Consider the following 72089-nt stretch of genomic DNA (forward strand, 5'->3'; position numbering starts at 1 on the left):
CTACAAGCTGTGCCATCCCACAAAAAGATAACAAGTTTCATGCCAAAAACATAATAACAATGACTACTCAAACTGTGAATCAAAAATAATAACAATAATAATAATATAAATATAAAAGTAATATAAACATCTTTATTGGTTCAAAATAAAATGTTAACTTTTTTGCTTCCCTTGATGATCCTAAATCATTATATTTGGTACTATTGATCAAGTTTGCCTTTTATTAGTATATAATAACTACTTTGTGTGGGGCGCCTCGGTGGCTCAGTTGGTTAAGCGTCTGACTCTTGATTTCAGCTCAGGTCATGATCTCAGGGTTGTGAGGTCGAGCCCCGCATCGGGCTCTGTGCTGAGTGTGGAGTCTGCTTGAGATTCTCTCTCTCCCTCTGCCACTGCCTCCCACCCCCACCCCCGCTCACGTGCTCTCTTTCTCTCTCTCTCTAAAAAAATACCATATGCAAAGGTGAAGGAGGGAGAAGCGACATGGTCCTTCTTGATTGCTTCCTACTGGCTTCCCATCTTCTTGCTGTTCCCAACACCACCTCTTCATCCCAGCAGCAGCACCCCCTTCCCATAGCAGGAATTGAATCCAGCTGTCGCTTTTCCAGTATTTTCAGAACCAGCCTCAAGCATCCCTCAAAGGCTCCAGGACCAACCAAGCAGTAGCCCCTCCACAGAGGTCTGAGTTTCAGTTCTGCAGAGCTCCTGCAAGTTTCTAAGTTTTAGTAATTCTAATCTTTAATAATTCCAATGCCTTTGTTCTATATTGTACTAAATGCCACTGAATTGTTCACTTTAAAATGACTACTTTGGGGGCACCTGGGTGGCTCAGTCGGTTAAGCATCCAACTCTTGGTCTCAGCTGAGGTCTTGATCTCAGGGTTGTGAGTTCAAGCCCAGCATTGGGCTCCATGCTGGGCATGGAGCCTACCTAAAATAGATAGATAGATAAACAGATAGATAGATAGATAGATAGATAGATAGATAGATAGATAGATGATAGATAGAAAATAAATAAATAAAAATTTTAAATTTTTTAAATGGCTACTTTTATGTTATGACAATTTCACTTTAATAAAAACAAACAAATAGCTGGTGTGGCTTCTGTCTCCACACTGGGCCCTCACTGAAAAGTGGGCCTTCATTCCACAAACAGCAGCCTTGGAGTTTGCTTTCGTGGCCCTAGCCACATAGTCTCTCATCAGCCCTTGTTCTTGTCTAGTTCCCTAGTTCCCGCTATTCAGGAGATGGTTGACTGTCAGAGAAAAGCATTGTCTCGACCTGTGCTGTCCAGTACTGTAGCCAGCAGCCACGCATGGCTATTTAAATTTAAATTTAATTAAATAATTGAGTTCCACTGACACTTTTCAAGTGCTCATTACCCACAATGGCTAGTGGCTACAGTAGTGCACAGAACGTTTCCATCATCGCGGAAAGTTCTACTGAGCAGTGTTGGTCCGCACCTCTTCAAGGCTCTTTCCAAAGTATTTTGTGGCTATTCATCAGCTGGTAGTAACAGCCTCCCTTGGAGTGGAAACGAGAAAAATCAGGGAAGAGGAGGTTGGGTCAGCGCCGTTTATCTTTGCAGCTTTCACCACTTCACTCTGCCCTTCCCTCCATCCGTCAGTTCGGCTCTCATCCACCGCTCTTCCTAAACACACATCAGCAGTTCCTGCATGTGTAAGTCTACATCTAATTTGATTACATATTAATTTGACCTGCAAAAGTATAAACTCCTCCAGGCTAGGGTTTTGGGGTTTTTTTTCACACACCCTCCCCATATTCAGTGGTATATTCTTTGAGCGTTCTCACTGAACATGTGAAGAGGCTCGCTCTGGTTTCAGGGGATTCATTCCAAAAAGACAAAGTGAAGACTCTGCCCACACAGTGGTATCACCCTGCCTAAATAAACGAAGTGATTTGCAATGCTCTACTCCGATGATTTCTTCTGGTTTCGATTTTTTTTAATGAGCCTACCAATGTCAAAAACATTCCCAGTGTGGCTCAGCCCAAATAACTCCAGGAGGAGATGGTGGTTCTCCTCTGTGAAAATCAGACCAGCTCTAAATCCTTTTTGTTCTCGGATCACAGATCAGATCCAAGATCAACCCAGAGTGATACAGGGCAGAGATACGAGTCAAACACAAAGCCATTCCCTCAAGACTTTTTCCTGAGTGTGCTTCCTACTTTTAAAGGATAAACTGAGGCATATTAAAAATTTTAAGAGTTGAACAAAAATCAATTGGAAGAGGGCAGTACCAAAGCTGAAGTGGTCAGGAGCCCTCCGCGGACAGGAGTTCAGGGAAATAATTTTATGGAGAAATGGCAGAAGCAAAGTAAAGAAATGATTCACTGGCTATAGCTTAAAGCCTAGTTCGCTGTTTGTGATTGGTTTTCCTTATGTTTCAATTTCATAACCTTGGGTATTTACAGTCTTAGGTTTTGGTTTGCTTACATGGGCCAACCTGGCATTAGAACCACCTCCGTCCAATGGTTTCATTGTTTAATTAATTTACAATGTTTTTGTTGTGTGGCTTTCAGGGAAGACCCCTGAATATCTGAATGGAAGGTTCCAATCATAAGGTAAATGATCAGTAGTAGTCTTCAATGACTTTTTGTTAACTCTCATCAGATTTTGAAATAATAGTCTGTGGGTTACAACAACTTTCTCAATATTTATGAAAACTGAATATGAGTTTGAGGAAAAGTTGTGCTTTGTGTAGTTTGCAAGCTACGTTTGCAGGCATAAATCTGTATCGAGCTGATAAGTAGTATTTTCTTCCTACTTTACTACACATAATGATAATATCATTCCACTTTGAAAGTGGGAATGATCAAGATTCATGAGACTTTGGCAAAGAGCTCAGCCTTGCTAACTGCAGGAATAATAAAAGAAAATATTAAGAAAGAAAGTGGATAGGGGCGCCTGGGCGGCTCAGTCGGTTCAGCACCCAACTCTTGATTTCGGCTCAGGTCATGATCTCAGGGTCATGAGATCGAGCCCCTTGTAGGTTCTGTGCTCAGCACAGAGTCTGCTTCAGATTCTCTCTCTCCATCTTTCCCTCTCCCTGCTCACACACACTCTAAATAAATAAATAGATAGATAGATAGATAAATAAATAAATAAATAGCTTTAAAAGAAAAGAAAGAAAGTGGATAAACCCAGAGAGCCCAATTGATATAAGGCCTTGACTATCCAATAAAGATATCCGTGTGGGCATGTGAGCTAATTATCATTGGCTCTGTCACACTCCTATCTCTTCCTTCCACTTCCTCTGCTACTTTCTCTCTCCAAGCTTGCGGAAATTATTTCCCTCTCTCTCCAAGTTGTAGCTGGCCAATTTTCAGGGTGGTTGACACATAGAGGAACCCACTTTAAAATCCTGAGCAGACATATAATATAAAGTGGTGGAAGCCATCAGTGCCTCTCCCGTTTCCCCTGGCGCAGGGCTTTTTCAGTTTTGTGCCCCGCGTCAGACTTCCAGCTCATGGCATCTGCATCTCTTTTCCTGAGGGCTTTCTCATAAAGCAGAAAGGAAGTGTCAGGGAATTAACACCCCCTGGAAGAAGCCTTTCTCCAATGATGGATGACAGTTGGTATATAAATACCCAGTTCTCTTGTCCCTTGGGTGAGATCACTGTGAAATGAATGTTCCACATTGGCTCCCAGCGTTTTCCAGTGGGATGACGCCCTCGTTTTCCGGGGTGGTAATTTGCCTTTATTGGCTGCCTTCTCTTCTATTTCACAACCTCATATCCTTACTGATGTTTACTGGGATCATCTCCCAAATAAACCACTTGCACTCAGATCTTTGTTTCAAGAGCTGCCACTTTAAAGACATAGGATCATAATAATAGTTATTTGTCTAGCATATGCCATGTGAGAGGCACCGTTCTAAGAGCTTTATATGTATTCATTGGATAAGGTAGATACTATCATCATTATGCCCAGTGTCCAGTGGGGGAACTGGAGCACAGAGAGGTTAAATACTTCTCATTTGAACCTAGTCAGCATTGCTCCAGAGCCTGTGCACTTATACTATGCTGCTCACTGCCTCAAATAGGCCTGAAAGAAATAAACAAAAATGAGAAAGGAATAAAATCAAAGGAATTAATTCATAAATTCTAAGTGCCTGACAGGGGAAGAACTAGCAGACTTGGATACTTATTAAATAAGAAGTCAAGAGAAAGAAGCAAAAATGAATGCAATGATGAGAGGAGGTATGCCCCCTAAATAAAAATTACATTGACTCTGGAAGATTAAAGATGGCAGTATATGTTTTACTAGTCCTCCTATTGAGATGTGGAGGTTAATTTCCCTCTCTCTTGAATCTGGACTGGCATTAATGATTTCCTTGACCCATGGAATGCACCAGAAGTAATATTCTGACCTCCAAGGTTAGAGGTAAGAAGACTTGCAGCTCTGCCTGGGTCTTTTAGGGACTCTTTTCTGGGAACCCTGCACTACCATGTGAGAAGTCTGACCAGCCTGAGGTGCCACACTGGAGAGGCCACAAGTAGGTGCTCCAGTGGATCCTGTCAAATGATCACTACTTTTCAGCTATCCCTGAGAAGGCTCCAAACATCTGGGACACTCCAAACCTATGGTGTACCAATCTGTCTGAGGTGTAGGCAATAAAAGGGTTCATATATGTACAGAATTTTATTTTTTTTTTAAGATTTTATTTATTTATTTGACAGAGAGACACAGCCAGAGAGGGAACACAAGCAGGGGGAGTGGGAGAGGGAGAAGCAGGCTTCCCACGGAGCAGGGAGCCCGATGCGGGGCTCGATCCCAGGACCCTGGGATCATGACCTGAGCCGAAGGCAGACGCTTAATGACTGAGCCACCCAGGCGCCCTATATGTACAGAATTTTAAAAGAATAATAAGAAACAAAAAGCTGGTCTGCTTTTGATTATCTTGAACTAGCAATTATCATGAACTAGCAATTCTTAACAATGTCAGTGATAAAATATTACTACCTGGAGACATCTTTTGTTGCCCTAATTTCTAAACACTTACTATGGTTACTGTTTAGTTTTAATAATATGCATATAAACTTTAAATTAGCATATTTCTGTTATTTATCCTTTAACAAACACTATATTCTATGTGGAACTTAACACTTCATTTCTGACACTTCTGGTCACCAAATGTGTGGAGGCTTTTCCCCACAACAAGCAATTCTCTGTGACACCAGCTGAGTGTCCTACAATTTAACTCATGTCTGACTCTATCTACCGGGAAAGCATCAGATCCCACAGGTTAAGGGCTCAATCCTACAAGATTGCTCCCCACATACACATACTTCAGACACTAATCATAAGCCCAAGTTATCACTTGTGCTTCTAACCAATCAGTTAAAGATTGGAGGTTCCAATTACTCTTTCCTTGAGTTCAATTTATTTGCTAGAGCAGCTTATAGAACTCAGGGAAACACTTACTTATGTTTACCAGTTTATTAAAGGATATGATAAAGAAAATAGATAAACAGCCACATGAAGAGATACATAGGGCAAGATCTGAGAGGGTCCCAAGTGCAGGAGCTCCTGTCCCCATGGACTTGGGGTACATCACCCTCCTGGTAGAGATGTGTTCACCAGCCTGGAAGCTCTCCAAACCACCTACTACTGGGATTTTATGAAGGTTTCCTCACGTAGGCACAATCAATGATTAAGTTCATTTGTAGCTCCTCTCCCCTCTCTGGAGGATGGGGAACAAGGTTGAAAACTCCAAGCTTCTATTCATGGCTTGATCTTTCTAGTCACCAGCCCCCATCCAGGAGCCATCCAGGAGCCCACCCAGAGTCAGCTCAATAGAACAAATCATGCTCTTTGTGGTCTTACCACTTAGAAATTTACAAGAGTTTTAGGAGCCCTGTGCCAGGAAGTGGGGGCAGAGTTTTATATACATATCTTATAATTTCACACTCTCTTTGTGGACATTATGGAGTTGTGTGTTCTCCAATCCCTGGAGGGCTACATATTCTTGCATTTAGATGACAGACTCATAAACTATGATAGCACAGTAGTTGCAAAGACAAAGCAACAGAACTTCAATTTTTCTACCTGACCACTTGGAGTTTTATTTGTATTTTAAAAATCTAAAGAAATGAAACAAGGTGCAAATTGCAAAGGTAATATTAATGTTTGGAAAGAGAACATTCATACATGAAAACTTTGGCTGAATTTAAATAATATCTCTATAATTAAAACTTGTTCTTCTATTTTAATTGTTAATTGTTTTAAACCTAAAGAACAGGTAAAGAAAATAAAATGTTATATCAATGGTACAATTTAGTAATTGCCCAAATTGTATCATTTGCAGACTTTTCAGCTATTATAAAATTCATTTATTAGTTATTGAACAATTATTTACTTAAAAAATTACTACATCACGCTGTAACCAAAAGTTCAAACTATGTAGATTAGACAGAAACTTCCGAATGAATAGTTGTGCATTTTTCCTTTTTTTAATTGGACTGTAGTATCTTTTTTCCTTTTTTTAAAAACTGGTATGATTATTTATACAAAGTTCAACAAAAAAATTTGGGGGGGTGCCTGGGTGGCTCAGTCGGTTAGCATCTGACTTGATTTTGACTCAGGTCATGATCTCAGGGTTGTGACACTGAGCCCCGCATCGAGATCAGCGCTCAGTGTGGAGTTGAGATTCTCTCTCCCTCTCCCTGTGCCCCTCCCCCCAGCCACACGCTCTAAATAAATAAATAAATAAATAAATAAATAAATAAATAAATAAAAATTTTTTCACTGTCTCTATCTCTTTTGTGGGCATTGTTATTATTAGTTTCATTTCATGTTGTTATTGAAAATAAAAATGTGCTAAAAATGATCTGTTCTGTACACTTATATATGCAAATACACCAGGCCAGTTCTTCAGGCAGCTGAATACCACCAAAGGACCAACATGAACACCACGTGGAACAGAAGAATCACCTAGCCAAGCAATCCCTGCCTGAATCTCAGAGTCATGAAATATAATCAAATAGTCATTGTTTCAAGCCACTAAGCTTTGGGATGGCTTGAGATAATGGAAAAAGACACCTGGAACATTTCCAAAGCTGAAAAACTAGAATGTTTGTGAGTATTCACTTTCTAAAATGGTGTAACATGAATTTGAGTTTTTTCATGCAAAGTTTGATTTATTTTTTAAAATGTTATTTATAGGGGCACCTGGGTGGCTCAGTCGTTAAGCATCTGCCTTCGGCTCAGGTCATGATCCCAAGGTCCTGGAATCAAGCCCCGCATCAGGCTCCCTGCTCCACGGGAGGCCTACTTCTCCCTCTCCCACTCCCCTCTGCTTGTGTTTCCTCTCTCGCTGTGTCTCTCTCTGTCAAATAAATAAATAAAATCTTTAAAAAATAAACAAATGAATAAGTTAAATAAATAAATAAATAAAATGTTATTTATAATTCTAATATCAGTAGTTCTCAACTGACAAAGTTCCCTGGTTCTGATAAACTCACTTCCCAAACCACCACATTTCAACATCCTTGAGAACTGCCACAGTGAAGAAAAGCATTCATTAAGGGTAACTGGAAATACATCATAATCTGAAGGTTTTGAGGAGTCTGGACTTAATTACTTTAACAACATTTTTTGACCTATTATGTCCAGGCACTCTTCTAGGCACTGGGATATAACAGTGAGCAAGACAAGGTGCCTGCCCTCACAGCACTTGTATCCTGATAAATTATGATAAAGAGTTTACTTTCAGATATGTTTTACTATAGAGATCATTGGAATATTCTATTGGCAGTATACAGCGGACATCCAGAAACAAAAGTAAATGCTAGCAGACAGAACTAAAGATTCAGATTTTAAAATGATTAGAATTTGGCATGTGTTTTACTCAGTGATAAAGACTGCATGAAAATTTTAATTTTATGGCTCCTCATTAACTGGAAGTCCAACATTAGCATCAGGCTCACCTAGATCCAGACACTCAAGTGGCAGCGTCTGATAAGACTGGCTGCCTTACAAGTGGTCCATAAGCAAAGTCGAAAATTAAGTCAGAATAGGTCATTGTCTGCAGATGGACAATAGCCGATTCACAGAAGAAACCAACACAGAAGAAAAGAATCACGTTGGGTGTATTGTTCACCATAATGAAAAGCCAGCACTAGCGTGAACAGCCCAGGCAAAGAAACCGGGCACCCCCACCCCTGCTGCCCGAGCAGCCCACGTGGACTCAGAGAATGAAGGAGAGCCCCACTGTCTCTGAACAAAATACTGCAATTGCCTCTCTAGAATAATGCCAATAAAACTACTTTGCAGGTAAAGAAACCTAAGGGCAGACGTGGGAAGTGAACTGCCAACATCTCAGAGTTAGGAAATGACAAAGCCAGGGTTCAAAACCAAGTTTTCTAATTCCGAGGCCAGTATCCCCTCCAAGGCTAGCTCCATGGCTGCTACAGTTTAAACAGACTTTGGCTAATAACTGTGCAGAACATTTCAACTGGCAGAAGAAGAGCTGCATGATTAAATTGAACATTCTCACCTTTCAGCATGTGGATTTTGAATATTACTTGGAGAGATAAACCTTTGAGTTCGTATGTAGAAAAACTGTATTGCATATGAATATTTCATTTCATTAGTAACATATTAAATGCTTTCAAGTACACTTGATCCTCACACAATCCTATAAAATAGGTAGGACTGGATTTCTTACAACCATTTATTAAAATGAGAAAAATGAGACTCAGTGAGACTAAGGGACTTGCCAAAGATGACATAGTTTTATATTAGAGGTGGAACTGGAACAAGAACATATTCTCTCTCCACAAGAATTTTTACACTTCTTTTTCTATTTTATTAATTCTCTTTTACGTACAAGAGGATATACGTTACGATCCACTACCCAGCTTAAGAACCTGATCTTAGCTGAGATGATGAAGTGCCGGGACTCTCCTCCCCAAGGGCCACTGTTCACAACTCCAGTGATCGTCATTCGCATGAAATATAGTGGGAAGGGTGCCCCCTGGAGTTGTGCCCCGATAGCCTGACCCCAATTCATCTCTCCCCTCAATTCTGAACTGTGTTTATCATTATCTTACTTTTCTTGATATTTCACCACATATCTTTATTACTCTAAAAAATATTGTTTAATTTTGCCTGTTTTTTATACTTTGTAGGCAGAGTCATACTGTTCATAGTCTTCTACAACTTGTTCCTTCACTCCATGTTCTGAGTGGGAGCCGTCTTCGTGTTGATGTGAGTAGCTGTACTTCATTCATTTTCCACTGCAGTATAGTGTTCCACAATATGAGTTTGCCACAGTTTGTTTGTCTAGTCTTCTGACATTAAACCTTTGGGTTGCTTCCAGATTGGGGCTATCATAAACAGTGCAGCTATAAATATTCTTGTACAAGTCTCCAGATCCAAAGGTATAAGAGTTCCTCCCAGGTATAAAAATAAGAGTGTAATTACTGTCTTGTAAGATTTACACATCTTCAACATTACTGGATAATTTCAAATTATTTCCCAAGATTTTGTATAAATTTATATTTTTTAATCATTGGCATATAAGAATTTCTTATTCTTAAGAACCATTGGAATTATACACTTTATTTTTTTTGCCACTGTAATGGAATATAAAACAGTACTATATTGTATCTCTTTGTGGTTCTAATTTGCATCTCCCTGGTTACTAATGGATTTGAGCATCTTTTTATAATTTTTTGGTTATTTTTGTTTCTTCTTCTTAGCAATGGCTGGTCATATCTTGGCCTATTTTTCTGTCGAGTTGCTTACTTTTTTCTTATTGATCTTTTAAGAGGAATTTGTATATTTTAGGTAACATTTCTTTGTCACTTATATATATTGTAAATTCTTCTCTTAAGTTAATCTCATGTTTCACTTTAAGGAATCTTTTGATAAACAGATCTTAATTTTAATAAAAACATGTTGATCAATCTTTTCCTTTATGGATTAATATTTTAATCTGTAATGTGGTGAAAGATATTTAAATATAACACTGAATCTATGTATTGGACTTTTTCATACACTGCTGAGTTCATAAGAATCTATTTAGAATTTTTACATCTATTTTTATGAATAAGATTGCTCTACAATTTTTTTTCCTCCTACTCTTTGTTTGGTTTGTAAATCAAGATTGTACCATCCTTATAAAATGAATTAGACAATATTTGAAATACTTTTTTTATAATTTTTATTTAAATCCAATTAACATATAATGTATTGGTTTCAGAGGTAGAGGTCAGTGATTCATCAATCTTCTATAATACCCAGTGCTCATTACATCATGTGCCCTCCTTAATGTTCATCACCCATTAATCTAATCCCCACCACCCCTTTCCCCTGCAACAACCCTCAGTTTGTTTCCTATGCTTAAGAGTCTCTTTATGGTTTGTCTCCCTCTCTGATTTCATCTTGTTTTATTTTTTTTCCTCTCTTCCCCTATGATTCTCTGTTTTGTTTCTTAAATTGCACATATCAGCAAGATCATATAATAAATGTCTTTCTCTGATTGGATTCTTTCACTTAGTATAACTCCACCCTCTAGTTCCATCCAAGATTGAAATTATGTCTTCCTTGAATTTTCGCTAGATCTCAAGAGAAAAACTCTGGCCTCAGGCTTTATAAATGGAAAGATATATAACTACTGATTCAACTTCTTCAATGGTTATAAGATGATTCAGGTTTTTTAAACCTTCTTAACTCAATTAAGGGTAAACATTTTCCTAAGACTTTATCCACTTGGTTTTTAAATTTGTTGGCATAAAGTTGTCCTTAATTTTCTCATATCTTTTTAATCTCCGCTCTGTCTGTTCTTAGTCCTCTTTTTCATTCTTTATTTTAGTTGTGACCTTTCTCTTTTTGATACAAATCTTGCTGTGTACTTGATAATTTTACTAGTATTTCAAAGAGTCAACTTTAGACTTCTTGATTATCTTTATTGTATCTCATTTTTAATTTTATTAATTTCTCTCTTATCTTTATTATTTCCTTCCTTTAACTTTATTTATGCTTATTCTCCTGTGCTTTTTCTAATTTCTAAAGTAACTTGATTAGGTTAATAATTTTTAAATTTCTTCTTTTATAATACAAGTATTTAAGACTCTAAGTTTCCTGCAAGTTCTTTCTTATTCCAGAACAAATTTTTCTCATTCCTAACAAGATTTTTCCTTTGACCAATGAACTATAGAAAGTTTTTTTTAATTTCCTAATTTTTTTATCTTACTGTTTTTTTCATCTTATTGATTTCTAACAATTGCCTTGAGGTCAAAAAACATGATCTATATGATACTGATTCCTTGAATTCTTACTCTATGCCCCAAAATATAATCAGTTTTTATAAATGACCCATGAGCTTGAGAAGAATGTATATACACCAATTGTATGGTTTCATTTTCTATATATGTCCATTGGATTTAACTTGTTAATTATGTTATTTAAATCTTTTATATCTTTACTGAATTTTTTTGTTTGCTTAATCTATAAATTACTGAGAGAATTATTAAAATTTCCCGTGGTGATAGGTGACATTTACCAATTTGAAAAATCGTGGATACACAGTAAATATATCAGTTTCTGGTTATAATTCTACTAACTTTTGCTTTATATAATTAAGGTTATGTTATTAAGTACAATTAAGCATGGAATGATAAATTAAACCTTTTAATTATGTGCTGGTCTTCTTTTCCACTGTTTAATCTTCAAGTCTATTCTGTCCAATATTAATATGGCTACACCAGCTTTCATTTCATACATATTTGCATACTTACTTATCTTCTCATACCCTTTTATTTTCAATCTTTTGGTATCTTTACACCTTCAGTCTGTATGTGTGAGAGTGTGTGTGTATGTGCATGTGTGTGTTATCCAGGCTGACGTTTGCTTTTAACTGGAGAATTCAGCTAATTTATTCTTATTAAAAACACATATATTGGGGCACCTGGGTGGCTCAGTCGTTAAGCGTCTGCCTTTGGCTCAGGTCATGATCCCAGGGTCCTGGGATCGAGTCCTGCATCGGGCTCCCTGCTCGGCAGGAAGCCTGCTTCTCCCTCTCCCACTCCCCCTGCTTGTGTTCCCTCTCTCGCTGTGTCTCTCTCTGTCAAATAAATAAATAAAATCTTTAAAAAAAAAACACATATATTTATGGAAAACATATATATTTGGATTTATTTTTTATTTTGTACTTTCATTTTATCCTGCTTTCTCTGTGTTTCTTCTTTTTTTTCCTTGTATTTTCCGGATTGATTTTTCCCCTCTTCTTTCCTTTATTTCTCTCTAATAGCTGGGAGTATGTATACTCTATTTCTATTTTTCTTCTGTCTTCCCAGAAACTTAAATACATATTTAATCTCACAGGACCTGAAAATATTATTTATTGTCAACTAAACAATATATAGAGTTTGGAATGCTTTAAATAATTATGACCACCACTGCACCCACCACTTAAATGATAACATATCGTTTAATAGAAAAAACTAGACCAGAGCAAGGGGGCTTAAGAATGCTGGGAATAAAGGGGCAGGATGCAATTTTAAATATAGTGGTCAATCTGGGCGACACTGAGAAGTTCTTTGAGCAGAGATGTGGAGGAGATGATGTTAACCACGCAGAATCTAGGGCAACAACATTCCAGGCAAAGGAATCAGCAAGTGCAAACGCCCTAAGGAAGGAACCAGGCTGGAGAGTTCTAGAAACAGCAAGGAGGACAGTGTGACTGGAGCAGAGTGAGCGGGGGGGATAGGACTAGAAAATGGAGCCGGACAAACAATGGAGGATGGGCTCAGGTTGGACTTTGTGAGCCATATTAAAGACATGTGGCTTTTACTTGGAGTAACACGTGAAGCCTTCAGTTTTGAGCAGAGAAATGACTTGAATTGACTTTTACACTTCAAAGCCTCTCCCTTAATTTAAATACTAAGATACTAGAGAACTTTTCTCAAAACCAATATTTTATTTCTACAAATACATGCACATACAGATGTGTTTTACTAGTATAAGAGATAAGAAGATCTCATGGGAGATGGTTTTAAATATTTGCCTTTATGCTGACTATGCCTTTCTTTTTTTTTTTCTTTTTAAGATTTTATTTATTTATTTGACAGAGAGAGAGAGATAGCAAGGGCAGGAACACAAGCAGGGGGAGTGGGAGAGGGAGAAGCAGGCTTCCGGCCAAGCAGGGAGCCCGATGCGGGGCTCGATCCCAGGACCCTGGGATCATGACCTGAGCCGAAGGCAGACGCTTAATGACTGAGCCACATAGGCGCCCCTGACTATGCCTTTCCTAATCTAAGTTTTTGGTAGAAAAAAACAGGGAGAGAGGGAACACAAGCAGGGGGAGTGGGATAGGGAGAAGCAGGCTTCCCGCTGATACATACTCCCAGCTATTAGAGAGAAATAAAGGAAAGAAGAGGGGAAAAATCAATCCGGAAAAGACAAGGAAAAAAAGAGAAGAAACATAGAGAAAGCAGGATAAAATGAAAGTACAAAATAAAAAGCATAATCAGAATGAAAAATTATGCCCTTATTACATACTCCATATGTAAATATATAATATATATCAAATCTGCTGCCTAACAGATGCTTGGAAAGATGCTCAACATCACTCATCATCAGGGTAATACAAATCAAAACTACAATGAGATGCCACCTCACACCTGTCTGAATGGCTAAAATAAACAACTCAGGAAACAACAGGTGTTGGTAAGGATGCGGAGAAAGGGGAACCCTCTTGGGAAGGCAAGCTGGTACAGCCAGTCTGGAAACAGTATAGAGGTTCCTCAAAAAGTTAAAAATAGAAGTACCCTATGATCCAGCAATTGTACGACTCGGTATTTACCCCGAGAATACAAAAATACTAATTCAAAAGGATACATACACCCCAATGTTTATAGCAGCATTATCCACAATAGTCAAAGTATGGAAATGTCCATCAACTGATGAATGGATAGAATACTACTCAGCCATAAAAAAAGAATGAAATCTTGCCATTTGTGATGACATGGTTAGAGCTAGAATTTATGCTAAGCAAAATAAGTCAGTCAGAGAAAGACAAATACAATATGATTTCATTCATATGTGGAATTTAAGAAACAAAACAGATGAATATACGGTTAAAAAAATAAAACAGTGGCAAACCAGAAAACAGACTCTTAACTATCAAACACAAACTGAGAGTTACTGGAAGGGAGGTGGGCGGTGGAATGGGTTAAATGAGTGATGAGTATTAAGGAGGGCACTTGTGATGAGCACTGGGTGTTGTATGTAAGTGATGAATCACTAAATTCCACTCCTGAAACCAATATTGCACTATATGTTAACTAACTGAATTAAATAAAAACTTGGGGGGAAAAAGAAACAAAAGCAAAAACAAAACAAAACAAAATCTGCTTTGTTATTTAATAATAAACCATGAAATTTTCCATCCAAACATATACCCAAATTAGTTTTTCATGGCTTGGTAATATTCCACTAAATACATGAACCATAATTTATTTTTTCTAGCTTTATTGAGATATAACTGACATATTGTGTAAGTTTAAGGTATATAATGTCTTGATTTGATACACTTATATATTGGAAAATAATTACCTTTGTAGTGTTAGCTAATGCTTCTGTCACCTCTCACATAATTACCATATCCTTTTTGTGGTGAGAACATTTAAGATCTACTCTCTTAGCAACTTTCAAGTATATAATACAATATTATTAACTGTAATCACCATATTTTGCATTAGATCCCAAAAACTTATTCATCTTATAACTTAAAGTTTGTACCGTTTGACAATCATCTCCCCATTTCCCCCACTCCCCAGACCCTGGTAAGAACTGTTCTACTCTCTGTTTCTATGAGTTCAGTTGTTTTAGATTCTGCCTATAATTGACAACATACAGTATTTGACTTCTGCCTGACTTACTTCACTTAGCATAATGCCATCAAGGTCCATCCATGTTGTTGCAAATGGCAGAAGTTCTTTCTTTCTCATGGCTGAATAATATTCAATTATATGTAATGTATATATAATCCTGATTATATAATATTCAATTATATATAATATAATCCTGATTATAGATGTGATATGTTTATATCATATATATATATATAATCCTGATATACATTATATGTACATGTATATAATCACATCTTCCTTATTCATTCATCTGTTGACAGACATTTAAATTGTTTCCATATCTTGGCTATTTGTGAATAATGCTGCAGTGAACTTGGAGGTGCAGGTATCTCTTCAAGATCCTGATTTTAATTCCTTTGGATACATACATAGAAGCAAAAATACTGGCTCATATGGTGTTCTTTCTAAATTTTTCTTGAGAATCCTCCATACTATTTTCCAGTGACTGTTCCAATTTAGATTCCCACCAATAGTGCACAAGGGTTACGTTTTTTCCACATTACCACATCTGTAATCTCCTCTTTTTGATGATAATCATTCTGTCAGGTGTGAGGGATATCTCAGCACGGTTTTTATTTGCATTTCCCTGATGACTAGTAACAATGAGCACCTTTTCATGTACCTGTTGGCCATCTGCATATATTCTTTGGAAAAATGTCTGTGAAGTTCCTCTGCTCATTTTTTAAATCAGATTGTTTGTTTTTTTGCTATTGAGTTGTATGAGTTCCTTCTATCTTTTATAAGTTAACTCTTCATCAGATATATGACTGACAAATATTTTCTCCCATTTGGTAGGTTGCCTTTTCATTTTGTTGAGTTTCCTTTGCTGTGCAGAAGCTTTTTTTTTTCTAATGTAGTACCACTTACTAATTTTTGCTTTTGGTACTTGTGCTTTTGGTGTCATATCCAAAGAAGCATTGCCAAGACCAACATCAAGGAGCTTTTCCCCTATGTTTTTTTCTAGGAGTTTTATGGTTTCAGGTTTAAGTCTTAACCTAATTTGAGTTAATTTTTGTGAGTTTTGTTTTTTAAGATTTTATTTATTTATTTGACAGAGAGAGACACAGGGAGAGAGGGAACACAAGCAGGGGGAGTGGGAGAGGGAGAAGCAGGCTTCCCGCTGAGCAGAGAGCCCGATGCAGGGTTCGATCCGCCCTGAGATCATGACCTGAGCCGAAGGCAGACGCTTAACGACTGAGCCACCCAGGTGCCCCTTGTGAGTGGTTTAAGATAAGGATCCTTTTTCATGCTTCTGCATGTGGTTTTCCAGTTTTCCCAATACCATTTATTGAAGGGACTACCCTTTATCCATTAAGTATCTTGGCTTCCTTGTCAAATATAGTTAACCATATATGTTAGCGTTTATTTCTGGGCTTTCAATTATGTTCCATTGGTCTATGTTTCTGTTTTATGCTAGTACCATATTGATTTGATTTCTATAGCTTTGAAGTATAGTTTGAAATCACAAAATGCAATGCCTCCAGCTTTATTCTTTCTTGAGATTTCTTTGGCTATACAGGGTCTTTTGTGGCTCCATACAAATTTTAGGATTGTTTTATCTATTTCTGTGAAAAATGCCACTGGAATTTTAATAGGGATTGTATTGACTATATAAGTGGCTCTGGGCCATATGGACGTTTTGACAATATAAATTCTCCTAATTCATGAACACGGAATATATAAACACAACAAATTATTGTTTGTGTCTTCTTCAATTTAATTCATCAACATCTTATAGTTTTTCGGTGTACATATCTTTCACTTCCTTAGTTAAATTTATTCCTAAGTATTTTATTGGTTTTGATGTTATTGTGAATGGGACTGTTTTCTTTGTTTTTCCGATAGTTCATTGTTAGTGTCTAGAAATGCAACTGATTTCTGCGATTTGTATCCTGCAACTTTACTGAAATAGTTGATTAGTTCTAACAGTTTTTTGGTGGCATCTTTAGGATTTTCTATACACAAGATCATATCAGGGCGCCTGGGTGGTTTTGCCTTCGGCTCGGGTCATGATCCCAGGGTCTTAGGATCAAGCCCCGCATCAGGCCCCTGTTCAGCCGGAAGCCTGCTTCTCCCTCTCTCACTCCCCCTGCTTGTGTCCCTCTCTCGCTGTGTCTCTCTCTGTCAAATAAATAAATAAAATCTTAAAAAAAAAAAATCATATCATCTGCAAACAAATACAATTTTAGTTCTTCCTTTCTAATTCATATGCCTTCTTTTTTTCTTGGCTAATTACTCTGGCTAGGACTTCCAGTGCTCTATTAAGAGGGGTAGTGAGAGTGAGCACCCTTGTCTTGTTCCTGATTGAAAGGCTTTCAATCTTTCACCATAAACTATGGTGTTAGTTATGGGCTTGTCACATATGGTTTTTATTATGTTGAGGGTTGTTTCTTTATACCTAACTTATTAAGAGTTTTTGTCATGAAAAGATGTTATATTCTGTCAAATGCTTTTTCTGTATCTATTGAGATGATCATATGAGTTTTTTTAATTTGAAGATCCTTTGATCATATGATTTTTATCTTTCATTCTATTAATGTGGTGTGTCACATTTATTGATTTGCATATGTTGAACCATCCTATTCTACCATGATGCTAACATCACTCCCATAATTTATTTTAAAAACATTTTTAACTTCCCTAAATGTTTCCATATATATTTAAGCTGTTTCCTATTTTTGCTATTAGAGACAGCTCTTCAATGAACAGCTTGGCATTTACAACTTTGTTTACTTGTTCCATTACTTCCTGAGTATAAATGTCTAGATGTGGTATTGCTAAGTCAATTTCTAATTTTCAAGATTCCTAACTCTTTGAAATCTTTGTGTTCATTTGACTTTCTGGAAAATGATTGAATGTATTCTTTCAATATAGTCACCCCCACCCTGTTGGTCAATAAATCCAAGAATTACCCAAGCTGTATAGTGCCAAAGAGTATTTAGCCAGGTGTGGACAGAGAAAGAACAAGCCAACTATCCTGAATCCTTTGGGATGTATGCATGATGGTCTTCTCCCACAAGGAAAACAAAACAAAGACACGGCAAAAACTCAAAGAAAACTTTGGAAAGCTAAAACCTGCTATTCTTTGGTTTCAGCATTTCTGATGATTATTATGTCATTTGCAAATGATGGTCCAGGTTATTCTGCTCAGATAACACATATTTCTCTTCTCCAAAGATGTTAGCCTTTTATGTCTTCCTTCTAAATGTTCTTTAAAATGTTGTCTCTGGAGAAAAGAAAAGAATTAAAAACAAGGAAGAATTTCTGGCAGAACAGTATGATCTGCTCCATTAAATGTGCTCTGTCTTTCCTCCAGTTTCTCCCCTAGTTAATAACTCTTCAGAAAAAAAATATTTTTTACTGATAGAATTATTTTCCCTATCTCTGTGTAGTTTAATTTGGAAACATTCCTAGACCAACATCCAAAATAATTTAGGGCAAGTGAAAAAGGTGAAGCTGACCTTGACCAAAATTCAAGTAATCACTCATGGTTGGTCCTGTCAGAGGAACTGGTGTTTGGAAGGCAGGACTGTGGCAGCAACTAAGAGAGAAAGGCTTCAACATCCCTTCACCTTCCTGAGTGGTCCAGAGCTTACTGGTTGGAAGAGTTGGGTCAAAGAGTGGAGTGGCATCCTGTAAAGAACACCAAACTGGGAATATAACAGCTTTGGTTTGTGGTTTGAGACCCATCTGTTCCAACTATCAACTTGGAACACATTATCACTTAGAAGCAGTAGAGTATAATGGTCAAAAACTCAGGCTTTGGAATCAAGCAAAGGGAAATTAGAAGGCCTTGTCCCAAAACTCAAGGAGCCTGGATACTGAATTTTTTTAGTATCTAAACAAAAAAACATTAATTGTCAGAAAACTTCTGTTTATAGCAATGTCACTGTCAGTGGAGAGGAAGACTGACTGCCTTTGAATCATGTGTCTGCTATTTATTGGGACTCTGGTCTTGTCTAAGTTACTTTACTTCTCTCAGCCTGGATGTTTTTATCTTTAAAATGAGGGTAATAATGCCTACCCAACAGGTTGCCATGGGGATTCAATGTATAAAGCCCTCAGCAGAGTGCTTGACACAGAATGTTATAAATATGATTGTATTATTATGATTATCCTTTCTAAATCATAATTGACTCATCTGTGAAATAGGATGTTACCTGATGATTACTACAATTTCTTCTAATTCAATTTTAATTCAAATGTCTTACATTTAAAATGCTGTGCAAGCACAAAATCTGCCCCTACACTTATAATTTAATCATAGTGTGTTTGGTTTTAAAAATATATATATTGTTCACTTGTAAACTATTCTCAGATAAATAAGATCATCATGGCCAAATGCCTGTCACCATAACTAACAACTGAGTTCTCAACTTCCATTTAACCCAATGAGGTACAGAACATACACATTCAAACACAATGATCTCTTCCCCTATCCTCACCTCTCCAAGCTCATTTCCTGCAACACTCTCTCTCCCCAGCCCTCCCCAGCCTCAGTAGTCTCCTTGTTATCCCACGGAATACACAATGCATAATCCCAACTCAGGGTGTTTATATTTGCTATGTCCTCTTCCTGGAATATCCTACCCTTGGATGTTCACAGGTCCTGCTCCCTCATCTCATGCAACTCTCCCGTCAGAAAGGCTTTCCCTGACCACAACCCTCCATGTTATTGGTCTCTATCCCTATATCCTCAGTATTTATTGCCCCATATATTACATATATGTTTGTTCTTATTCATGCCCTTCACTATAAGGTATGTTCCATAATGTAAAAGATTTTGTTCCTGTTCCTACCTGGATCCCCAGAGTCTAGAAGTATGACTGGCATATAGTAGGAACTCAGTAAATATTTCACAGTTGAATGAATGAATGGAAAAAAGGGAAGGAAGGAGGAAGAAAACAAAGAAATAAAGACCCATGAAGAGTGGATCGAAGATTAAAAGGGTAATCTGTTATTCCCTTTCTAAAAAAATATGTATACAATCTAATAGGAGCCTTGATTACTTCAACTAACAGGCACATTTTTTCCCTTTTTTTTTTTTTCTAGTTTTAGTGAGATGGTGAAGTTTTAATTCAAGCATACATTTGACTGGTTGTAGAAAGAGTGGCAGGAGATTTTAGGCTGGGCCAGAATTTACTCAGCCTAAATTTTTTAGGAATTTTTAAAGATTATTTTTAAAGAATGCTTGTATGATTATAACAGTAATGCACTGCAGTGTTTGGAAAATATAGAAAGAATATATAACAATAATTTTACCACCCACACATAATCACTGTTAACAATTTATTGTATTACACACACACACACATACACACAAAAGTCTTTGTGAAGACTCTCAACTCTGGGGGTCCTGCTATGAAGTAAAGAGGAGAAAACTGTGAGCTGAGTCTTGAGGAGATGTGGAAGCCCATCTCCATGTTACCTGCTTGGAGTTCTGTTGTCTTTTCCCCTTAAAGGGGCGGCCTGCTCCTCTTTGAACAGAAAGCTGGAGGGGAAATGGGTTTTGATATTCTTAGTCTTCTTCACCTTGAACTAAATGAAGATTAAGGACTAACCCATAATATAGAAATACAATCACTTTTGTTTTTATTCACAATAAAATTTTCTGATTTTTTTTCTTAAGTTTTAAGGTAACAATCAGGAATTGAGTTTATTTTGCTCTAATAGTCTAGCAAGTGTCGTAAATTTAATTCCAGGTCCAAGGAAAATTTGTAAAGAGAATTCTTTTCAGATGTGCTCCCAAATAGAGAATTGACTTTATTATGTTCCTGCTGGCATAAAGAGGGGTCAAAATCTGGCAGAAAGACACCTTTTCAAAGAATTCCTAGTATTACGGTTTAGTCCTATGGTTCTTTACTCTTTCTGCACTGTTCCTGCTAATTACTCCAACAAATAAGAGTTCTCGGTGTTGAAAACAAACAAAAAAAGCAGTCAGAGAAAGAATGCTTATGTTTATAGACATTCTCTTATATTTACCATTTTATCAATGATAGATACAATGGCTTATTTCAGCAACCCTTTGCTGGATACCTCTATGTCCTAAGTTTGGGGCTAGGTACCAGAAACAACGGATGTATCTGAAACAGCTCCGGCCCACAAGAAGTTTTCAGCCTAGGTGGGGAAACAGAGAAGTGTGGTGATCGGAGGTGGTAAAGGGTAGTGCAGAGTAGCCAATAGGCTTGGAAGGAGGCGGCACGTCACACACACAGGGGCATGTGGACATCATTCATTCACTGAATATTTATTGAATGCTTATCTACAAGGCATTGTTATAAACCAAATATTCTTAGTTCTTGTTACGAAAAACCTGAGTTCCACCTATATTATTTTCTGCATCCCATTTACAAAGTGCAAAAGCTCTTTTTTTTTTACATAATACATTATAGATTATTTTTACATACCAGATGCATACCAAAAAAGTTATATGCACATTTTGAAAAGTTACGTGAATTTTTATTTAAAAAACTTTTTGTTAAGATTTTATTTATTTATTTGACAAATAGAGAGACAGTGAGAGGGGGAACACAAGCAGGGGGAGTGGGAGAAGGAGAAGCAGGCTTCCCCACTAAGCAAGGAATCCAATGCGGGGCTTGATCCCAGGGCCCTGGGATCATGACCTGAGCCAAAGGCAGATGCTTAACTGACTGAGCCACCCAGGCACCCCAAGTTATGTGAATTTTTAAAGATTATTTTTAAAGAGTGCTTGTATGATTATAACAGTAATGCACTGCAGTGTTTGGAAAACATAGAAAGAATATATAACAATAATTTTACCACCCACACATAATCACTGTTAACAATTTATTGTATTACACACACACACACATACACACAAATACACACATGCACAGGCATGCACACTTAGATTAACATACACTTTATACATAGTTGGGATCATACAGAATATACAGTTTTGTGTTGTACATTTTTCACTTAAAATGAAATACGAAATATCCTAAAGTGGGTACATACAACCTTTCTACGTGAACATACCTGCAATAACAATCCACTTCAAGGAATTTTTTGTCAATTCTAATAAAGTAGAATTTGCACTAAGGAGTTCATCTGTTATAACTCTGAACTTTTCTCCTGCAGGTTTTTTTTTAAGATTTATTTATTTATTTTAGAGAGAGAGAGAGCACACAAACAGGGGGAGGGGGAGAGGGAGAGGGAGAGAATCTCAAGCAGACTCCCCGCTGAGCACAAAGCCCGACACAGGGCTTTATCTCATGACCCCGAAATCACAACCTGAGAGGAAATCAACCGACTGAGCCACCCAGGTGCCCCTCTCCTGCAGGTTTTATTTCATTTTTTTTAAAAAGATTTTATTTGTCAGAGAGAAAGAGACAATACAAACAGGGAGAGTTAGGCAGGCAGAGGGAGAAGCGGGCTCTCTGCTGAGCAAGGAGCCCAATGCGGGACTCAGTCCCAAGATCTTGGGATCACAATCCCAACCGAAGGCAGATGCTTAACCTACTGAGCCACCCAGGCATCCCTCCTGAGGTTTTATTAAAGCAGAATAAATATTTACAAATAAGTTAGCCTGAGAATTTCCTGTTTTCACCTGTAATAAAGAAACACTAAAATCTGAGACCTTTATTTTTTTTCCTGCCTTTCATAAAAGGGTACCAAGAAAGTTATATATTCCTGCCCTATTATGGTAGTGACTGTGGCATAAAAGTTTAAATGTCCTTAATAATAAATTTACAAATTTACTGGCAAAAAATTAGACAATCAGTTGACTTGATAAAAATAAAGTGTCCAGCATGATATTTTAAAAACTCAGAACAATCATTTTTAGAATGTTATTTTTTCCTATTATAAAAGTAATACATGCTTCTTAGAGATAATTTGAAAAATGCAATTTGTAGAAAGAAAAAAAATCAGTAGTAGCAATACCACCCCAAGATATCTTTTCTAACATTTTGCTGAATATTCATTTTTCCCATTCAAATGATTAAAAAGTTATAATCACATATTTTATCTCCTGATTTTTTAGTTAACATTATAAAAATTGTTAAACCCCTCCATATAATTTTAAAACATTGTTTTAAAAACATAATATCCATCATATAAATGGATCATAACTTAAGCACTTACATATTACTCAATATTATGCATGTTTCCAGGTTTTTTAGTGAAAGTGAGAAGATTTGCACATGAAGATTTTTCTGTATTTAAGCTATTTTCTCTAGGTCAGTGTAATTTTTTTCTCTTTACGATTTTATTTATGAGGAGGGTGGGGGGGAGGGGAGGAGCAGAGGGAGAGAGACAAGCATACTCCACATTGAGCATGGAGCCTGACAAGGGGCTTGATCCTAGGACCTTGAGATCATGACCTGAGCCAAAACCAAGAGTTAGGTGCTTAACTGACTGAGCCACCAATGTGATGGTTTTTTGATACATCAACCTGGCTAGCCGGCCGTCCCGTTATTCAATTAAACACTAATCTAGGTGTTGCTCTGAAGGCATTTTGTAGATGTGATTAAAGTCATAATCAATTGATTTTAAGTAAGGAAAATTATCCTAGATACACTGGGTAACCTCATTCAATCAGTTGAAAGGCCTGAAAAGCAGAACGGAGGCTTTCCTGGGAGAAGAAGAAATTCCTCCTATGGACTACAGCTTCTGCACATACTATGTCCGAAAGTTCCAGCCTGTCCTTCCTGATGGCTTGCCCCACAGATTTCGGACTTGCCTAGCCAAACCCCAGAACCCACAAGCCAATAAATCTCTTAATATCTATATCCTACTGGTTCTGCTTCTCTGGTCCAACACTGACAGATACATTAATGTTCTCAGTATACATACTAGGACAAAACGTTCACCCAACAAAAAGTCCAAATTACTATTCCTGTCGCTTTCTTCTTATAACTTTCTCCATGATTTTAAAAATAATTAGGTGATGTCTTTCTTGCCGACTAATCTCACATAGCCTAAAATTGAGCAAGTAGCTGGAATCATGCTTGACTGAAGACCTGTTTTACAGCTAAGGTAAGAAAAATTACACTCAGGGGCACCTGGGTGGCTCAGTCAGTTGAGTGTCTGCCTTTGGCTCAGGTCATCATCTCGGGGTCCTGGGATCGAGCCCCGCATCGGGCTCCCTGCTCAGTGGGGAGCCTGCTTCTCCCTCTCCCTCTGCTGCTCCCCCTGCTTGTGTGCTCAATCTCTCTCTGTCAAATAAATAAATAAAATCTTTAAAAAAAAGAAAAGAAAATAAAAATTACACTCAGAACCAGCCATATTGGTGGCATTGTTCGGCTTGTGTGCTGAACAAAGTGTAACTAAGATGGCCCGATCTTTCCCCAGCAATGCTGGCAGTAGCTCAAAGAGTCTCAGCTAACACTTCATTATCCAGGCAATCCAAGGACTCCTTTGATACCACTCTTTCCATTGGGCTGATTATTTAAATGGACTCTTTCTATTTATAATGTAATATCAAACCTAGACAAAAAGATTTCACACACACCTATGTGCGTATATACACATATCTACCCAAACACATATTAACTTTTTTTTTTTTTACCTTTTTTTTTTCAGTATAGTTAACTTACAACGTTATGTTAGTTTCCGGTGTACAATATAGTGATTCCACAAGTTTATACATTTTGCTGTGCACACCACAAGTGTAGCTACCATCCATCACCATACAACACTATTACAATATCATTGACTGGATTCCCTTTCCCATGACTTATTCATTCCATATTACCTTTTTAATACTCCTCATTCATCTTGTCTTATATGGACCCTTATAGTTTTTCAATTATTCTTTATAATCTCTTTTCAGACTTTACCAACTTTTATATATAAAAAATGTTTTTAATGACTTTAGATTGATGAGGAAATGCTATAACAAATAATAGTTGCACGCTGAGGAAGAGTATGTAAACTGATTCCTTATAAAGTCATGTGTGCTACTCTTATTCCAGAAAGTTTAACAGGATATTAATATCACAGAAAGACTTAGTCAGTTTTTTGTTTTTCTTTTTTTTTTTTAAGATTTTTATTTATTTATTTGACAGAGAGAGACACAGCGAGAGCAGGAACACAAGCAGGGGAAGTGGCAGAGGGAGAAGCAGACTCCCCACAGAGCAGGGAGCCTGATGTGCGGCTTGATCCCAGGACCCTGGGATCATGACCTGAGCCGAAGGCAGACGCTTAACCAACTGAGCCACCCAGGCACCCCAGTTTTTTGTTTTTCCATAGAGTGTATATAATTGTTTATAAATTTAGATCAGGTATGCTACTGTATGTCCATTACAGTGCCTAAGAACAACTACAGATTTGAAGAGAAGGTTTTCAGAAGTCTATTAAAAATTGGCCTCAGAAAAAAAAAATTGGCCTCAGATAACAGAACTGGACTATTCATAGGGTTCCTTCTGTCTTCTGAAGTGGATGGTTCCAGGCATTTGAAATGATTATGAAATGAGAATTCTCCATCTACATAAAATAATGAGCAAGATAAGAAATAACCCACCATGAGATGATTTATAAATGTGATTCCTTTAGAATTAGAGCTTAAATGGCCCCAGGGTGGACACAGTTGAGGAAGTCAAGTGTCTTACCAAGTTGGAGATGCCTGTAGGGCACACAGATAACACTATGTAACTGGCAATTAGAAATTTAAGCCTGGACTGCAAAAGTGAGGTTACTAAAAATAGAATTGCTTATAAGGTATCCACATGAAGTCAAGTGGATATGTGTTAGTGTTTGAAGTATCCAATGTCATGATCTGCAAACATTAGTAAATGTGCTGAATGAATGAGTCCATCTTTTTTCCCTTTGATAAGCAGTTTGAGCTGCAAATAGCAGTTGGTATAGAAAGCCCTTTCCACCAATGGTACTTTCCACAAAATTCTCCCTATTCTGACATACTTTAGGGTTTACATGGATTCTGAAAAAAAAAAAAAAAAAAAATAGAAATAGAAGAAAAGACTTTGGAAAGAGGTGTTCTATAAAATGATTAAAATCTTGATTAAAGTGGCGGCTGGGTGGCTCAGTCCTTAAACATCTGCCTTCGGCACAGGTCATGATCCCACAGTCCCGGATCGAGCCCCACATCGGGCTCCCCACTCAGCAGGAAGCCTGCTTCTCCCTCTCCTCCTCCCCCTGCTGTGTTCCCTCTCTTGCTGTCTCTCTCTCTGTCAAATAAATAAATAAAATCTTAAAAAAAAAATCTTGATTAAAATCCAGAAGCTTCACAACCTCCCCACAGGTGAACTGAGGAATTCAATATACATTGAGGGCAAGACCCTGGACCTCTGGAAAAATGGTACTTCATCTTATTCATGTGTAGATCTCCATGGTAGGTGCTCAATAACTAATTACAGAAGGAAAGAAGGGAGGGAGGAAAAAAGGAAAGAATGGAGGGCGACAGGGGAGCAGGGAAGACTGTGATGACTTTTGAATTCTGGGAGTTTTTTAATATCTTTCAATATCATCTATCTTAACTACAGCAAAATGCCACATTTACCAGTTGATAAATACATTGTCAGTATGTGTTCTGGTAAGCGCTGTGAATTGTGCAAGACTGTTGAATCTCAGATCTGTACCTCTGAAACAAATAATGCAATATATGTTAAGAAAGAAAAAAAGAAGAAGAAGAATGTAGCAGGAGGGGAAGAATGAAGGGGGGGAAGTCAGAGGGGGAGAAGAACCATGAGAGACGATGGACTCTGAAAAACAAACTGAGGGTTCTAGAGGGGAGGGGGGTGGGAGGATGGGTTAGCCTGGTGATGGGTATTGAGGAGGGCACGTTCTGCATGGAGCACTGGGTGTTATGCACAAACAATGAATCATGGAACACTATATCTAAAACTAATGATGTAATGTATGGGGATTAACATAACAATAAAAATTTAAATAAAAAAAAAAGAAATGCAAATTCTTGGTCCCCACCCCAGACCTACTGAATTCAGAAACTCTAAGGGGCCCAACAGTGTAAAACCTGTACAATCGCCTTTTAACAGAATCTTCACGTGATTCTAATGCATGCTCAAGTTGGACAACCACTGGGTGAGGTTATGTTGCCGTAATAAAATTTCAATGGCTTTCAACATTTAAAAAAAAAATAAAATAAAAAATAAAATAAAATAAAATAAAAGAGGCCACAGTTCATTAGAAAAAAAAAAAAAAACGATATGAAAAAAAAAAAAAAAAAAAAAATATGCAAAAAGAACAAAAACAAAAAAAAAAAAAAAAAAAAAGACCGGAACTAAGTGGGATGGTGGGAGAAAAAGAGGGAGAAATTGTTTCAGGACCAAGAAATATAGTTACTATCTGGGATTTGAGGTTCAGAATTCTTTATTCAGATGCACTTAAAAAGTAAGAATCAATGGTGAAACTAGTTATACTGCACTTAGGTTATTATATATTTTATAAATATCCATTTTATTATGTTGACCAGATGGTCAAAATTAAGTTTTAGGCAGTAACCAAGTAAATTTGTGTGATATAAACCTATAACTCACTTTCAGAATAGTTGTACATTTGGAATGGAACCATTGGGCACACATGACTAAACCCCATTCTCTGGTTAAGCAACTTTATACCACGCAAATAAGTGGACAATCTGTAAGTGAGACCTAGGATTTATGCAATTTTCCAAGTTCTAAAAATAAGTAACATATTTTAATGGTCTTAATATTTTTTAAATCTCAGGTGTTATTTCTATGACAAAAATGGATTCCAGATCACATCACAAGCATATATTATGTATATATTAGAAGGATTAACTTAATTGAAGTAATTCCCCTGATGGCTCTGATCTACAATACAGATTTTTAGCTGAAAGTTTCATACAGCATGAAATACCCATCAGCCTTAAAGAATAATTCATTAAGTGTATGGATTTTGCATAATTAATCATAATAAGAGAATAAATGGGAAAAAATCAAGTAATGTATGGTTAAGCACTCTGGCGTCAGCTTACTTATTTCCCAAATAAATGAAATCTCATTTCTTGGGGCACCTGGGTGGCTCAGTCGTTAAGCGTCTGCCTTTGGCTCAGGTCATGATCCCAGGGTCCTGGGATCGAGCCTCACATCGGGCTCCCTGCTCAGCAGGAAGCCTGCTTCTCCCTCTCCCACTCCCCCTGCTTGTGTTCCCTCTCTCGCTGTGTCTTTCTCTGTCAAATAAATAAATAAAATCTTAAAAAAAAAACTCTCTTTAAAAAAAAAAGACATCTCATTTCTTTGTCAGTGTCTATTTCTGATTGGGGAACTACTCTATCTCTCAAAAAATATTTTTTGGATATTTTATTCACTTTTTGTTGTCCAAATATGCCACTTATTTTATAATACATTATGCTAAATAGGACATTTTTCTATACATAGTCTCCAAATCCACTGGTTAAAAATAAAAATAACTACAAAGGAAATAAAAGAATACAAATATTTTTTAATTCAATTAATTAACTTGGTAAGACACTTAAACATTGCTGGTGGGAATACAAACTGGGGCAGCCACTCTGGAAAACAGTATGGAAGTTCCTCAAAAAGTTGAAAATAGAGCTACCCTACGACCCAGCAATTGCACTACTGGGTATTTACCCCAAAGATACAAATGTAGTGATCCAAAGGGGCACCTGCACCCCAATGTTTATAGCAGCAATGTCCACAATAGTGAAACTATGGAAAGAGCCAAGATGTCCATCAACAGATGAATGGATAAAGAAGATATATATATACACAATGGAATATTAGGCAGCCATCAAAAAAACGAAATCTTGCCATTTGCAACAACGTGGTTGGAACTAGCGAGTATTATGGTAAGCGAAATAAGTCAATCAGAGAAAGACAAGTATCGTATGACCTCACTGATATGAGGAATTCTTAATCTCAGGAAACAAATTGAAGGTTGCTGGAGTGGTGGGGGTGGGCATTTGGAGAGGGTAGGTGCTATTGTGAATGCTGTGAATTGTGTAAGACTGATGAATCACAGACCTGTACCTCTGAAACAAATAATACATTATATGTTAAAAAAAAAAAAAAAAAAGGTAGTAGGAAGGGAAAAATGAAGGGGGGAAATCGGAGGGGGAGACGAACCATGAGACACTATGGACTCTGAGAAACAAACTGAGGGTTCTAGAGGGGAGGGGGGTGGGGGGATGTATTAACCCGGTGATGGGTATTAAGGAAGGCACGTATTGCTTGGAGCACTGGGTGTTATACACAAACAATGAATCATGGAACACTACATCAAAAACTAATGATGTAATGTATGATGACTAACATAACATAATAAAATAAAATTTTAAAAAAATGTAAACTACAGGACTATCTAATGAGTTATATTTACACTTCATGGCACATCATGTCAAACCCTGGTATAATGAATAGGTCAAGTGCTTTTAAGCTCATTTTGTATATTTTGTTAAAAAGATATTACGAAATCCTGAAGAAACTATTTAACTGAGAGTTGGGTGTTATACACAAACAATGAATCATGGAACACTACATCAAAAACTAATGATGTAATGTATGGTGATTAACATAACATAATAAAAAATATATATAAATAAATAAATAAATTGAGTTTTCCTCACTGCTTTGCCACTGACCTGCTGTTAAGACCTTGAGCAAGTCACTTACCCTCTCTGAATCTCAGTTCTTCACCTAATAAACTGAGGAAGTTCAGAATAGATGATTCCATATAACCAAGAGTATACTTAAAGTCTGAAATATGACTATTAAGAGTTATTGAATTTATAGACTTACTTTTTAAAAATATATTGGTAGTAATAGTATACTGAAGTCCTTGAGAATGATAATGTTCCAATACAAAATATGATCTCCTCTGTAACAATTTCTTTTACAATATGGTTTCCAGAGCTGTTGAAAAACAGTCATTGAAATCACCCCATATTAGTAAGAAAATGATGCAAAAAATATTTTATTTCTGGTTGTGCTATGAATGAGAGTAAAACATTTCCTTAAAAGCAGATTTTTAGAATAATTGAAGTACACATCTTTAAAAGTATGCCTGCTTTTCGGGTAGTCTGTAATTTCAGGCAATTTCATTATTCTAAAACTGTACTAAATACTGGAGAGATAAGTCCGTAGGAAATTCATGGATAGATTGGGAAGTTAACCCTAATTCAACTAATATTTGTTGAGCACCTTCTATAAGTCAAGCTCTGTTTTGGACACTGTATGAAAAGATAAAATTTTATGGGAAAGATATTCCTCTGTCCTCAAGTACAGAATATAAAATATAAAATAACTATAACATAAGGCAGGTCATAAAACCTGGAGAAAACATAAGCTAAATGTATAATTAGAAAAAGGGAGTGTCACAGCCAAACAGTGAGGGGTCTTAATAAAGAATTTGGTGTGTGGATGCATCTTGAAGATTAATAGAATTCTGGCAGATGGAAATGGACAGGGTATTCCTAGTAAATGGAACAGAAGGAGAAAATATGCAAAGGTGAGAAAATGTAGTATAATCTTAGAAAAAAAGCACATTGGATAGGTTTAACTAAAGTATAGAGAGTGGAATAAGAACTCATGAGAGGTTACATGGGGCAGGTAAGTTATGGAGGGCTCTAAATACCAGGCTGAAGAACATGTACTCAATATGAAATATATTGGTGGGTCACTAAAGATTTTGGTCAGGGGATAACAAGCAGGCTGAGGGTGAGGTAAATTCATGATAATGTTAGTAGCTTAAGGAGAAGACAAAGTATTGGGGCCATCAAATATCAATAGAAGCAATTAGTCATGGACCATGGGATTGCTGGTATGCTTAGATTTAAGTTTCTTGCACTTTTTCAAGGTCCCAAATGCTCTCAAAGGATTCTGTAGGAGAAGCTGCCCTGTTGATCCCATGCTGTTGCCCTAAATGCCTCATTTTCTGTGGTAGTTATCAAATGCAGGCATTGCCCATCATATTATCAAGATTAAAGGAAAAAAAATAGTTCCAAATATGCCTCATTTCCAAAGTAGAAACAGCACTTCTCCCCACCCCCCGTGAATAAATAAAAACTTAAAAGATTAAGTTGTATTCTGTATGCCCAGGAATCCTCCAGTGCTTTCATCTGCAAAACAAAACATCATATTGTGCTAAGAGAAGCTGTCTACAATTTGTTTCTCAACCTTCTTTTAAATCTATTGCCCCTTTCTGATAAACCTAAAAAGATCTAACCCTTTTTAAATGTTACTTGAGATTTCAATGTAAAATAATGATTAAGAAGGCATCAAAGTAGTTCTTCACCATCTTTCCTTCTTCCTGGCTGCCAGAGCCACGAAGGTTGAGCTATGCAGTTTGAGCAGGTACAAGATCTACCCCAGATATGGGAGGCCCAACACCAGGACTGACAGGAAGATTTCCCAATTTCTTAATGCAAAATGCCAGTTGGCATTCCTTTCTAAGAGGACTCCTCAGCAGATAAACTGGACTATCCTCTACAGAAGAAAATACGAAAAGGACAGTCAGAGGAAAGCCAAAAGACAAAAAGCCGCTGTGCAGTCAAATTCCAGAAGGCCATCATTGGTGCCATTTCTTGCTGATAGAATGGCCAAGAGGAATCAGAAACCTGAAGTTAGGAAAGCTCAACAAGAACAAGCCATCAGGGATGCCAAGGAAGTAAAAGAGGCTAAGCAAGCATTTTTAGACAGCAATGGCTGGCTGTTTCAAAGGTTCCCATGAAAGCAGCAGCTAAGCGAGAGACTATGAAGCCCATGAAGGTTTCTGCATCCTGAATTGGTGGAAAACACTAAGTTGGCAGATCAGATTTTTATATAAACATCTATTTAAAAAATGAATACATCAAAGTAGAATTGATAAACAAATTCAGTAAATTCACTGGATACAAAATCAATGTACAGAAATCTGTTGCATTTTTCTATACCAATAATGAATCAGCAGAAAAAGAAATTAAAAAAAAAAATCCCATTTAAAATTGCACCAAAAATAAGATACCTAGGAATAAACCTAACCAAAGAGGCGAAAGACCTATACTCTGAAAACTATAAAACACAGATGAAAGAAACAGAAGATGACACAAAGAAATGGGAAGACATTCCATAAAACAAATATTATTAAAATGGCTATACAACCCAAAGCAATCTACTCTTTTAATATAATCCTTATCAATATACCAACAGCATTTTTCATAGAGCTAGAACAAACAATCCTAAAATTTCTATGGAACCACAAAAGACTCTGAATAGCCAAAGCAATCTTGAAAAGGAAAAGCAAAGTGGGAGACATCACAATTCCAGACTTCAAGTTATATTACAAAACTGTAGTAATCAAAATAGTATGGTATTGGCACAAAAATAGACACCTATATCAATTGAACAGAGTAGATAATCTAGAAATAAACCCACAAGGGTATGGTCAACTAATCTTCGACAAAACAGCAAAGAATATCCAACGGGAAAAAGACTGTCTCTTCAACAAATGGTGTTGGGAAAACTGGACAGCAACATGCAAAGGAATGAAACTAGACCACTTTCTCATACCATACATGAAAATAAATTCAAAATGGATGAAAGATCTACATGTGAGATCTGAAACCATAAAAATCCTAGAAGAGAACCACAGGCAGTAACTTCTCTGACATCGGCCATAGCAACTTTTTTCTAGATAGGTCCCCTGAGGCAAGGGAAACAAAAGCAAAAATGAACTACTGGGACTACATCACAGTAAAAACCTTCTGTACAGCCAAGGAAAACCATCAACAAAACTAAAAGGCGAGGGAGGTTAAGCGTCTGCCCTCAGCTCAGGTCATGATCCCAGGGCTCTGGGATCGAGTCCTGCATCGAGCTCCCTGCTCGGCGGGGCCTGCTTCTCCCTGTGCCCCTCCCCCCTGCCCTACAGCTGCTTGTGCTCTCTCTCTCTCAAATAAATAAATAAAATTTAAAAAAATAAACAACTAAAAGGCAACCTTTGGAATGGGAGAAGATATTTGCAAATGACATATCTGATAAAGGGTTAGTATCCAAAATATATAAAGAACTTATACAATTCAACACCCAAAAATCAAATAATCCAACTAAAAAATGGGCAAAAGACATGAATATACATTTCATGTCTGGAAAACATACAGATGGCCAACAGACACATGAAAAGATGCTCAACATCACTGATCATCAGGAAAATGCAGATCAAATGAGATACCACCTCATACCTGTCGGAATGGGTAAAATCAACAACACAAGAAACAATAGGTGTTGGAGAAGATGTGGAGAAAAAGGAACTCTCTTGCACTGTTGGTGGGAATGCAAACTGGAGCAGTCACCCTGGAGAACTGTATGGAAGTTCCTCAAAAAGTTAAAAATAGAACTACCCTATGATCCAGCATCGCACTACTGGATATTTACCCAAAGAATACAAAAATACTAATTCAGAGGGCAACATGCACCCCTATGCTTATAGCAGCATTACCTACAATAGTCAAATTATGGAAACAGCCCAAGTGTCCATCAATTGATGACTGGATAAAGAAGATATGGTAAGGGAAGAAAGAAGTCATAAAATGAGCTGTCATCCCCATTTTTTACAGATAAAAACATTGAGCTGATAAATATCAAGGAATTCAAACCCCAAAGTGACAACTTTTTGCAGTTAAACAGCACATTCTACTTTTTTTATTTAAGATTTATTTATTTATTGTAGAGAGAGAGCCCACACGCACAAGCGGGAGGGGTAGAGGGAGAGGGAGAGAATCTGAAGCAGACTCTGCCCAGAGCGTGGATTCCGACGACACGGAACTCAATCTCACGGCCCTGAGATCAGGACCTGAGCCGAAACCAAGAGTCAGATGCTTAACTGACTGAGCCACCCAGCCACCCCAGCACTTTATACTTTTAAAAGAACTTTCTACATATTATTTCAATTTATTTAACTTTGATTAGACCCTTCCTTGATCTGAAAAATGGATTTCTAAAGGCAAGGGTGGGACATGTTAAGATTCATGTTTATGGTTTGTCTCCCTCTCTGATTTCGTCTGAGCTGGAGGAGAGGTGGGGGGGGGGGGGTAATTAGGTGATGGGTGTTAAGGTGGGCACTTGATGTAATGAGCACTGGGTGTTATATGCAACTGATGAATCACTAAACTCTACCTCTGAAACTAAAAAAAAAAGATTCATGTTTATGACACACTTGGATTCAAAAAAATTTTTCACATATAAATATAAAAATCACGGGTAAAAATGCTGAGAAATGTTTCCTGGGATTTTTGTTAAGCCACAAAGTTTTATAAGGTTACCAGTATATAAAATTGTTAGTATGACTTTACATTTTGTGGTCTAAAATCAAGAAAATAAATATTTAACCACACGACCAGTCCAAAAAAAATTGAGGCGGAAAGAAATCACTGCTTTTTTCAGTCGTCTCATAGCAAAAGTTTGTGAGAATTTGTACGTAGTCTCAAATTATTTGATCACAGTTTGCTGTGGCATACACACACTATTTTGAGAATTATGATACCCAACACAATACCTTGTGAATATAGAATGTGCCCAATAAAATAGTTGCATTCATAAATGAACGAGTTAATGGTATAAGGTGCCAGAGAGTAAGAAAGTAAAATAAGAAAGATTTAGACTGGAAATAAAGTGGGGCAACTTCAGTGATACTTTATAATAAAATAGCAATTGAAGAATGTGTAAATTCATTTAACTCATTGATGTTACTTCTACGTCACAATTTATTTTTATATTTTTAAAGTCCATGTGCATTTAAATAAAGGTAGGTCTAAAGTTATGTCAGGTTTGTTTTTCTATGCTAGAAATTCTGAAAACTTGATATTTTGTATTATTTGGTAATATATTTCAAGAGAGATTGTCACATTAAAAATTATTTAAGGATTTGTTTCCATTATAACCTCAGTATATATTGAGTATTCCTGGGCTCTTTTACCCACTCATCCATTTTTTATTTTTGCTTTTGTTTGTTGTTTGTTTAGTTTTCAGTGATATGCTGCCTTTTTTTTGTAAACTCCTGGCTTTGCTAATTTTATATAAATCTAAACTGTTAAAATACAAATCCATTAACCAACATTTTTACATTTTCTAACACATATTATCTTTAAATTGCTCTGCTAGTAATTACTATCAATTTTCCCTATGCTGACATATTTTAGAATATGAAAATTTTCATACTTTATTTCTCAAGCATATGAACAAATTGCCTTGAAAAGTATAAAACTAAAGCATACAAATGTCTTTGAACAGAGCAACAAATGCCCCCTAGTGTTTCTTGTTAGAATATCAGTTTTGATAACATAAATTGAATATGTAAATGATATTTTCATAACTACTTAGAAAGTAAACTCATAAACAATAGAATCTGAATGTGTATAATGTTTTAAATTTCACCAAAAATGGAGTAGCAAGACATTTAGTTAAATGTTGTCTCGAGTAAATAATAGCTATCATAATGTATACACAAAGGTGATAGAAATCGGAGCTGTTCGGAGAGTTTTTCAGATATGGGGCAGCTGACACTCCTGAAACACTATCCTGCCTTTCTTGCAATGTCTTTCTAGCTAATGCCAAACTAAACTCATTAGGAATCATTCTTAAAACAGCAACATACAGGGACACCTGGGTGGCTCAGTCCTTAGGCGTCTGCCTTCAGCTCAGGTCATGATCCCAGGGTCCTGGGATGGAGTCTGGCATGGGGCTCCCTGCTCAGCGGGAAGCCTGCTTCTCCCTCTCCCACCTCGTCCCCCGCCCCGCTTGTGCTCTCTCTCTCGCTGTGTCTCTCTCTGTCAAATAAATAAAATCTTTAAAAAAAAAAAAAACAGCAATATGCAGGTAATCAGTCCCACAAGCCACACTTGTGCCCTGTCTGTGGGCATGCATACACAGAGCTTCTAATTCGAGAGATGAAACTCTATTTCCATGAGCATCTTCTGCCTCTGCTCTAGTCCCCCTGTTGGTAGTAGCCATGGTGAAAATAGAAAGAAACAAAAAAACACAATTTACCTGGGCATGCGTCAAAGCTGCAATGTTACAGTGTACCCCGCCTTAACTTTACACAGCGGCACTCATACCAAGAATTTAAAAGTGCCAACGCCTCCGTGGTCAAGAACCAGTGTCTGGTCTATCTAAAGCAGCATTTGCTTAGAGAGAACAAGCAAGCACAACAAAAAAGCATGTTGGTGGATATCTGAGTTTATCACAACTTCACGGAATACTGCATATTTGTCTCTGTAACTAAGGAAAATGATTATAATTATCACAATAAAAAAAAGACCATTGGAAAACATTTGAGTTGAATACATTAAGCAGGGAGTGTTCCTTATTTTATTCTTACCCAGTATCTCTTTGCCTTTTGGGGGGCCACCACCCCTCTTCTGGTGCATGGACTTGATATTGCTCAGAGAGTCTTTCTCAGGACCAAGAGGTGGGCACAGGATGCAACCTTGGCCGCACTTTAATTTCAGAAACATGAATCTTGGACAGAACAAAGAGAGGACACAAAGTAGCTCCCTAGATCCCCAAAGCTGCCTGTTCCTGCACATTCGAAGACCTACATGGCCAACTTTTCCTTGGAATCTGTGTGAGATAACAGTATCTTATTAATTTCTCTTTTTGCTTAAGTTAACCAGAATAAGGATGTCTAACTGAACTACTTCATAATAATAACGTTATACTTACCACACTTAGGTTACATAAAAAATGAAAAATAAAGTAAAATGGTATAATTATGTTGTGTTTTAATTATAAATGAGTAATTTATGGACAATATTTTTATTATCATTGAATAACATTGTCAGCTACAGTTTAAAACAGAATTTGTGGAGATAAGTTACATTATCAATATACTTTCACAAAAATCTCCAAAAGAGCACAATAAAAAAAAGCATTAGAGCAAAAATATTTTTTACTGCTCATATTTGCAAATAAGTAAAAACGCCTTCTTTCATTCTTTGCTTTAGTTGTCAGGTAGCTATAAATATGTCTTCCTTCCATCACCACTGTCCAAAATTTAAGGGAGAGAATTATTTCTCTATCGCATCCAAATCTTTCACTCGTATTAACTTATACTCACTTTTGTTTCCATTTTTAACCTTTCAAAGCGTAAATAATAAAATATTTTTCTTTATTATTAAATAATTCATATTGTACATGAAAGAAGCAAAGCAAAATAATTTTGTTTATTTAAACTTTGCTTATGTCTGTCAATTGTACTTCAATTTAAACATTTTTATTTAAATAGTTGTTTCAGAATATTTTTATTTAAGAAATCTCTTAGCATGGACTATAAAATCCAAACGTCCTGTAAAAGGTCAGAATACCTACTTGCCTTCTTTAGCAGATAATTTCATTAAAAATACAATGAAATAGGGGTGCCTGGCTGGCTCAGTTAGTGGAGCATGTGACTCTTGATCTCTGGGTTGTGAGTTCAAGCCCCACGTTGGGTGTAGATATTACTTAAAAATAAAATATTTTTAAAAATACAATTAAACAATGATAATATAACTTTAATATTTTGCTTTAGTTTACCAAATGTTTCTGTGCGAATTATGTCAGTTAAGTCTAATGGCTGTGTGAGTCAAAGACTGGTACCACCATCTTACAGATAAGGAAACGGAGGCTGAAAGAAGGTTAAGTGGCTTACCCAAGGTCTTCAGAGTCATCACATAGCAAAGCCAACTCAAATGCGGATTATCTATCTCTCCGCTATGGTTCTTTCCATTTTACCACACTACAAAGTAGCGGGAAGTTTATTTTCCTAGAGTTGTATTACCTCTTAGTGATACTATCACTATACTTACTATCAGTAATACTTACTATCAGTGAGTCGAAAGTAAACCAAGAACAAAGCCATGACACAAGACCCCTGGGCAGTTTCCAGGAGCTGTAAGTTACTGGTGCTCAAGTGCCTTTCTATCAAGAACTGCGAAGTGCCCCACATTGGGCTCCCTGCTCAGCGGGAAGCCTGCTTCTCCCTCTCCCGCTCCCCCTGCTTGTGTTCCCTCTCTCGCTGTCTCTCTCTCTGTCAAATAAATAAAATCTTAAAAAAAAAAAAGAACTCCGAAGTGTTTTTCGCTCTATAACATTGATTAGTCTCTAGAATATTTCAATAACGTGTGTCCCATTTCAGTGATAAAGTCAAACAAATCTGAATTCCCTTTTTGAGTCATCACCAGCCCTTAATACTGAAATGCAATACTGAATATATTTGATGGTGTGGGTACAAAAATGATGCTCAAGTCCTTCCCTCCATACATTAAAAAAAAAAAAAAAAAATCCTTGAAGGTATTTTTCTAGAAGGGGTGTTGGATTTGTTTGGATTAATACTCACTGTTGGGGGCGCCTGGGTGGCTCAGTTGGTTAAGCGACTGCCTTCGGCTCAGGTCATGATCCTAGAGTCCTGGGATCGAGTCCCGCATTGGGCTCCCTGCTCAGCAGGGAGTCTGCTTCTCCCTCTGACCCTCCCCCCTCTCATGTGCTCTCTCTCTCTCTCTCTCTCTCTCAAATAAATAAATAAAAAATCTTAAAAAAAAAAAAAAAATACTCACTGTTGCCCAAATGCCCTTTTGACTGATGCAAACGAAAAGATTGTTGGCTAACTTAGAAATCCAACATGTGGCCATGGAGTCTCAAAGCCGAGTGGCCTCAAAAGACACATGCCCTTTTCCACACATACACTAATTAGCCAAGCTAGGAGAGACCCAGACCTGAGTTTAAGATGTCGAAATCTAATTTAATACATAAGAACCAGACTTTAGACATCACAGACACTAGAATATTACATATTAAATAGTATTATTAATATTACAAATAATATTAGATATTAGTAGATCTGTCTCCACTTTCATGTTTTCCATAAAACTTCCAGGAGCAGTACTGTGTTAGTCCAGAATCTCTAAGAAGCAAGTACCAAGACAGGACTAAACATGAAAGGATAGACATTGATAAAAGTAACTGAAGACACCACAAACAGTGCTCATGTATTCAAAGAACTAATATTGTTTAAATGTCTATACTACCCAAAGCAATCTACAGATTCAATGTAATCGCTAGCAAATACCAATAATGTTTTTCACAGAGCTAGAACAAATAATCCTAAAATTTGTATGGAAACACAAAAGACCTCAAATAGCCAAAGCAATATTGAGAAAGAAGAACAAAGCTGGAGGCATCACAATCCCAGATTTCAAGCTATACTATAAAGCTACTATAGTAATCAAAACAGTATGATACTAGCACAAAAATAGACACATAGATCAATAGAACAGTCTAGAAATAAACCTACAGGTATATATGGTCAATTAATCCACAACAAAGGAGACAAGAGTTTACAGTTGGGAAAAAGGCAGTCTCTTCAATAAGTGGTGCTGGGAAAACTGGACAGCTACATGCAAAACAATGAAACTGGACTGCTTTCCTATACCATACACGCATATGCACACACACACACACACACACACCACACACCACACACACACACACACACACACACACAACTCAAAATGGGTCAAAACCTAAATGTGAGACCTGAAACCATAAAATCCTAAAAGAAAACATAGGCAGTAATTTCTTAGACATCGACCTTAAACAACATATTTATGGATATGTCTCCTTAGGCAAGAGAAACAAAAGCAAAAATAAACTATTGGGACTACACCAAAATAAAAAGCTTCTACACAGCAAAGAAAACCATCAACAAAACAAAAAGACAACCTACTAAATGGAAAAAGATATTTGCAAATGATATATCCAATAAGGGGTTAACATCTAAAATATATAAAAAACTTATACAACTCCACACCAAAAAACAAATAATCTGATTTAAAGATGGGCAGAGACCTGAATAGACATTTGTCCAAAGAAGACATTCAGATGGCAAACAGACACATGAAAAGATGCTCAATATCACTTGGCATCAGGGAAATGCAAATCAAAACCACAATGAGATGCCACCTCACATCTGTCAGAATGGCTAAAATCAGCAACACAGGAAACAACAGGTGTTGGTGGGGATGTGGAGAAAAGGGAAACCTCTTTCACTACTGCTAAGAATCTAAATTGGTGCAACCATTGTGAAAAACAATATGAAGTTTCCTCAAAAAATTAAAGTGGGGTGCCGGGGTGGCTTAGTCGGTTAACTGTCCGACTCTTGGTTTCGGCTCAGATCATGATCTCGGGGTCATGAGATCAAGCCCCATTTTGGGCACCCTGCTCAGCATGGGGTCTGCTTGAGATTCTCTCTCTCTCTCTCTCCCTCCCTTTTTTTTTTTTTTTTGAAGATTTTTATTTATTTATTTGACAGAGAGAGACACAGCGAGAGAGAGAACACAAGCAGGGGGAGTGGGAGAGGGAGAAGCAAGCTTCCCACTGAGCAGGGAGCCCGATGCGGGGCTCGATCCCAGGACCCTGGGATCATGACCTGAGCCAAAGGCAGACACTTAATGACTGAGCCACCCAGGCTCCCCTGTCTCCCTCCCTTTTTGTCCCTCCCTGCTTGCGCTCTCTCTCCCTCTCTCTCTCTAAAATAAATAAATAAAATCTTTTTTAAAAAAATTAAAGATAGAAATAGTATATGATCCAAGAATTCCACTAGTGGTTATTTATCCAAAAGAAACAAAAACACTAATTTGAAAAGATGTATGTCCTTCTATGTTTATTGCAGCATTATTTATTTGGAAGCAACGAAAGTATCTTTCAATAGATGAATAAAGAAGATGTGCTATACACATACACACAATGGGATATGACTCAGCCATAAAAAAGAATAATATATTGCCATTCATGACAGCACGGATGGCCCTAGAGAGTATTATGCTAAGTGAAATAAGACAGAGAAAGATGAATACTATATGAGTTCACTTATATGTGGAATATAAAAAACAAAACAAATGAACAAACAAAAAACCAGACTCTTAAATACTGGTGGTTGCTAGTTGGGAGGTGGGTAGGAGGATAGGTGCAATAGATGAAGGGAATTAAGAGGTACAAACTTCCAGTTATAAAATAGATAAGTCACAGAGATAAGTACAGCAGAGGAAACATAGTCAATAATACTGTAATAGCATTATATGGTGACAGATGGTGACTGACTAGACTTACCATGCTGAGCACTGAGTAATGCGTAGAATTGTCTGACCAATATGTTGTATACCTGAAACTAATATAACTACGTCAATTATACTTCGACAATAATTTTTTTAAGTAGAAGTCATAGAAGCAGAGAGTAGAAGAGTGGTTTTCAGGGGCTGAGGGAATAGGGAGACATTGGTCAAAGGGTCCGAAGTCACAGTTATGTAGGATGAATAAGCCAGAGATCTAATATACAGGCAGATGACTATACTTAATGTTAGTGCATTGATTACTGGATATATGTTAAGAGAGTAGATTTCAGGGGCACTCATCACACACACACACAAAATGGAGGAGGAAGTGACATGTTAATTAGCTTGACTCTAGCATTCATGTCACCATGCATATATGTATCAATTCTTCATGTTGTACACCTTAAATTATATACAATCTTTATTAAAAATGCATAAATAAATGAAAAAATGTAAGGATTTTATTAGAAGGAAATGTCTGTGTACAAAATAATAAGGAGGGAGCTGGGGAAGGCTGAGAGAGTTGTCAGACTGAATGCAAGCCTAATAGGCAAGAATAAGATTGAGAGACGGTTGAATGGACACATCTGAGACAGCTGTGCAGTCTAAGGAAGGTTTGGCAAAACCCTAAGGATGTCCTGGAGCCAAGGTGGGCCAACAAAGGGGTCACACCTGTCTTCCGGGATGAGGTGGGCCTCAGTGCATCACTGTTTTCAGTCCTTGGCTGGAGGGGCCAAGAGGAAGTATGGCCTGGGGCAAATGGGGTGGCTGAATCTCAAAGCACAGCAGCGGGGGGCCCCTCCATCCGTGAGGATCTTTGTTACTGGTCCATCGCAAGGAGTATGAAGGACATGCATAGGAGAGAAGCTGTCCTAAAACCCTTTAAAACATTAGAGGGGAGGCCCCTTTTTATCAGAAATGCATTTGTTTTTTTCACAAAAAAAGCTAATTCTTCATGATTTGGGAACAATTATTTAGCATTACTATAAGTGGAATACTGAGAAAAGCATTCTGAATTACAATTTACAGAAAATGAAAATTTCTAAATCATCAAATAAAAAGTGTTCAATTGTTTTGTTCAACACCAGGTGGAGCTCTTTTGCTTTTTTAAAACAAGGAAAGCGACTTTAAACTTAATACAGGTTTGGGCTGATTATGCATAGCTCTTAAGTCATCTTGTAAAATCATTTGAGTGCTTTCACACCATATTTGTCACCATTTAAAATCTGATAATTTTTACAAATAGCACAGACTAGCTCAAACTGCAGTGTTAATAAAATAAGACCACTATGGCTAAAAATAACCATTAAATCTCTAAAAAAAAGTTGTAAATAATACCGCTTCAAAGGTCTACATTCTTCTAAAGAAACGAGTTAAGAATCTAATTTAAATCTCACAGTCAATCCTGAAACAAATCAACAACTATGGAAAACCCTCTCCCAGATCTCCACTGTGCTTCATAATCATTCTCTTTTTATGTAAAATACCTTCTCTGTAGGACAGATACAAAACAGGTTTTAGGTTATAATGTATAATATTTTCACAACTTTTCTATGCCAATTCTCAGAAGAAGCTAAAGGATTAAAGTAATAATGTTTATAATGTAGACATGCTTTTTCACAAGTAACTTGTCCCAGCTGGGAGGCATTACTTTCTCCATGCCTATGCTTCAGAGTTCTCTCATTCTCATTGCAGGGTGATGGATACAGACACAAATAAAGGGATTTTTGCAGTCAAAAAAAATTATTTTTTAACGTTAGGGTTGATATACTCTTAAAGGAACCTATTTACTGCAGTAGTCTGTGTTACCTATTTATTCTCCCATCCATGCAAGAAATACTTCCAGGGAGCTTGCCCTATGCTGAAGAGGTAGGAATGAATAAGACAAACAGTGCCTGCTGCTTGGAGCTTGAGAGTTCAGAAGACCTACAATGAAGCCAGCAGTTATAATAGAGGCTATTGTAATGAAGGAAATACAGGGTACTATGGGAACCAGAGCAAGGGAACCTAATGACCAACCTGATCTAGGAGACAGAGAATACCTTCCCAAATAAGTGAAATTTAAGCTGAGATTCCTCTGTAAGAGAAAATGAGGTGAAACCCAAAAGGCTTTAAGGATATTTAAGGTGAAGAAACAGCTTTTACAAGGGCTGGGGATGAGCTAGAGTAGGTAAAATTTTAAAAAGCAAAAGCATGTCAGCAGAGCATAAAACGCAAGGTTCTTGGAGAAGGGAGAAAAATTTAAGATTTGGAGAGATTTCTGAGAACCAGATTGTGAGATCTTTTAGATGAATTAACAAATTGGAATTTTATCCAAGAACAATTGGAAATATAACTCAAGGGGCTAAGTTAAAACTTGAAAGGATGTGATAACCAGACTAAAATGTTCAGTGCCTAACGGAGCAATATGTTGGATGAATCATCAATATTCCTACCAAAATAAACTACTTAGATGTGATTGTCTTGGCTTTTCTTATCCATTAGAGCAGTAACATTGAAATACAGACTCATTTCATATAATGACTATTGATTTCAATGACTTTTTATCATAACAACTCTTAAAAAGTTATATTGCTTTTCAGACTCTTTTTTTTTTTCTTGTTATAATTATATTTACTCCCAAACCACTCTAATTAAATTCTCTGTAAAATAGTAATATTTTGGGGCATCTGGGTGGCTCAGTCAGTTAAGCATCCAACTCTTGATTTTGGCTCAGGTCATGATCTCCGGGTGGGGAGATTGAGCCAGATGTAGGGCTCTGTGCTCAACACGGAGTCTGCTTGTCTCCCTCCCTCTGCTCCTCCCCTCGATTGCATGTGCTCTCTTTCTCAAACAAATAAATAAATAAATAAAATCTTTTTTTAAAAAGTGGTATTTCAAGGGGCGCCTGGGTGGCTCAGTTGGTTAAGCGACTGCCTTCGGCTCAGGTCATGATCCTGGAGTCCTTGGATCGAGTCCCGCATCGGGCTCCCTGCTCGTCGGGAAGCCTGCTTCTCCCTCTGACCCTCCCCCCTCTCATGTGCTCTCTCTCTCTCATTCTCTCTGTCTCAAATAAATAAAATAAAATCTTTAAAAAAAAAAAAAGTGGTATTTCAATGTTGCAGTTTTAAAAAAACACAGTCACTGGGGTGCCTGGGTCGCTCAGCCAGTTAAGTGACCAACTATTGATTTCAGCTCAGGTCATGATCTTAGGGTCCTGAGATAGAGCCCAAGTCAGCTCCATGCTCAGTGGGGAATCTGCTTGAGATTCTCTCTCTCCCCAGCTTGCAGGCACTCTCTTTTTTTCTCTCTCTCTCTAAAATAAATACATAAGTCTTTAAAAAAATAATAAAAGAAAAAAGATAGTGACTAATTTACACAATACATTTCTGGTAAGAACATTTCAAATGGAGCACATTTGAATTGAGCTCCATGACTGGATGATCCAATATTTTGCTAAGCAGACCTATTTATGCCAACAGATCTGTACTCTGCAGTTTGTTGACCATATCCATGTGTTTCAAAGCTTTCTGATGTTTTATTTTGCTCTGAAGTTGTTTCCAATTGCTATAACTTTATTTCTAAGTGCAAAATAATCCTGAGCCTTCTTAAGGTAAAACTGATAAAGATCGTGTGGAAAGAAGAATGCACCTTTCAGGAATGACTTTTGCACCCTCCTCCACCACCCATATCAAATCATCTCTTTTTCCTTTGGAGAACATAAGAAATTTTCATCATGTTACATTTTATGCACAATTTGAATTTATTTACTTTCATATTGTTGTTTACTACTTATATTTACATTATTTAATAGATATATACTTTTTCAATCTATGAAAAGTGATTTGGTTATCTTTGGTCAAGATGGAATACATTGTAATTTTCTCATTAAAATTCACAAATATTTTTAAATTTATGGTATGTTTTATGGTATGGATTTCAGGAATGAAATAATATCACCAATCAAGGAATAGGTATTCATCAAAGGACAGAGTTGAAACCAAATGCTTAAGACATGTCAATAACTGTAACTAGGCTTCCACAAAATAAGAAATTATAACCAGGAAATAACCGTTAAAACAGGATAATTTTAAAGTCATAAGAGATTACTTTGTAAATGAATGTGAACTAGCTGAACTGAATAATTTCCTAAGAAAATGTGATTTATCCAATTGGTCCCAGTAAAAACAGAATGTTAAAAGAGACGTATAGAAAAAAACAGTAACAGTTATTGAGGAACCACCCTACATGAAAACATCAAGTGCAAATGATTTCACAGGCAAATTCTCATAAAAACAGCAAAGATCAGATAATCCCAATGACACATATATTATTCTAGTACGTAGGGAAAGAAGAAAACTCCCAAATTCTTTTGCAAAGCAAGTATAACATTGATATGAACACATGATAAACATATGACAAAAATATTGCAGGTCAATCTTACTTAGGAATTTTAATGCAAAAGTCCTTAATTAAAATATTAGCAAACAAAACAAAACAAAAAAATATTAGCAAACAGAATCCAAAACATCAAGGAAGTAACCCACGTGATCAAATGAGATTTACTCTAGTAATGTAAAAATAATTCAATATTAGGAAACCCATTGTTATAATTTATTATAGTAATATAAGTAAGGACAAAAATGATGATTATCTTCATTAATGCTAAAAAGCCTGACAAAACTTTATACCCATTCCTGATATGGTCTGTTATGGGCTGAACTGTGTCCCCCGCCCCCCGCCCCCCCAGATTCATATATTGAAGCCTAACCTCCCCCAGGAGTGTATGTGGAAATAGGGCTTTTAAAGATATAATTATGTTAAAATGGATCATTTAATTCCATAATGTCCTTATTAGGTTTAGGACACAGACACACAGACAGAAGGATGACCATGGAGGACACAGTGAGAAGGTAGACATCAGCAAGCAGAGGAGAGAGGCCTCAAAAGAAACAGAACCTGCAACACCTTGGTCTCAGCTTCCAGCCTCCAGAACTATGAGAAAATAAATTTCTGTTGTTTAAGCCATCCAGTCTGTGGTATTCTGTTATGAGAGCGCCAACAAACTAATATACCCTACACTAACCCCCCAAAACTAAATATGCTATGATTTTACACAACCCAGTCTTAACACCAGCACCTTATTTAATAAGGCAACACTGAAGGCATTCACACAAAAAACAAGAACAAAGCAAGGATGCCCACAATCTGCACTACTACTTCACATCATATTAAGATGAAATTTGGCAATAGAAAACAAGCAAACACACTACTCAGAAAAGCAGTAGTAAACAATTTCTGTCTGCAGGTGATATAATAGTATACCTGCTAGCCCAGGGGAATCACTAATAAAGCTAACTCAAACAGAAAAAGTATTCGATAATATAGCAGGATGTGAAATTAACGTATGAAAATCAATAGCCTTGATACAGTCAAATAATAACCAGATAAAAAAGCATCTGTGCTTTGTTCCAGGTCTTTGTGGGGATGGTCCTGCTGCTCCTCTGTTAAGTAAGGTACTGACTTCAAGACAAAGTGTGTAAGTCATATTTATTTATTTTGAGGGTGGGGAGACTAGGAGTGCGTGTAAAATCTTTTCAAAGGCTTTTTTTAGCATAATGGGAGAGGAAATTTCAGTTAAAAAATAAATAAAATACCTAGGAATAAAAGAATATATTTTAAAAAAACACTCCTAAAGAACACAAAAATAGGCCTGAACTAATAGAAAGACCTATCTCTCTATTAGATAAGATGAATAAGATGATTCATTGTGATAAAGATATCAATTCTCCCTAAGTTAATATTTAAATGTAATGTGATCTCCATTATATGTTAATAAAAAGAATTAAAAATAAACAAAAATAAAAAATAAAAAAATAAATGTAATGTGATCCCACTAAAAATGCCAGGGTTTTTTTATTATTTTTTATTTTGTTTTTGTTTTTTTAGCTAGGAAATGTGATGCTAAAGCTCATGTGGGAAAATAAAAATGGAAGAATATCTAGGAAACCCTGAAAAATAACAGCAATAAGGAGAGAATAGCCCTCCCAGAAACTGAAATATAACAAAAAGCTCTAGAATGAAAAAAGCATGGTGCTAGTGAGAAGTAGACCAGTGGAACAGAACAGAAATTAGAGAAATAGACCCAAGTATACATGAAAGTTACTTTGTTACTGTCACAAATGTAGCATCTCAAATCAGTAGGGAAGGGTAACATTTTTAATCAATGCTGTCCTGCATACTCACTTGGAAGAAGAGAACATTAGATACACACTTCTCACCATACACAAGAATAAACGCCAAATAGGTAAAAGATCAAATCATGTATAAAAAGAAAAGGAAAAGAAAAGAAACCATGCAAGTAGTAGAAAAATAAGGGAAATTCTTTTATAATCTAAGTGTGGGAGAGCTTTCTAAAAGTGACTTGAGAGACAATCCGTAAGAGACTCTTAACCATAGGAAACAAACTGAGGGTTGCTGGAGGGGAGGTGGGTGGGGGGATGGGGTAACTGTGTGATGGGCATTAGGGAGGGCACGTGATGTAAAGAGCACTGGGTGTTATATGCAATTGATGAATAACTGAACTCTACCTCTGAAACTAATATTATAATACATGTGAATTAATTGAATTTAAATAAAATAAAATTTTAAAAAGTGACCTGAAGTCCAGATGCAACAAAAGAAAATGTTAAATAAATGTGACTGCACTAAGAAAAAGCTTTTTCATGAAAAATAAACCACCATAAACAAAGTCAAAGGATAAATGACAAGCTAGGTGAAAATATTTGAACAGATAGCATATATAAAGAGGGTTGATCTCGCCAATATGTAAAAAATTCATAAAAAATAAGGGGAACCTTATGACCATGGCCATAATGGAGTAGCAGAGACTAGATTACTCTCACATATGAAACAGCTGAAAAACCAGACAAAACACATGAAAGAATGGTTTTCAGACACTGGACCACAAGCAGCACAAGGCATGATCCTTGAGAGAAGCAAAACAAATGAAGTCATGCCTCTGAGGGCCCCAGCTTCCTGCCTGAAGAGAGTTTCCAGGCCACAACAAAGGGAGCGGGAGGCCAAACAAAGTCAAGTTACTCCATTGAGTTGCAGAGACAGAGTTAGAATTTGGGGAGGTGAGGGGGGTGGCAGAGTACCCAAGAGGAGAAAAATGCACAGAGAAGAGAGGGCTGTGTAGCTAGAGAACTCCAGGGATCTGAAGAGGATTCCTCTTGAGCCTTCAGCTAAGTACTGGGAAAAACATGCATGTGAGGGAAACTCCTGAGCCAGAGAAAGAACCACTGGAAAGGAGCAGAAGGAACAATCCTCAGAGACTCTATAGCACTGGGAATAGCTTATGTCCCCACTAGCCGGAGTGGAGGAACCTTAAAATAGATGGGAAATCTGACAGAATAGGAATCTGTAAGTTACAGAAGGGAGGTCAGTGCTTGCCCAGGGATGGGAGTGAGGGATGAAAAAGAGGCGGATTGCAAACAGGAAACTTTTGGGGGTAATTAGTATATTCATTATACATATACATATGCTAAAACTCAACAAATTGGATTTTTTTTTAAAGATTTTATTTATTTATTTAAGAGAGACAGAGCACAAGAAGGGGGAGAGGGAGAGGGAGAAGAAGACTCCCCACTTAGTGAAGAGCCCAACATGGGCTCGATCCCAGGACCTGGAGAACATGACCTGAGCCAAAGGCAGCCACTTAACTGACTGAGCCACCTAGGTGCCCCCAAATTGGATATTTTAAATGTGTGCAATTTTATTATGCATCGATTATACCTCAATAAAACCATGAGGGAAGTAAGTTTTTAAAAATTAAGAGGAAGAGAAAACCCAAAAATTAAAAAAAAGATAAATAAATACCATTAAACATATAAAAAATGCATAATTTCACCTATAATAAAGGAAATGCACAATACTGATGCCACTTATTACCTTTCATATTGGGAAAAATTCAGGAGCATTTCAATGCACACTTGAAGCTGTGAAGAAACAGGCATTCTTAAACTTTCCAGGTGGTAGTACAAAATGGTATGTAATCCATTGGGTGGGGATTGGCAATGTCTACCAAAACTGTATATGCATTTATTCTTTGTTCCAGCATTCTAACTTCTAGGAATAATCCTGAAGATACAGTCCCCCCTCCCCCCAAAAAAAGAGTTTTTTCAATGTGACATTACTAGTAATAGCAAAATATTTGGAACAATCTAAATGCCCTTTCATAACAGCCTGGTTGAATAAACTATTGAACATCCATACAGCTATGTAGCTCCAAAGTTGAATTTTAATAAAAACAACTGAACCTAGCTATATATTGAATTGATAACAAATCATGGAAAAAAAATCACTGAATTAATTAAAGTATCTTTAAAATAGGGGCACCTGATGACTCAGTCGATTGTGTCCCACTTTTGATTTTGGTTGAGGTCATGATCTCAGAGCTGTGAGATGGAGCCCCGCATCAGGCTCTGTGCTGGGGGTGGAGCCTGCTTAAGATTCTCTCTCTCTCTGTCTCTCTCCCTCCCTCTACTTTCTCTCTCCCTCTCTAAAACAAAAAATAATAATAAAATAAAGTATCTTTAAAATATAGTAATCTGAGTGTATCCTTAGTTGACATACTCCAAGGACAAAAAGAACTGCTTAGAAGATTTGGCTTTGGTTGGCATAATAATTCTAATCCAAATTCATATTATATCCTAATTGTACGAGAGAAAAGAGGAGTGAATATATTGATATTCTGAGTAATTGAGGTTCTCTCTGTGGAAAAAGAAAAATGTAAATATGGGTCAGGGGAAGGAGAGGGAGAGCCTCGTGGCATTGTTTCGGAATAGGAAGTTATTAGTACATCAACTTTTTTTTTCAATATATTTCCTTGTTCTCCCCTTGAAAGGGCACAGAAGCGATGACATACCAGTGGCAGCAAATACACCTATTCCCCAGTGTCAAGAGCTGTACAGGGTCTGAGACTTCATCCTACTTACAACCTGATAAGCGAGCCCGCCATAGCATCATGAATGCTAGCCGAACACAAGGAACTCCTGGGTTAGCAACAAGGACTTTATTACAGAAATAGCAATTGCTGGACTATCAGCAACTCTGCCAGCTCCCCAGCCCCCATTCCCACAGGGCAACATGGAAAGGGCCAGGTGATGTCTGTACATTCCATGGGTTCCTTTACAAGAGGACCCTGAATTTAAGGAATCCTGTCTTGTAGAATGGGAACAGCCTTCCCATTCTCCATGATTCACCCCAGAGGAAGACATTATCTTTATTATATCGTAATAATGAAGCCACTGCCTCATTTCCCTTTAGGTTTCTTTTCATTTCCTTAATTCGCCGTTAAGATGATGGACACATCATCTTTACTGTTACCACTTTACGTTGTCCTTATTTATATTTGGACCATGGATGACTCAAAGGTACTTCACAAAGGCACAGGGGCTCTGCAGCACCTCCCTGTTTATTCTCCCTTCCTCACAGTTTCTTACACATGCTTAGGTTAAAGTCACTCTCATCTGTGTGAAGCCCCTAACGTTAGAGTGAAGGGTGGTACCGTCCATTATTAAATAACATTACTGTCAGCGGCTCACACGAACACACAGCCCCCAAAGCATGTTCAAAAGACATGTCTAGGGGCTCCTGGCTGGCTCAGTCAGTTAAGCGTCTGCCTTCGGCTCAGGTCATGATCCCAGGGTCCTGGGATGGAGCCCCGCAGCGGGCTCCCTGCTCTGCGGGAGGCCTGCTTCTCCCTCTCCCCTCCCCCTGCTTGTGTTCCCTCTCTCATGCTCTCTCTCTCTGTCAAATAAATAAATAAGATCTTTAAAAAAATTATTTAAAAAAACCCACATGTCTATATTCTAAGACTGAGTTGTATCTTCCAACTCAAGAAGTTAGGGGTGTCACTAGTAGTTTTTATACTACTCAATTGATCCCCAGCTCTTGAAGGCGGAGGTGATGCCAGGCCCCAGGGAGAGGAGTAGGTGAAAGAAGGAGCGCTTCCCACCTACGTTGTTCTAAGGATTTGCACGCTGAAAGAATTTGGAACCAGGCAAATAAAACTTGATCCACCAGCCTATCATTCTACCTATCTATCTCCACACATTTATTAAATGTTTAGGATTTTAAAAAGCTTAAATGTGGCTGCAGTGCTCTGGGGAATGGCAAAAGTCTATCAATGGCATATCATATAATGGGGGTATAGATGCTCCTACTAAGTTCCAGCAGGAGAGCGGTGGAAACAGCCCGAGACAGGGCACAACACGGTGGGTCAGAGCTGAGAGCCAATTCCTGAAAAGGTGGCTGGGATCCCTGGCCCTCTGGGAGTGTGAGCATCGAACAAGATGCCTCCACTAGATAGGAAGATAGAAGAAGAACTAAGTGATAAAGCATTTTTAAATGACAACACAGCAAGATTTATTTAAGAATACTCATTAAGGATTTGTTAAATAAATGAGAAAAAGTCAGAAATGCTAACTTGTTATAACTGTGCCATTCTGCCCCCTCAAAGTCCATTTTTTGTTCCGTTTTCTAGTGCAACAGTAGATTCTCCAAGTCCTTCATAAAGGAGCACCTACTCAACAGACAAAACTGTCCCAGTAACTGAAAATAATTTCAATCTATCTTGAAGCTGAAAGACCCCTCCTAAATGATGAGGTGTAAATGGAAGTAGAGAAGCCAGTTCCGCCAACTGGAAAAGCTGAAGAAAGCAAATCCCTCTAGATGAAGATCAAGATATTTCTATAATTTAAAAAATCTAGACATCCTATGCATATGGTGCCCTGGGTAGTAGAAGTAAGACTCTGCTTCACACTTTCATCCATATTATGTCTTTTTCCTAAGTCAGGGAGTACGCAAATGATTACCACCTCAAAGCTGCAAGAGTGAGGCAGTGTTGGCATGGACAACTGAAGCAACCAGAAATCCTAAAAAGAAAAAAGGATTCAGAAACTCTAAGCATTCACACTCCACTTCATTTTTCTGTTCAGTATGAGATTCCACTGTGCACATCCTTGCTAGGGTCCTGCCACCTCTGTGAATCAACTCCTCCAGTGACGGAGAGCCCTGTCACCCTAGTGAGTCTAGATACGATATTAGATGCTGTGATGCACCACCACAATCCTCTCTCCACACCCTCTCTGCCCCTTTTAGGAGGGAGGCATTCATTCCCCACCCTGCTGGGAATGTTGACAGGTGAGCCTCTCAGCTGAGTCCCTCTCCAGAAACTGCCCTCAGGGGGCTGGGGGGCTCGTCAGTTGAGCGTCTGACTCTTAATTCCAGCTCAGGTCATGATCTCAGGGTCGTGAGAATCAGCTCTGCATTGGGCTATGTGCTGGGCATGGAACCTACTTAAGATTCTCTCTATCCTTCTCCTTCTGCCCCTCCCCACCGCTTAGAAGAAGAAGAAGAAGAGGAGGAGGAGGAAGAAAAAGAAGAAAAGAAAGTGCCCTCAGCTGAAGAGAGTCACTTTGTCCAACATCATAGCTCTTTTCTGAAATGATAAGAAAATAGCCCAAAAGTATGTCCCTCTTGCCTAAACTCAGGGCAACTCTGCAGGATCATCCCATATCAAGCCCATAGGATTGGCTGTGGCCTTTTGGAGACCGTGCTGCAGTTCAGCTTCTCACTCTGCCCAATCCTGCTCCCTGCACTCTCCCCACAGTTGTTGATCCCAACAGCACTTCCTAATAAACTTCCTACACGGAAATCTCCATCTCAGAGTCAGCTTCTCAAGGATTCCAACTTGTGGTATATATTAAGTATAAATCTGCCTTCATATTAAAAAAAAAAGTCTACTTGTCCTAATTCTAACTTCAGAAGCTGTACTGGATAAAACAATCTATGTTCCACATGATGGCCTTTCAGATATTTGAAGACAGTTATTATGTGTCTTGAGGGGAGCACTCCAATCTTTGGAGTTTGTGAGAAGGCAGAGGAACCAGGTGATACACTAAGACTAAAGCCGGGGCAGTGTAGTGTCTTGGAAACCATGCCTGCATGAGAGCTGCCAAGCACTGATGGAGATATTTCCACCCACAGGTTCCAGAGACAATTTCCCATAACCAACCTTGAAAATGCACTGCATTAGTTTTCTATGATGCAAACAGTTCCTGCATTAAAAAACGACCACAAACTTAGTATCCTTATACAACATGCATTTATTAGCAGCTCACCATGCTATAGGTCAGAAGTCCAGGAGGGTTGAAGTAGGTTCTCTGCCTACGTTCTCACAAAGGCAACATAGGGATTTCATCTGGGTTAAGACCTTATCTGAAGGGTCTGGGGAAAATCCCTGTTCCAAGTTCATTCAGGTTATTTGGCAGAGTTTAGTTCTTTGTAGTTGTAAGACCAAGGTCCCTATTTCCTTGCTGGCAGTCAGCCAGGGCCACTTTCTGCTTCTAGAGGCCCCCCACATTCCTTCTTAAATAGTCCCCTCCATCTCTAAACCAGCAATGTCCTATACAGTGCTTCTCATGTGGAAGAACTCTAACTCTAACTTCTTCTTCTGCCATCAGCCAAAGAAAGCTCTTTGTTTTTAAGGGCAAACTCAGATTTATTATGAAAACATAACTGAATAGTGATCTATAACACCACAGACTTCTCACAAAATTTGAAGTCAGAAGGAAAAGTTATCTAATAGTTACAAACAAAAGGTAAATTACCAAAAACTTAAGATAACTTAGTAATTATCCAAAATAGTTACATAATAACTATTCCCTATATAAAAAATTTGTAATGGGCCTTTTTTAAAAAGCAGGCTATCCATGTATCCTTAAATTGCACAATATTTTGAAAAACCACTTATGTATATCTGAGAATGGAAGTCTGTTGGAAATTTTCACCTGTAGAATTCAGTTGCTAACTTTTCTTCAAATCATTCTTTCTACATATTTATATGTGAATACATCCTAATTCTAAAAGTAATATATATTTATTGTTTAAAATTTTGAAAAATACAGAAAAGCATAAAAGAGAAAATAAAAATCGCTCACAACTCTACTTCCAGATGCAGTCATTTTTAAGATTTGGTAACTATCCTTCCAATCGATTCCCTAATTTTTACTTAGTTAACAAAGTCTGAATGTACAGTTTTGTCTCCTGAATATTTGCTAAAGTTTAAATCATAAATATTTTATCATGCCATTAAACATTCTACTTAAATTTCATTTTTGTAAATACATATCAGTTCATTGTATGGAATGGACTTTATATAAGTATTACACTGATTTTGGATATTTACACCTTTTATATATTTGTTATGATAGCATACTGAATGAATATCATGATCTTCATTTTTAATCATTTCTTTGAGATTAATTTCTGAATCAAAAAGACATGAACATTTTCAGACCAGGCAGAGCATAGAGTAGAGGTGAAGCAAGACAGAAGGATTTATTTAAGACAGAAGGATTAACTGAAAGTCTACATATATTAAGAGATGAGATCCCCATTGCTGATCCTCTTTACCCACTTGGTTCCCAGAACACTTGCAGCCAGGATTCAAGAAACTAACCCAAGAGAAAAGTTCTACATATAATGGCATTTGGAAATCCTATAATGAATAGCCAAGTCCCAGCTAATAACCGTGCATCTTAAAATTAATATATCACTACTTACAATTAATCTGTAATCTATAATCAGTAGTACCTTATAACTAAAACAACATTTTCCAGTCTCTTCTCCATTTATCCACCATTATAGTATGAGACAGAATAGTTTCACTGCCCTAAAAATCCTCTGTGCTCTGCCTATTCATCTCCCCCCAGCCCCTCTGGAAATCACTGATTTTCAGTTTTGGCAATTACGAATAAAGCTGCTATAAACATCACTGATCTTTTTACTTTCTCCATAGCTTTGCTTCTTCCAGAATGTCATACAGCTGGAATCATACATAGTATGTTGCCTTTTCAAATTGGCTTTTTTCACATAGTAATATGTATTTAAGATTCCTCCATGTTTTTCATGGCTTGACAGCTCATTTCTTTTTAGCAATGAATAATATTCTATTGTCTAGATAAACCACAGTTTATCCATTCATGTACTGAAGGACATTTTAGTTACTTCCCAGTTCGGGCAATGATGAGTAAAGCTGCTATAAACATCCATGTGCAGGTTTTTGTATGAACATAAGTTTTCAATTCATTTGGGTAAATGCTGATGAGTGTGATTGCTGAATTACATGGTAAAAACGTATTTCGTTTTGTAAGAAACTTTCAAACCGTCTTCCCAAGTGGCTGTACCATTTTGTATTCCCACCACCAGTGAATGAGTGCTCCTGTTGCTACACATCCTCACCAGCATGGTGTTGCCAGTATTTTGGATTTTAGCCATTCTAATAGGTGTGTAGTGGTACCTCATTGCTGTGTTAATTTGCAGTTTTCTAATGACATATAATGTGGAGCATCTTTTCATATGCTTCTTTGCTGTCTGTATATCTTCTTTGGTGAGTATGTATGTCAGGTCTTTTGCCTTTTTAAAATCAAGTTGTTCCTTTTCTTATTGTTCTATTTTAAGAATTCTTTGTGTATTTTGGATAACAGTCCTGTTTCTGATAGGTCTTTAGCAAATATTTCCTCCCAGTCCGTGGCTTGTCTTCTCATTATCTTGACAGCATCTTTTGCAGAGTTTTTAATTTTAATGAAGTCCCATTTATCAATTTTTTCTCATGGCTTGGGCTTTTGATGCTGCATTTAAAAATCACCATACCCAAGGTCATCTAGATTTTTCTCCTATGTTCTCTTCTAGGGTGAAGTGTATTTTTAAACTACATAGATCCCAAAAGAGAATATGGAGTCCACATGAGACTGGTCAGCCACCACCTTTTATTCATCCTTTTATCTCTGAAGACTAGAACTCAGCCTGGCACATCACAGGTAATCAATATATGTTTACCAAGATTGATGAATGTATATGGCTTCTTTGGGCAGAATTTAAATTCCCACCAAGAACTGAAACCTAACTCACCTCTCTTTCCTACTCTCCCATCCTTGCTGGGGCAGCCAGGGCCCGCAGAGCCTCCTCATTTCCTTCTCCACTCCTCCCTTGTTCACGGTCCTCCAAGCTGCAGGTGGTAGCTTCCTTTGCTGGGGGCGGTGCCTGGACACCCGTGTCCCTTACCCGGGACAGCCTTACTGTCCAGGAAGGGAGAGTGAGGAGCACTAGGCGGCGAAAGAGCGCAGCCTGGGACAGCACGGCGGAGGCACTGGCCGGCTCATCGCGCGTGCAAGGGACCTCGAAGCGTGTTCGGACAAGTTGGCGGGGTGGGGGGAACCAAGACGTGGAAGAGGGGGACTGTGGGTTTGGCCAGCCCCGGCGGAGGTGGCGGCCAACAGAGCACCCACCTGCCCCGGGGTCTCTGGCGCCGGGGTGGCCGTGCTGCCCGCCTCGGGGCTCCAAGATCCGCGCGGGGTAGCAAGCGGGCGAAGGGCAGGGACAGCCGTCGCTGCACACCGCCGCCCTTCAGTCTCAGGTTTTTGAGTGTCCAAAGCTGGCAGCTTTTTCTTTCAGCTCTGGGTTCCCCAGCCGCGGCCCCATCTGTGCCCGAGGCAGGCGGCGCTGCGAGTGCTGCGGCGGAGCCCTCGGCGCCCCCTCCGCCTTCCGCCTGTGACCTCTTGTACGCTTTTGCAGCGAGTCTCAAGCGGGCATGTTTCAGGTGGGCAGGTCCAGCATCCCCAAACCTGCCCCCCGGAACCTGGAGGACCTGGACTCTGTGCAGCGCGTCCTCTTACACAGGTCAGTGCTGGGCCGGGGGCCCCGGGAAAGACCGTCCTGGGTTCCCGGGCTTTCTGGCGAGGGGAGGGGCAACTTTCCTTCGGGGGTCCGGCCTGAAGAGTCTTACTTGGGATTCTCCTCCGTGTGGTGCTCGCCGCGGGAGGGCGTTGGGGCCTGCACCCCACCCTTTCCAGAATTGGATGCTCCGGATCCACCCGGTCTCGCAGCTGGGACTCTGGTCCCGTGCGGGACCGGGTTATCCACCCACCTCCAGAAAACACCACTTTCTTTTCTTTTTTTTTTTTAAGATTTTATTTATTTATTAGAGAGAGAGAGAGAGAGAGAAACAGCATGAGAGGGGATAGGGTCATGAGCAGGGAGCCCGATGCGGGACTCGATCTCAGGACTCCGGGATCATGACCTGAGCCAAAGGCAGTCGCTTAACCAACTGAGCCACCCAGGCGCCCAGAAAACACCACTTTCTAAAGAAGCTAAAACCAATTAAGCAAAGCTGTTCTTTAAACACCTCTAGACTTTCTCCAGGAAAAAAACAGCTGAGGGTTTTGTTTGAACTCTGGTTGTGATTGGAGTTAGAATGAGCCACTTTTTAACAGATCTAAATTCTAACACACACACACACCCCTAGGCCACACACACATACACACACACCCACTCCACACGCACGTGCGCGCGTCTACACGTATAACTACACAAAATAAATTTAAGAGTTCCTCTAAGAAGGTTAAGAACCCCAACTTCCCGTAAACTGCTAGTGATTAATTTACTGCTGGTACCTTCGTCCAACCTTATGCTTTATGCAAAATAGACCAACGAATATTAAATTCCATGGTAACTATGATGAGTTTATAGAAAATAAAGAAATAAGAATCCACGTGGGTAGCAAATTCTCTTTCCATTTTTAGGTTAAGAGAGGATGGATGAAATGTCAGGCAGTTAATGCTGCTTTAAGTCTAGGAAAACCTGGCTTTAAGACATAATATGGGAAAAACTTTTAGAAATATATCAAAAGTATCTCTTGAATACATTTGTGGTGAGAAAGAGTAAGTGACCCTTAGTAAATATCTGTCAGGGGGAGGTTTATGTGAGTTCTCTCATCTGTAAACGTTTCAAGTGACCCTTTTAAGTCTTTGTACAAAACCATACGAGCTATAGAAACCCTGTTCTGTTGGAAGTGTGAGTAAAATAGACATTGTGCAAGGAAGAAAGTGGGTCTCTTCGATTTAAAAGCTGTCTTCTGAAACCTGCAATTTTCCACAGTTGGTTTCCTTCTCCCCTCCCCCCAAGAGAGCCCCTGCCATATACAATAAAATATTGTCAAACACGTAGCTAAAAGGGGATTCTAACTTCCCAAAGACAAATCCCCCTGCATTTGATAAAATCACGGTCCAGAAATAATCCCCCAGAACATTAACTAAAAACTCATTCACAGCATGACTTTGATGAAGCTGGGAGGGGTTTTAAGCTTAAGACCCTGCTATAACAGAATTTCATATTTTAAATGTCAGGTGCCAAAAAATTCCAAACTGATTAACACTGCAGGGTTTCAGATCCAAAGCACAAATGTGTCTGAATGAACCAGGGCAAAAGAATATGATTAAACTATAGTCATCAAGACTGAAATGATTATTTCGGAAGTAAGTAGTGGAGTGTTTCTGGAATAAACCTGCTCAGTGTATAAAAACTACTCTATCTGAATTACAAATAACTGCTCCCACATGCTATAAGAACCATTGGAATCTGAAACTATAAATGTGTTTGTCAGTATCATGGCTAACAGTGCTTTGTTTTTAACATTATATAACACTGTCTTTTTGTTTTGGCAATGCATCATTTTTATTAGTGGTTATTTATTATTTAGTGTTTTCAAACATACTTATTAAAAAAATTGAGACATCTATAGAGGTTTCTCTTTCATTTAATGAAGCTATATTTTCACACAAGTTCCTATTTCATCAAATGTCTTTTTTTTAAAAAAAAGATTTTATTTATTTATTGAGAGAGAGGGAGAGCATGAGTGGGGAGGGGAGAGGGTGGGCAGAGGGAGAGGGAGAAGCAGACCCCCACCACCACCACCACCACCACCACCACCACCACCCCGCCGCCAAGAAGGGAGCCTGATGCAGGGCTTGATCTCAGGACCCCGAGATCATGACCTGAACCGAAGTCAGACACTTAACAAACTGAGCCACCCCGGCGCCCCTATCAAATGTCTTTTACTTGCATATATAAATTTAGATATAATGTAATAGAAATTAGAAAGACCAGATAACTTTTAAACCATGTTCATCTACTCACTATAGCTCTCATTGACTAGTCCAGAGCATGGCCTATTTTTTTTATACCAGTTCTATAAAATTTTTATGTTTTTCCTTTAAAACATCCCTTGTCAGATAGCCACAAAATTTTGGCAATTGCATTAAAGAGACCAATAGTCTTGAGCCATAGACAATTTATAGACAAGAGAAAATAGCAGACTATTCTATTTTTACATCTATTTTAAGGGGTAAGTCTTCTGAGTGTTTTTTTAATTAGTGGTGTATTTCCTGTTGTGAATATGGTTTTCAAAACTGTAAAGCATTAAATTGTTGTGCTTTTGAAAAAGATACATCAGCCAAACCAAAATTGAAGCAAAGTCGCAAACTTTTCTCTGCCTGAGGTGTTAGCTACAAATATGGTCAAGACTAAAGTAACAGTAGCTGGGGCAAAAAAGCTGTCCTGTTTTTTGATCAGAAGTTACATATAGGTTGTCAGAGTTAGGGAAAACTTCAATATTGTTTCTCAGTTACTTTTACTTAAGTAAATTAACATATATTTGTGTCATTTTGATTATAAGAAGTACCCAAATAGTTATATTAGGGCTCATTAGTATTTTGCAAAGACTTTTTAAAAAAAATCTATGCACAAGGCTATTGCAATTTAATCATTCCCTTGGAGTCCTATTTCTGTTGCCTATTAGTTGTGTGACTTGCAAGATTTTTAACGTCTATATTTTCCTGTTATTTCTGTAATATAAAGGGATAATACCCATCTCACAGGGTCGTGGTGTGATTTTCAGTTATGTAAGAGCTCTATAAAACTAAAGTTCTGTCAAATATAAAGGATGATATTAACAACTGTCCTAAAAAATTAAAACAAAACACAGAATGATAGCTATTCCTAAAGATTTAGAAAATTCAGCTAAGTGACTTTTGCCCGAAGCCTAATGGCTAATATAGGGCGCTGGTCCAGGCCAGAGTGGTAGTGTGTTCTGACATCTAAGCCAACAGAGAAAATGAGCTAGAGGTAAGTCTCTGAAAATGTTTGATGACCTAAACTTCATACTTTTGCCAACAGCAAAAATATGCATATTTAAAATACCTCAAATACCTAGAAGTCTCAGGGGTGAAGGTGTACCCCATTAGATAATATTCCTTATGAATAAAATATCCTTTAAACTCGAAAAGTAAAAACTAAAAAAAATAATGAAATAAAAAAATTTTAAATATAGCACATAGCACACACTGGTCTGTTTCTTTAGGTGTAGGGCTTTAGATTCCAAGGGTTATCTCATTTGGTTCTTAGCAACCCTGTGCAGTAGGCAGGGATTATTATTACTGTCTTCAGATGATGAAACTGACTTCGTCCACATTCACTCAGTTATTAGTGCCAGAATCAGGATGAGATGTGGCTTCTCTGACTGGAGAATGCGTGGCACTTAGGAATGATCGAGCATTTTCACAGTCTTATCAAATTACTGTAGGGTTCGACAATGCAGTAATTTTCTTTTCTTTTTTTAGGTGCTATTGAGGGTACTTGGCATTTCACTTACAAGCTATGATTTTTTTTTTTTTTTTTTTTAATTCTTGTGTCTGCTTTTTGTTTCCTACCTTCCTCTTCATTGGCAGATTGTCAGCCATCCACAATTTCTGCTGCTGTTGTGTTCCTGTTTTAAGGAGGCCTCCCTTCCTTCTGGTTGGCAGCTACTGATCTACAGCAGTAGAAGGTTTCACCAGATTTTTTAAATAATCTGTAAATGAAAATATAAAATGAGGATAAGTAGGAGTAAATGAAGGGTTTTGGGCTTGAGCATCATGCCATCTGCTTCAGTTACTTTTTTTCTTTTCAAAGATTTTATGTATTTATTTGACACAGAGAGAGAAGAGAGCACACAAGAAGGAAGAGTGGCAGGCAGAGGGAGATGCAGGCTCCCCGCTGTGCAGGGAGCCCAATGCAGGACTCCATCCCAGGCCCCTGGGACCATGACCCGAGCCAAAGGCAGACACTTAACTGACTGAGCCACCCAAGCACCCCTGCTTCAGTTACTTTTATGTTTACCTCTGTATTCTTATCTGTATTTCATTATTATTGAAATAGAGAATGTATGCTCTCTATGGAATAAGTCCATACATTTTTACAGGTAATTCAATTTTTATATAGAAAAATTAGAATTTTATTTTATTTTATTTTTAAGATTTTATTTATTCATTTGACAGAGAGAGACAGCGAGAGAGGGAACACAAGCAGGGGGAGTGGGAAAGGGAGAAGCAGGCTCTCCACTGAGCAGGGAGCCCAATGCGGGGCTCGATCCCAGGACCCCGGGATCATGACCTGAGCCAAAGGCAGACGCTTAACAACTGAGCCACTCAGGCGCCCCCAAAAATTAGAATTTTAGATCCTAATGCAATCTATAAACAATAGGATTGCTGAAATGTTCTTCTTACATGACTCTATCCCAAATTTTAAGAATCTCACATTGTGAAGCGTCAGTTTTTAAAATGCTATTTTGCTGGCCTACCAAGTTATTTATTCATAATGTTTAAAATGATTGGGATTGTCGGTATTACCACATAGCTCAAGAGTAATTTCATTGTTCACAATTAAGACAATGTTAATTAGTTTCAAAGAATGCCAAGTTCCGTGCACTTTCCTTGCGGTAATTTTTTAATGGACATGACCTCAGGTGGCCCTGTTTTCACTTACTTCTCATTGCTAGCTTCCATTACTACTAAGCGGAGAGCACTTGAAACTGCTAAAGACACTAAATATTTAATTATGTTCTTATCTGGCGTATTTTATGTCAGAATTGTATTGTTTGCCTAATTGAGATGGTAATCTATGAAAAATAAGGACTTTATGTCATATATATTAAACTAAACATATTTAGTCCAGAAGACAGCTGGCCATCTGTGTAGTGGAAAATAGAAATTGAGAATATACCCCAGTCTCTTTTAAGTCTTCCTGAAATTGCTAATTATGAAACAGTCAGTATTTTTTTAAAGGCCCTGAAAATAGCATGTTATTCTTTTCTGTTCTTCATCCCCTCTAGTATACCTAAGGTTGTTAGATATTTAGTACAAATGTGATATATAAAATTAGAAATCTGATTAGCTAATATCACCCTAAAAATTTAAATAAGAATATAAAATGATTGCTATTATTTCTTCTTTCGTGAAAGATCAAGCAAAATGGTAACGTTTTGGGTGGGGCAGATTTTGTCTATTAAACTAACATATGGAAATAGACTAGCCAAGGAAGTTAACATAACCCAGAGACATGGCTATTGTAAAGAACGTTTCTTAGAAGATACTTTTATGTGGCACTTCCTGCTCCTGTTCAACCTTGTATAAGATGAAAGGTTGAAAAACAACAAAAAAGAACCAGTCATATCTTCCAGGAATTTGTTGTTTGGTAGCAAAGATAGACACATTCCTAAATAATTTAGAAACACCCAGACTGATACTTGTTATAACAGAACTTTTTTGGATAGATTATGAGGGAAAAGTGGAAAGAGGAATTGTCACTGAGATAAGAAAAGAGTGTGGGAGGCTTCTTGAAAAGGGTACTATTAGAATTGGGTCTTGAAGTAAAATGTGATATTTTGGATAAGTAGCATTCCTCAATGAAAGAACCACATGAGTAAATGATTTATAAAATAATTTAAGTTTTATTGACACTTTATGTGCTAGGTATTGTACATGCATTAACTTATTGGACTCTATAAACAGTCCTGTGAAGTATGTACCAATATCTGAATTCACAGATAAAGAAATGCAGCTTGGAGAGGTTGATTGGCTCAAGATTATACAGATGGTAGGTTCTGGAGCAGGGAGAGGTCTGTCTGCCAGGCTCAAATTCAGGAGGTGGGAGTGGGTTCTAGCCTACTGGGGAAATGGTCAGTGGGCCTGCAGGTATGAAGCATTAGAACTGAGTGGAGGCTTAGGGCAGTGTTTCCCAAGTTTACCTTAACCTAGGGATCACTGAGGGGCAGGGGCACTTTTTAAAATAGAGATTTCCAGGCCAACTTCCCTGGAGATTCTGATCCTGTTGAAGTGGGGCAGGCCTTAAAATCTCTCTGTTTAACAAGAACCCCAGGGGATCATTTGATCTGACATGTTGGGCACATTTGATTAACTTGATTAATGCAGGAAATAAGGCATCTAATTCCCAATTGGTGCTCAATTGTTTGTAGAATTGGAATTTTCTTTTGTAGTCAAAAGACTACACAGTTTAGACTTTATGGGGTGACACTGAAGGTTTATGAGCAAGGAATGAAATTATTAGATGTTTATAGAGAAAAAATATTGTTCTTTTTTAATTTTTTACAAAAATTTTCTTTAAATTCAATTTAGTTAACACATAGTGTATTATTAGTCTCAGAGGCAGAATTTAGTGATTCAACAGTTGCATATAACATCCAGTACTCATGACATCAAGTGCCCTCTTCAATGCCCATCACCCAATTACCCCATCTCCCCACCCACCTCCCCTCCAGCAACCTTCAGTTGGTTTCCTAGAGTTAAGAGTCTCTTATGGTTTGCCTCCCTCTCTTTTTATTTATTTTATCTTTCCGTCCCTTCCTCTATGTTCATCTGTTTGTTTCTTAATTTCCAGAGTGTTATTTATATGAAGAAAATGTGGTTTTTTTTGTTAAAATTTAAAATGTCCTTTTCTTTTTCACTTCCAATGAGATGCTTTTAAAATAACAAAATTAAAGAGGTGCCTAAAGCATTTTTTTAAAGTTTATTTACTTAAGTAATCTCTACACCTAGGGGTGCCTGGGTGGCTCAGTCGTTAAGCGTCTGCCTTCGGCTGGGGTCATGATCCCAGGGTCCAGGGATGAGCCCCGCATCTGGCTCCCTGTTCAGAGGGAAGCCTGCTTCTCCCTCACCCACTCCCCCCTGCTTGTGTTCCCTCTCTCCCTGTGTCTCTCTCTGTCAAGTAAATAAATAAAGTTTAAAAGAAAAAAATAAGTAATCTCTACACCTAAGATGGGGCTCGAACTCAGGACCCTGAGAACAAAAGTCTCATGCTCTTCCAACTGAGCCAGCCAGGCACCCCAAGCATTCTTTATTTTGGAATGAAATCTTAAGTAATTTTTAACATTTGAGATTGTGGTGAGAATAAGTATGTATGTTTTAACCAACATAATATAACTATTATAGTGGTTCCAACTTTTTTTTATAATAATGTTTCTCTGATTTTAAAAGTAATACATTTTTTTGGACCTCAGTGCTGATGGAAATACTTGTTTCCCTTCCTTCCTGGATCCATTCTCTTCAAACTTCTAACCCCATTACTTCCTTCATCATTTTCAGCTGGCAAGGTTGCCTTCTACTTACCTGAGAAAATAAACACTAATACATGGATAGTATTTCAGCTCCCTGACTAAAACTGGCAAATCAGCATCCACACCTGCACCTCCCTTTAGGAACCAGTTTGAGGTTTTTTTTTAAGATTTTTTTTTTTTTTCTACCGATGCGGGACTCGATCCCAGGACCCTGGGATCAGGACCTGAGCCGAAGGCAGCCGCTTAACTGACTGAGCCAGCCAGGCGTCCCTAGGAACCAGTTTTAAGGAAGACATGTCAGCAAGGTCATATCCTTCCATCTGTGCCTTAGATGCCATCTTCTCCTGCTACCCTCCTCCTTTGCCCCATTATCCCTTTATGAACTAGTTCCCCGTTTTCCAATCTGAGCGATATATAAACCTCTTTTAAAGAAAAACTGTTGTGGATTTCCAGGGATGACTTAAACTTTTTTAAATTATAATTTTAAATAAACAAGTATAAGCTCTGTGTTCTATATCTCTTAGATAAGATAAAAACAATTTTATAAATTAATTCAAAGCAAACTGCAAAACAATATTCAGTAGCTGGCATACAACTCTGAAAAAGCACATTTAAAAATTATACAACAAAAAAGCTTAGGATATTCAAATGTACATATTGTATTGTGACAAATGAAACTAAATTGCATCTTGAAAGTTTAAATACTGTTAGCCTGCTACTGCTTAGGTTTGTTTTTTTTTTAAAGGTTTTATTTATTTATTTGAGAGAGCAAGAGTGGAGGGGGAGGAGCAGAGGGGGAGAGAGAAGCAGGCTCCCCACTGAGCAGGGAGCCTGACCTGGGGATCTTGACCTGGATCATGACCTGAGCCAAAGGCAAAGACTTAACTGACTAAGCCACCCAGGCGCCCCCTGCTCAGGTTTTTTTTTAATTCTCCATGCATATAACCACTTTGGGCCATGGGAGGACTCATTTCCCACTACTCTTCTCTTTTTGGATTATAATATTCCATAATAACAAGATAAGTTTAGACTTCCTCTAAGAAATTTGCTGTGGCCCTCGACACCCCAGTCTATTTTCCCTTGGGTATTCCTTAGAACTCTGCATTTATCGTGATACTTATCACTGTATTTTATAAATTGCCTATTTGTCTTTCAGTCTCCAACATCTGTCCATGTAGTTTAAGTTGAATCTCCAGCACCCATCCAGTGAGATCATAAAATATTATATCCTTTTTTCACTTGCTATAAAATGAGTATTTCCCCCATGCATTACTCTTTGAAAACATTTCTATTTCATAATATTCATATTTCATATGTTATTATTTAACTTTTCCCCTATTGTCAAACATTTAGATTGCTTTCAGCTTTCCACTTTCAGAAATTTTATAAATTTTTTGCATCCTTTATTTTCCTGGAATAGATCTGTAACAGTTGAATTACTGAGTCCTGAGGAGGAAATATAATCTAGTAGTTAATGACTTGGGTCCAATTTTTGTTTGACTTTATTGCCTTCTAGCCAATTGACCGTTAAGATGAATAACCTAAGCTTCAGTTTCTTTATTTTAGTATAAGGATATTTACTTCATAGTATGTGAATACTTAGCATAGAATACGAATAGAACAAATAATTTGAAAAATGGCTGACTCTCAATAAATGCTAGTATTTTGTACTTAGAAAAAAATACTTGATGGAGGTACTTGTAAATTACCGATAAAATTTATCAGTTTACACTTCCAACTCAGTGATGAGAACAAATTATAAGTTTGCGTTACAAAATGAACACGCAGTTGATTTCACAACACTGCCACCCATTTGAAGCACTTTACAATATCTTTTTGGGAAAACTATAAAAACGTTTGCAATTGCGAAACAGTATGAAAACCAAAGAAACAATGGGGCGTTATTTATATTAGCACCTCTTAGAGGGCGTTGCTTAAAAGCGTCCCTTCCCAGCACAAGAGGCAGAGGCCCCGAGGAAAGGTAGAGAGGAGTTTCCTTTACCTCAAGGGAACCCCAGGCTTCGTGCTAGACTCTAAGGCTTTGGGCAGCTGTTCCTCGTAGAAAGGGCAAAGTGCAAACTGGAAGAAAAAGGGGGGGGGGAACCCACCAGTGGGTCTCCGCTGTTGATAAATTATGCGGCTCCAAAAGAGTGCATTTAGGAGAGGCTAAGCGGTGAAGTTTTAGCTACTTGAATTCCTCCAACTGAGACGCCCTCCTGGAAATTTCACCTCTTTGGCTTCTTTGAGTAGTTCTCGCGCTCTCGGGAAAGCTTCCTCGTCTCCCTGGCGACCCAACCGCCACCAATTGCAGCCAAGGGTCGGCCGTCACGTGGCCCCTGCCCTTTCCCCAGCGGAGACAACATGGCGGTTAGGGCGAGCCGTAGTTTCGAGATTTGAATTACACGACTTGTAGCTATTGCATTCCTGATGATGGCGTCTCCGATTTCGTGTGGCTCGCGTCATAGCCCAGATGAGCTCCCTGGAGACCCCTCTTCACAAGAAGATGAGGATTGCGATTACGAAGATCGGGTCAGCTACTCGGGTTCATACTCCTCAGCGAGTAGCGATTATGAGTAAGAGTCTTGAAAAGGGACAATTAAATCCATCCTTTCAATCCAGAGAGTGTACACGTGGCCTGGGGGGGACTGCCAGAATGTTGGCGTAGTTGGGATTGAGTGTTTGAGGTTCTGTAATCAGAGGGATTTATTTGAGCCACGTTCCAGTTGTGCGGTGCTGTGAGCCGCAGTGACGTGCCCTTCTTCGCTATTGGGGGCTTTTTATGATTGTCAGATGAGGAGGTTCTCCTCTGTGGCGGGTTCTCAATTTACGGGTATATCTGTTAGGATGGTCACAAAACTCTGATCCTATCGCAGTGTCTTCTCTGCTGTTATGATCTTTGTGATTTTAGTGGAAGGGTACCCTCCACGTTTTATAAATCAACTATTTAAATTATACAGATTTTTTTTCTTGTTATAAAAATGGGTAGTATATAAAAGAAAATCCACCCATAGTCTTCACCTTCAAGGACAACTTCTCAGCATTTTGGGGTATTTCTGCTATATTTTCCTATGCGTTCTCATGGTTTTCTTGTTTTCTACTTAGTGTCATATGTAATTTTTATTTTTTAAAAAGATTTTTATTTATTTGTCAGAGAGAGAGCACAAGCAGGGGGAGCGGCAGGCAGAGGGAGAAGCAGACTCCCTGCTACACAAGGAGCCGGATGTGGGACTCAATCCTAGGACCCAGGGATCATGACCAGGAGCTGAGGGCAGACGCTTAACCGACTGAGCCACCCAGGTGTCCCAATAATGGAATTTTTAAAATACAAAATATCTAAGTGTTATTTTCCACTTTTTAATCCTTAATAATATTGAAAAAGCTATTTTGATTCATAGGACCCAATGCTATTTCAATGTTGAAGAAATCTGTTTCTTACTGCTATGAATTAAGACCTTTTTGGAAAAGTAAATTAGCCCTAGTTTGAAATGAATGACTAACAGTGAAAAGGTTTAGGTGCCAAAACCTCAACCAATCCCATAATAGACTGCCATGCATAGTCAGTTTTAGGATGACATTTTAAGTGTATTATTTAGGAACAATGATTACAAGTATTTAATGTGTATTTAGGAGTAAAAATTACTTGGCAATTATTTCCACCTCTGGGTATGTAAAAAAATTTTGCCATTATCTTTAAAAGGGTAAGGGAAAACTAATGACTACTTAATATACTCTAGAGGCTCAATAAGGACAGATTACATTCTTGAAGAGACTATCAAGTATTTTGTGTAATCTTCTGCTGTGGTCATTTAAAAAATAATTTAAAAATTATGGTTATCAAGTGAGGCACTGGATGAAGTATGGGTTACAGGAAACCTAATTTGGTCTTGCTGTGGGAGTCATAGACCTTGTGAGACTCAAGCTTTTGGTTTCTCTACATCTTAGAAACACACATTTTTAGCTCAGAGAGAATCTGTAATTTACCCATAGTCACACAGCTGAGTGTTTCAGTATAGAAATTTAGGAGACCTGATTGCAAATGGAGTGCCCGGATTTTAATGGAATGAAGGTAAATGAACTAGCCCTGTTTCCTAGGAAATGAGCAATCTGAGGACCTTGTGTTAAGAAAACTTGTTACCTCAAAACATTTTGTGATTCAAAATACATGTAAATATGGATTTTATATATACATATATAAACATTTGTGTGTATATATATATATATATTTTTTTTTTTAAAGGGCATTAAGCTTTCCAGATTAGTCATTCACTCGTTACTCCAAATGTTCCACTGTTTATCTTCCTAATAGTAAAAGTACAGTAAATCTCTATTGTAAAATATTTGGCTGGTCTATATTTTCAAGTCCTGTCAAGATTCAGATTTTATGGGGCGCCTGGTGGCTCAGTTGTTAAACGTCTGCCTTCGGCTCTGGTCGTGATCCCAGGGGCCTGGGATCGAGCCCCACATCTGGCTCCCTGCTCGGCGGGAAGCTTGCTTCTTCCTCTCCACTCCCCCTGCTTGTGTTCCTTCTCTTACCGTCTCTCTCTCTGTCAAATAAATAAATAAAATCTTTAAAAAAAAAAAGATTCAGATTTTACGTTTGTTCCTTCTTCGTGTGTAGGACATGAGAATTGATTTGCTGATCTGACCGGGTAGGTTCTGGTCTGTTCCTATTTACTTCTCTAACCTGCAGAGTCACCACTGCAGAAGTGGTCTTCCCAGTTTGGACAAAATTACTTCTTTTTTTTTTTTTAAGATTTTATTTATTTATTTAGAGAGAGCGAGCATGTGGGATGGGGGAGGGGCAGAGGGCAAGGGAGAATCTCACGCTGACTCTGTGCTGAGTGTGGAACCTGCCGTGGAATCTCATGACCCTGAGATCATGACCTGAATCAAAACCAACCATGGGACACTTAACCAACTGAGCCGCCCAGGCACCTCTGGACGAGATCACTTCATAATCAAAGGCACAGGGACATGTGAACATGTGAACCTAATCTTTCTCATCAAAGCTAAGAGATAGGAATTGCCCATGTTGTTGCCTGTATGTAGTTCATTCTTTTTAAACTTCTGAACAGGATTCCATTGTATGAATATACCAAAATTTATCCTTTTCTTGGGTTTTAACATAGGAATGTTATACTTGAAGAATCAAAATACTTCGAAGTCATGATGCCATACACTGTATTAACATCCAGTTTAGGATAATTCCCTTTTTCTTCTGCTCCGAACCCTGACTTCTTTTTTCTTTTAATTTACTTTCTCTTTTATCAAATTACATAGATTAGAAATTCAAACAGTGTTTATCTAAGTTTATGATGAGAAATGGCAATTCTTTGCTACCCTTTCTACTTCCAACTCAGTGTGTTTGAAGATAATTCATATCTTCCCTGTTTCTCCTCTAGCATTGCCCATCTTACTTACTGACATCATTCTCTCCTTGCTCATGTCTTCAGATCTAATAAGTCTCCAGTCTTGTTGATTTCCTTTTCTGATAGCCACCCCTCCTTCTTTCTTTTCTTCAGAGGCACTGCCTGACTTAAAGCACTTGACTCCCATATAAGAGTGGAGTAGCCTTCTAACTGATCTGGATGCCTCGTCTTTTATCTCTAGTCTTTTTTCCCTACAGCTGCCAGAATTTGCTTTCTAGAACACAGTTCTAAATCATTTTTCTCTTAGAGAACCTACTATAAAAAGGTATATTGTGGCAGTTTGGATCAAAGATAGAATTAAACACATGTGTGAATATTACCAATGAAGCTAAATAAAATGAAGCAAATATTCATGTGCTTAACTAGGTCATCCCTGTGATCCAGAAAAGAAGGCTGAGATTTAAAAAACAGCTAATATGTCAGGCTTGGTCACTGATGGTTGTATTGCAAAGAATTCAACCACTTCAATTACAATGGAATTTCTTTATAATGTTGCCTGAAATAATCATCCTGGTGCAGTGTAATGAGTATTGGATTAAGATAGGGGTCAGACAACATTTCTCTTTACCCTGCCACTAACCATATGGCCTTACATGTGTCACATGACTTCTGTAAGGATCAGTTTTCACATGTTAAAATGGGAATGAGAGTATTTACTTAACTCTGAATTTTGTTGACTGTGAGATTTGTTAAATCCTAGGAACAGGAAAATTGTGAACAGTTGATGGTGAGGGATTGACAAGAAGACAAAGAGGAGTTGATGGTAGAGGTGACATGTATTTGATTTGGAAGAGGGTCAATCCAAGCTGAGTTTCCTCATTTTCCCCCAGCTTTATGGAAGTATAATTGACAAATAAAAATTGTATATATTTAAGGTGTACAATGTGGTGATTTGATATATACATACAGTAGAGGATTCTCTAAGAGAAATGCAAATTTTACAAGATTATTTTGCTTGCCTAAAAGTGTTAACATTTTAATTTCATCAAGTTTTCCCTGGTCTTGAGGGGTTCAGAATTAGAAGAATTCTTGGTTATAAGCTATCGTTTTATGAGATCTCTCTCATAACAAGTTTTCTCATCTTTGTCAGCAGTTTCACAACTTCCTCCATATCTTCAGGAGGGAGAACACTACATGTTCTAAGGGGCAGTGTGGTTAAAGAGAAAACTGAAGGCTGAATGTGCAGACATTTCTATAAAATCTTTGTGTAGATGACCTAATAAAGACATGCTTTTCTTTTTTCTTAATTCAAAATTATTTTTTCTGAAAAATTTGAAATATGCACAAAAGAAAGAAGACCCCTATATACTTCTCACCAAAGACATGGCTTTTCTTTACATGAAAACTATCTTCCTGGTATTGATTGAGAAGATTTATGCGCCTTCATTTATTCTGACTTTTATTTTAAAATTTGAAGTAATAAGATAATTGTGTTAGGGCAGTGAAACTACTCTGTATAATACTATAATGGTGGATGATACATGTCATTATACATTTACCTAAACCTGTAAAATATACACCACCAGGAGTGAACTGTAATGTAAAGTATGGATTTGGGGTGATTATAATATATGAGTATAGGTTTATCCATTGTAACAAATGTATCACTCTGGTGGGAGATGTTGATAATGGAGGAGGTGGGAGGAAGGGAGTCTCTCTGTACCTTCAACTCAATTTTGCTTTGAACCTAAAACTGTTCTAAAAAAAAAAGGGTAGTAAATCATTTTTCTGTAGTACTCAAAAGCTCGGTGGCCTCCCAAATAAATTCCAGATTCCTTAGGATGATTTTAAAGCTGTTTCAGATCTGTCCCTAGCCTCTCTGATCTCATCTTTGATGATCTTCCTTCTTTAAAGCCTTCTTTATTCCCACTTGTCTTACCTTGGGCTGCTATTTAAAAAATAGTATAGAGTGCCTGGGTGGCTCAGTCGATTAAGCATCTGACTCTTGATTTTGGCTCAGGTCATGATCTCAGGGTCCTAGGATTGAGCCCCACATTGGGCTCTGCACTGGGCATGGACCTGCTTAAGATTCTCTATCCCTCTCCCTATGTACCCTCACCCCCGTTCCTGCTCGCACATACACTCTCTCTCAAAAAAATAAATAAATAAAATAAAATAAAATAGCATAGACTGAGTAGCTTATAAACAACAGAAATTTATTTCTCACAATTCTGAAGGCTGGTAGTTCAAGATCACTGTACCAGCATGGTCAGGTTCTGGTGAAGACCCTCCTCCAAGTTGTAGATTGCTGACTTCTCTTTGTATCCTTACATGGCAGAGAGCAGAGAGAACAAGCAAGCTTTCTCATGACCCTTATGAGGGCACTAATCCCATTCACCAGGACTCCATCCTCATGGCCTCATCTAATCCTAATTGCTTCCCAAAGGTCCCTCTCCTAATACCATCTCATTGAGTGATAGGGTTTCAACATACACATTTTGGGG

The 72089-nt window shown here is 37.8% G+C and overlaps 1 protein-coding gene and 1 pseudogene across 6 annotated transcripts in view; both read left to right on the forward strand.

Moving 5' to 3' along the window:
• The first annotated feature begins 1386 nt into the window (after window positions 1–1386).
• LOC116637303 lies at window positions 1387–31630 on the forward strand (annotated as a pseudogene).
• A 34714-nt stretch (window positions 31631–66344) lies between these two features.
• Window positions 66345–72089, forward strand: part of INTU (inturned planar cell polarity protein) — an 89492-nt gene continuing 83747 nt past the window's right edge. For all 6 annotated transcript variants that reach the window (XM_032412796.1, XM_032412799.1, XM_032412800.1 and 3 more), the window contains exon 1: window positions 66345–66789. In XM_032412796.1, the coding sequence (XP_032268687.1) occupies window positions 66644–66789 (146 nt within the window). In that variant the 5' untranslated portion in view covers window positions 66345–66643. The remainder of the gene's footprint in view (window positions 66790–72089) is intronic.

Source organism: Phoca vitulina, unplaced genomic scaffold (assembly GCF_004348235.1).
Source record: "Phoca vitulina isolate PV1807 unplaced genomic scaffold, GSC_HSeal_1.0 scaffold14, whole genome shotgun sequence".
In the NCBI taxonomy this organism is placed as follows: Eukaryota; Metazoa; Chordata; class Mammalia; order Carnivora; family Phocidae; genus Phoca; species Phoca vitulina.